We start from the raw sequence: 72,089 nt of genomic DNA on the forward strand, positions 1-72,089 counted from the left end.
GAGTGGCAGTGTTTTCTGGGGTGATCCAGGTCTCTGTGAGGGCCAGGAAGTGGAGAGACTGCAGGGAGGCATAGGCTGAGATGGTGTCCGCCTTCTTGACTGCAGACTGGCAGTTCCACAGCCCCCCTAGTACTTCAAGTTCCTTACCGGTGGAGATTGGTGGGTAGCAGAGATTGGATGGGTTACAGCCTCGAATGAAGGGACTTCGGTAAAATCTTCTCCAGTGCGATGTCCTGACTGGGATAAGACACATGGCTGCGAGGGGGGGGGGGGGGGGGGGTTGAGATGTTATACCTACCTCAATGGGCTTCCTCGATGGACTCCCACAGATAGACTCCCTGTGTCTTTGTTCAGCTGTCTTCGTTCTGATGGCCCGACGCTGCAGCTGACGCTGTAGTGACAGCCTTTTAAGTGCTCAATTTACCGCAAGTACTGACTGTGGCTCCACACAACACACATCTACTGTGATATTTTAAAAAAACTGCAAATTCACAAACAGCTATCAGATAATTAAGGTTGAGTAAGATGTCCCCGAAAAAAAGGTAGATCAATAAGAACAAAGTTAGAGTTAAAGATGTTTCCAAACTGTTAATTACTTTTAAACAATCAAAACAACCGCTTGGTAAATAATACATTTACAAAATTACCTTACATTGAAAAAAAATGTATAGCTTGTACTATTCTGTCAAACAGATCTCAGAATCCCTATAGAAACCAACTATAAAATCTGTTTTTTGTCAAGGACACTGACTGAATAACGTTTATTCTGAAAATTAAAACACGCGTGACGTCATCAGTCCGCGACAAGTCGATGATGGAATCGCGTAGTAACGTTTATGGTCTTGAAAAAGCTGCCGTGTTGGATTTCTTGACATTTACGTTTTGATATTTTACGTCTCTCGCGTTCTTCGGGGGACGAACGATGCTGACTGCCGGTCGGAGGTTGTTTCGGTGTTTTCACGGTCGTTCGGCGCCGTCTGGACTCGGTGTTGTGCTCAACTGTCGTCCTCCGGGACCACGGAACCCCGGTTCGGTCCTGTCGGGGATCCTCTCCTCCAGGTTGGCCGCTGAAAGCTGCGAAACTCGCCTTAGCGGTTATAGAGGATTCTCAACGTCTCCGAGGACCAGAGGCGACGCCATCGGAAAGATCCAGTCCACGCATTATCATCTGGTCTACACGTGCAAGGTACCGGTACCGGTACCGGGGCGTTACTTTATCTTCATGTAATCCGACATTTAAATCCATGTTCTGTGTCCTTGACGTCATAATACCTGACATGTGAGCTGTGTCACCTTTTCTTTTTCCTGCAGGTTTGCTCCACCAGGTCTACTCAGAAGATATCCAAGCAGGCTTATAACAAAGGTGTTGTGATAGTGACATGTCCCGGATGTAGCAAACACCACATCATCGCTGATAACCTCAGCTGGTTCTCTGACCTAGAAGGGAAGAGGTTCGTGGTCAAAGTCAAGTCACATTTTTTGCTATTTATTTATTATTCAGTCATTACAACTTGATGCACGGCTACACAGTGGAATGAGATAACGTTTCTCAGCACCCATAGGTGCTAACAGACACGACATAATACATATAAACTGTACAACAAGAGCTTTTTTTTCTGTCATAAGCATCCCTTAAATTTGGTTGCTGAAGAATGTCTTTGAATGCATTTGAAAATAAGCGTAGTAGTGCACTCTAGTGGACAAATCCTGTAATTGCGACTGTTTGTAAATTAACTCAAATGCGTAGGAATTTCTGCTCTTCAATTTCTTGGTACTTATTGGATGACATATAAAACTAGTGTTTAACATAATAGCAACATCTCTTTTAAAAACATGTTTACGTTGAGAATTAAAGTGGAAGAACACTTTTTTTTTTTCAATTTCTTGGTACTTATTGGACGACATATAAAACTAGTGTTTAACATAATAGCAACATCTCTTTTAAAAACATGTTAACGTTGAGAATTTAAGTGGAAGAACACTTTTTTTTTCAATTTCTTGGTACTTATTGGACGACATATAAAACTAGTGTTTAACATAATAGCAACATCTCTTTTAAAAACATGTTAACGTTGAGAATTTAAGTGGAAGAACACTTTTTTTTTCAATTTCTTGGTACTTATTGGACGACATATAAAACTAGTGTTTAACATAATAGCAACATCTCTTTTAAAAACATGTTAACGTTGAGAATTTAAGTGGAAGAACACTTTTTTTTTCAATTTCTTGGTACTTATTGGACGACATATAAAACTAGTGTTTAACATAATAGCAAAATCTATTTTAAAAACATGTTTACGTTGAGAATTAAAGTGGAAGAACACTTTTTTGGGAGATATAACTGGGTTTGACATGAGTATCCAGGTACATGGAAATCACAAAATACAGCTTAAGTATGTCTAAGGAGCACAACCAGATACAATTGCACAATAGAAATGGACATATTTGACTCACCGATAACTGTGTGTACCTTATATATTTTTTAATGAGTCGTGCTGCGTTGCTTTACACTTCAGAAACATCGAGGAGATCCTTGCTGCCAAAGGAGAGACCGTGAAGAGGGTGGAAGGAAGCGCTGCTTTGGAGATCGTGTTGGATGAATCTATCAAAGACAAGTCACGGCGTGGTGAAAACACATCAGAGACATCAGACGACGACCAAGAAAAACAATAATGTGGTGCTCACGCTGCACGTGTATATTTTAAGATGTGTATATTTAACTCCATAATAATAAAAACAATATATTTTGTATTGCTAATGTATTTATGTAATATATTCTGAGCAAACTGAGTGAGACTGGCTTTTAATATCATGTAGTATTATGCATAATACATTCCCGATAATGTGTATTAATAATCATTTATGATATTCTATCAAAATACTCAATATAGTTCCGCTCCAGATGTGTACAGGCAGTTATTCATCTTATGTTATGTAAAAATTGAATGCAGTTTCGCAAAAAAAAACTTTCCCGTGTTGACAGTGTCAGTTCTCGCGAGAACGGCGCGTTGTTATCGCTACGCATAGCATAGCTGGCATTCGGCCAAGCTACCTAGATATCTGCAGCGTTTCTGAACTATTGGGACTGAGATGGATGCTCTCGGAGCCCTAGACGAGACAGAGAGGCCACGAAATCGTCCTTTTCTAATAGGGGTCAGCGGAGGAACCGCCAGCGGAAAGGTCGGTCTTTTTTTTTTTTTTTGACAGGGTCTCCGGAGTACGGAAATTAGCATCCCAAATAGCTTAGCTTAGTTTGCTAGCAGCGCTAGCATTCATGAAACTGTCAAACCAGCGGGCACGCCCCCCCCCTTGCTCAGTTTACATTTTCTTTACATTATTTCGCGAACAAACTAAAGTCTAATACCATTTCTGCTCTGCTAATATTTACCTGCCTTCAACAACACTTATGTGTGACCTGTTTTAGCACCACTTCATACAGCTAACGCACGCCGCCGAATTAGTCATTTCCCCTCAGTTGCCTGACCGAGAGTCAGCTGATGAACACTTAACATCGAGAAGGTCACATTGTTTTTCGTTCCTCAGCATGCAACCCCGCAAACTGCATTTAAACGTGTCCCTTTGCAAGTTTAATGCAGTAAATAAAACGTTGGTGTACATACCGATAGTTAATGGAAGTTTGTTGTGGCCCAGTCAACAGTTTGCGCCAAGATCATGGAGCTCCTGGGTCAAAACAAGGTGGACCACCGCCAGAGGAAGGTTGCGATCATAAGCCAGGACAGCTTCTACCGAGTCCTGACTCCGGAGCAAAAGGCCAAAGCGCTGAAGGGCCAGTACAACTTTGATCACCCAGGTAGGCCCAAGTCCGATGATGGGTTGTTGTTGTTTTTTTACACACACATAAGAGTATTTTCCAGCCTGGATATCCAAATAACATCAATCATAATATGGATTTATTTGTGTGAAACATTTTTCTTAAATATCATACCTGGAATAAGAGCAAGTAATGCCAATTTTGCATGTCAAACTGGGAATCCTGCAACTAAAATAAAGAAAAAAAACGTACACTACACTTCCGCTAACATCTATTTAGTTGTGATATGCAAACTACAAATAATTGTTAATGCTGGAGCATTCTGGAAACTTATTATGAAGCATGTACTGCACAAATATTTATTCATGCCTTTATCCCCCCCCCCCCCCTAAAATAACACCAGCATGTGATACAGCCTGATTATATTGTTTTTCTTATAAAGTATATTGTTTACATGCTCTACAATTCTACTGTTTGTATTTAATGTCTTGCAGAGGCATTTGACACCGAGTTAATGTACAAAACCTTAGCGGACATCGGGGAGGGAAACATGGTCGAAGTGCCAACGTACGACTTCGTCACTCACTCCAGGTACCAAGGAAGTATTTCACTTTGATCCCACCCCGAATGAGGGAACCCCTTAAGTGTTGACATCTCTGTATGAACACTGTGTGCACGTCTCCAGGTTGGACGACAGGATCACGGTTTACCCGGCAGACGTAGTCCTCTTCGAGGGGATCCTGGTCTTCTACCCCCAGAAAGTGCGCGACATGTTTCACATGAAGCTGTTCGTCGACACGGATTCAGACGTCAGACTGTCTCGCAGAGGTATGGAAGTCTCCCTCGTACACCATATTCCAGATGTTGCAACAGTATATTAAGTTTTACTTTCGTTTCCTGTAGTTCTGCGAGACATGACCAGAGGGCGAGACCTGGATCAGATTCTCACGCAGTACACAACGTTTGTCAAGCCTGCTTTTGAAGAGTTTTGTTTGCCTGTAAGTACGGCGGTTATCACCGACTGTGTGCCCATCATCCAGTTCTTACTGTCAACTAACCAAACATTTGGCTCTTTCCTCAGACAAAGAAGTACGTAGATGTCATCATTCCAAGGGGAGTTGACAATATGGGTAAGTGTCTTTTTTTTCTATTTCCTAAGTAAGATGCTTTTCTAATTTTTTTCTTAAATACTAGAAAAATCCTCTCTCTTTCACCAGTGGCCATCAACCTGATCGTACAGCACATTCAAGACATACTGAACGGTGACATCGGCAAATGGCAGCGTGCGTCCGTCAACAGCCACGTGCGAGGCTTCAAACGGGCCATCTCCGAGCAGGGGGACCTGCAGAACGGAAAGAGGATCCTGCTGGAGCCCAGTTGTCGGCCTCATTGAGACTGTGTGGATGCGTGGGTGGGACCGATGTGTCCAAACTGTGAATATGAGCGTCGAGTTGGAATCGCTGCGACTGATTCGTGCGGGATGGGGTCAGTAACCGTGATGCCATTCTCAGCAGCGTGTTTTTTTAAAGTATCCACAATCCCACTGTGCTAACATTTAGTGCTGCATCCTCCATAATTTCACTGTTATTATTGGTATATAAACAATATATGATAGGTGTTACAGTCTTCCAAGATAGTGTTTGACTTTTCAGCGGTGATTGTGATCACACGGGTGATTACTGACATGTAGGGGAGTACAGTTTGAGGGTAGGAAGAGGTATTTAAACGTTTAATTTCATACTTTTGCACTTTGACCTTATATGTATACCTGCTTTTTGTTGCTTTAATTGAAATTGTATTTAAATTATAATCACATGAACCTGTTATCTCGCTTCCTTCCCTGTTTAACTTATTTAAAATCAAAACGTAGGCCAGATGGCTGTGTGGTGTCACGCCTACATCGTTATTGACTGCTTCTACTTACATACGGTTGAATATATGCCTTAATTTGTTTTGTTTTTAAAGTAAATTTTCCACTGACCATTCTGTCGAACAATAAATGGAAAATTATTATTTGAGTATTGACAACAAAAATGAAGTCTCTGACCATTGCGACGTTTATAGAAACAGAGCTGTTTGTTTTATTGGAGTTTGAGAGCACAGTGTGATGTGTTGGTTTTGACCATTATCCCAAAAAAAGGAATCAAAATGATTTACTACAGCACATTTTGAAATGACAAACGCACAAGTCGCCGTGGACTTCAGTCGCACACAAACACTCTTTCACACACCGACATGACTGGGACGTGATTGTGATTGCCCGATGGTTCTCTACACTTGGAACACGGCACACAATGATTCAGTATGACATACATAGATCACAGCATCTTTAGTAACTTTTTTCTTTTTTGTGTGTTTTTGCTTTGCTTTTTTTTTAGTGCACCCATGTATGGCACTTGGGAGAAGCTAAGCTCTTCTCATAAGCATAAACATCCTTTTTAAGAACAAAAGGAGCACTGTATATAATACATTTCATAACCATACATGATTCTTACACAACATGTTTCAAAACAAACTCAGTCTCTAATGGTCATCCTCTCTTCCGAGTTCAAATCTCCTGGCGTCCCCCCCCCCCCACAGCGTATTCTCAGGTCCACAGCCTGCGTCTTGACGTCACAGTTCGGAGGCAGGCCGCTCTCGAGGTTCTGCTGTCTGAGCAGAACTCATGAGTCAGCGAGAGGGTCGCAGAAGACGACCAACAAAATGGCACATACATAAAGGAAGAGGAAGGAGCAACTCGGAGAGTAATGGACCATTCAGCTCAATCTCACACACACGCAACAGCTCCACTCTAAAACAGAGAGCCCAGGGAGCAGACTTTGGTTATTTCCGTAGCGTCTCCCTGTCCGCTCTGTGTGATTCTTCACTCATCCTTGGCACCGGGCTTCCCCCTCGCTTTCGCCGTAGTCTCCGAATCTCTCCCAGTCTAAACGCTGGAGCCACAGTAATCCCAATTATAATCTCCCAGATCCGCGGGGCTCTTTGTAAACCTCCGCCACAATTCAGTTGTAGTTTGTTCTGCATCGCCCACAATGAGTCTCCCATTAGCTCCAGCGGATAGCTTCCATTCGTCGTTCTCTCAGTCTCAGTAAAGTGGAGTTAGTGTCATGAAGCACAGTTGGAGGTCAGTCTCGGAGGCCCACGCGGGGCCCTAGGTCTTCTCCTCGCGGTCCGTCTTGCGCCTGGTGATGTTCCTGGGCTTGATCTTTAGCGACAGTTCCCACAGGGCCTCCTCCGCCAGGTGGTCGCTGAAGTCGTTGAAGAAACACACAATGTCTTCGTTGCGCTTCAGCTCATAGTGCCTGAGGTGAGAAGAGGTGGAGGTTTGATTAATGCAGTAATTCATCAGGGGAAAAACAAACGGCCCATGTGGAGATGGCGGCATTAAAATTTAATGAAAAACAAAGTAGGCATCCATTGCATTTCCTGCCAGTGGCTGTGATTGATGTTCACAAAAGCTTTCTAATGAAATGTCAGCATCACGTGCATCTTTGCATCGTGCTGTATATGTATCCCAGCGGACTTACACTTGCTGGAAGCGCCGCATGCTGTCCAGGATGTTGAACTGCTGCCAGCGTTTGGAGAAATTGACCTTCCCGTCGATGAGGTCGGGGTTGCCCAGGTGGACGAAGGTCAAGTCCTGCAGAATGAGACCCCTGGAAGAACGAGGAGTCGCGTCAAGTTGTGGCTCGCGTCTTAAAAAAAACCCCCCATCTGTACGAGTTCAAACATTCATTCACTTACAGGTACGGGATGCATGGAGGCTCCACCTCGGCCAGAGCAGCTCTGTACGCTCGGAAGGAGGAGGAGCTGTCAATCAACGTGCAATATTCCTCCAATCCCTGTCGAAAAGAACGAGATGTGATGTGAGAGAAAAGCTACATAATACTGTAGAATCAGATGCTACACCGGCTTCAGACATCTCTCTGTGGTTACATGCAGAATAATAACACTGCAATCCCACAATCCTCTCACCTCCGAGGTCTGTTTCTGCCACTCCAATCTCCGGATGGGGGCAGAGTCCAGAGCCGACAGTATTGCCAGGTAGGAGTTGAAGTTGTTCAACTTTCTTAAGTGCTGTAATATGACATTTTAAATGTTACAGCATTAAAAAAAACAAAGAAATGACGTCAGGACAATTAGGGTGTTTAAATCTAAGGTGACTAACCTTCATTATCTTTATGAACTTGAGAAGCAGCTTCTCTCTGTCTTGGGCTTTCTCCTGCTGAATTATCAAAGAGCGCACCCTACAGGGCAAAGAGAAATAAACAGCGTGGTTGTCAACAGGATGATGAAAGAGGGAAGACGGGAATGTGACGACAGGGAGCGAGATGTGATGGCAGGAAGCTCGCGGTCTGTCGGTCTTACCAATAGCTCATGTTGTTAAAGTGCTCCGTGAACTGAGTGAGGTTTGGACTCTTCTCCTCGTTCTGCTCCTTGGCCCAGAGCAGCACCTCGGGAATCTGAAGGGAAACAGTCAGCGTTAAAGTCGGGGTTCACTCCATGGAGCTCAAAACACAATCGGCATGGGAGGATGGAACACAAAGAAGCCACTTTGTACCTCGATTTTATAGAAGAGCTCCGCATCAAGAAGAGTGAGCTGGTCAGCGATCTCGTGACTTCGGAAGTCATGGAGGGTTCCAGGCCTGTCGGGACAAACAAACTATCAGGTGAGATGTCTTCCCCTTTTCTGTCTGTCATGGCTCCTTGTGGTGCAGCTAAATGCTCCACACATGCCACACCCGTCTCCAGCCAGCCCTCGCCCCCCCCCCCCCACAGTACCTTGCAGAGACCCCTCGGGCAGCGAGCGGCTTCAGGGAGTTTGTGTAGCGCAGCAGCTTCCTCTGCTCCACCTTATCCAGGATGTTCTTGCGGAGCACACGGGCGAGGCTGAGCTCGCCGTTGCACACCAGCGTGAACACCAGGTCCATCAGCTGTTTCAAGATGTCCTCCGTCAGCTCCACCAGGCTGCAGGACGGAGGAAGAGGAGAAGACGGTCATTCAAGCGGTTGTTGACGATCATAAATAACACGTAGGATTTAAGGGCGATTTGGAACCACAGAGATCAAGGGAATGCTCTTGCAGAAATAGGTAAAGCTCTTACGATGATTGAGTTTGAATAAACATTTTATAAGGCTGCGACCTAGTGACTGGTAAGGTGACTGAGGAACGATTATTGTTATAGCCCTTTTGGAGCCTTTCTTGGAGTCATGACGTATATATCCATAAAAATCTTGCTTATATTCAAAACCAAAAAATAATGGCATACACAGTCCTAAAGCACTAGCAATATCCAGGTTTCTAAACGCACACACGCTTCCATTCATTAATCTACTGAGAGACCAGGTTTCCCCTCCATGTCCGTGGAAACATGTTTCCCTGAGGGGGAGGAGGGGGAGGAGGGGGAGGAGGGGGAGGAGGGGGAGGAGGCGGCGGTGCACCACACACTCTGAAAAGGTACTTTCCCAGATTTGCTACTCACCACAGCTCATCGACCACACGAACCAGCACGAAGAATGTGTTCTTGCTGACTCGCTTCTTGAACGTGTCCGGACTGTGGCAGAACCGGGTGTATGTGCATCGTGGTCAAGGACAAAGACAACTATAGCATACGGGAAATGCAAACATAGAATTTCACATTTGGCTAAAAGCTGTCGCACATATATGACGCTTCATCACGTGATGAGACAAGATGTGTGAAGTTTTGCTCTTTTAATATATTGTGCATCCCTCGACCATAAGGACATCTTTATTGATCAATTTACCCAACACATTGTTATGTTCTACTGAAGATAAAAAGACTCATTTCAATCAAATATTAGGGTATGAATTAGCGTCTACAGCCGTGCTAGCCACTATTTAAACAAGCTTTTTGGATCATAGCAGGAAAAGTTCATGATTCAACAAGTCCCAGGGTTTTCAGCAGTAACTACACTTCAGCATCCGTCAGGAGAGGAATAAGTCCCGCCCCTCTGAACGGATGGAGCTAAATCAGAGTTTGTTTCTTGGTAAATGAGGATAAAAAAAAAAAATAGAATAAAAATCACAACAGCCTTGTGCAAACTGAAAAGCGGTTGAGCTCAGAGTGACATGTTGATTTTAAAAAGATATCTGTAGTGTAGCTTCTTAATGAGGTCCTCGGGGGTTATAAACGTCCTATACGTAGTCAGAAAGGCTTCACAGTACAAAACGAGATCTGTCGAGCAAAAACAGGAGAAAGCAACACATTTCAGTTGAAGTGCAGAAAGAATCAAAATCAAATGTGATGCCTACATACTGACACATCGCCTATAATGAACCACAGACAGACTGAGGCTATTTAAAATGCTACTCAGATGAGATTTAGAAAACAATAAGACATCAGTCAAACTAGAGAACCACACTTACACAAATGAAAAGGAAACCTGTCTTTGAATATTAAATGAAGGCGGGTCAGTCAAGCAGGCAAAACAAAGTTGTCCCAGTGACCCAGAAGCCCGCTGACATACCGAGCTGTACGCAACAAACACGCAGCGTCAGCATGAGTCGTAACTGTACCTTTGCGGTCCGTTTCTGTAGCGTGGACCAGTAGAATATCTCCCGATCCAGCGCGGACGTCGGGGCCGTCGTCACTCTGGGAGAAATTAAAAGAGAGGAAGCGAGGTGCAGAGAGTTGGAGAAAATGAACGGCGGACGGGGAGATGGAGAGAGGTGGATGAGAATCAAAGCAGGAGAGGAAACGAGTGGTTAGAGTTGACGAGGGTGGGCCGATGCAGTCTTGCCCAGAATGTGTCTTGTTTTTCTGGCTACCCCTTCTGAACGGCCCCCACCTCCTCCTGTTCTGCACCAGCTCCTCTGATGACGATGAAAAAGTCAGACTTGTGTGTGATAAAAGCCCCGCCACTGCAATATGTCTCCTGTAAACAGCTCTACATGTCAGGCTGTGAATCTTCCCCCGCTCCCTTTTCTGAACCCCTTCCCATCTCACTTTAGTAAATCGCTGTCACGTTGCCCCTAACCTTGCAGACTGGAGCGTTTTCACACATCTGTCTATTAGACTGCACCACACGGGACAAAGGAGGAGGAGGCGCAGGAGGAGGAGGGCAGTTTTTCAATTTCAGCCCCTGCAATTTCAGATACTCAACACCAGGGGGCAGCAATGGCTATCGATGGTGCATCTCAGGATTTGATTTCACATCCGACTGACTCACAGTGACCTTTAGCCTTCCGCTGGCCTAACATGATAGAATGTGCTTTGTATGCCGGCGCGGCACACTTCTGTCACAGCAGATTTCTATAAACGGCACGCAGCATCAGCACTGGCTTTCTTACTTCTTGTTTTAGTGTTATCCTGCTCATAATCTCCTTGTGGTCTATGAGCGAGAGCTCGTCCACGTCTTCCTCGTCGCTCCCAGCCGACTCCGTTGACTTCTGCCTCCTAAAACAAAAAGACACCAATGACTGTAGCAGCAAATCTGCACAAATCATACATTTACTACATTTTAGAGAAACATTTGATTGACTAATTTCAATCGAGCCTTAAGTGCGTAGTGTTTTTTTTTAAAGCATATATCCCTTATAGGATCATATAACATCAGGACCCGTACCTTTCCTTGTCCAATGCCTCTTTGCTGTTGCTGGATGGCATCTTAGGGGCGGGGTCCTGAAGTACATCGTCAGCTGTGATTGTTTCCTAATCACGCAGGGAAAAGCAATAATCAACATGGTGTTGTGTGCGTCACACGGAACAACATTGACGAATGGTTCCATGCAGTGACAGAAGGCTGGATATCGATGGGCTCCTGTGAACCACCAGTGCATGCAACACCGGTGGGGGAATGGAGGATGGATGCTTTCTACCAACCGTCTATACTGTTATGTTTGAAAAGTATTATGTTGATGGGTCAAATGCAGCTTTTCCTTTTATTTCCCCCCAGTATGAGCAAGAAAAAAATCCAACAGATGAGACCCAAAACAGAAAGAGACTAGAGTGTATAACACACACACACACACACACCACACACACACACACACACACACACACACACACAGAGAGAGAGAAACCGCACCAAATGTAAACCTACAATGCAATCACACACCTCCACATTGTTTGTTCTCTCTTTTTCCGACATTTGCACACAACCCAAACACACCCTTGATGTACACGCTGGGAATACAAGCGCACAACCACACACGCTGTCAAACATGCACAGGTGCACAATAAGCAGTTATGGGGAATGTTATTGGAAAATTGAAAACCGGTGAAAATCGTTGAGAATCCCATTTTGGAGCGACGACGCGCTCAGGTGTTAAAGGTTAAAGCTGGTTACGGTAAAGCACAGCCAAAGGGACAGTAATCACCAGCCAGGCAGTCGGAACAACACACAGACTTTTCCACAGACACCAACCAACGGCACGTTAAGTCCCTTGCAGGCAAACCCGTGAACCTGAAGTCATGCTCGGTCAGATTTGGCTACATTCACATTCCATTTCGGTGCCATCAGTTCGAGGGATGAATCAATAAGAGAACGGATGTGTGCCGCGACCAAAACGGGGGGGCTCTCCTTACTTCAAATCCCTCGCCGCATCTCAAATTGATTCATATTCCTGAAGTGACGGGACGTGTTAAATGGAATTGACCTTTCACCCGTGGCGGTCAGCTACTTACTCTGAGGGAGAGAGGCAGCTCCCCATTGGCCTGGCTGGACGAGTACAAGTTGACGTACTCCCCCTCCCCGCCCTCGTCGTTTGCACTCTCGCTCTATGGGAAAAGAGGAGGGACACAAACCCAGGCGTGAGGGTGCGGAGAGGGGCACAGAGGTGTTTGCCAACAGACGTCGAGTGTGAATATATATATAATCGCTAAAGAGAAGAGAAAGCAGCTAGCCTAGAGTTGGTATTGTTTTCCAGCTCCTTGCATCATGACCACTAGGTGGCGGTGGAGTGCATCCTATGTAAAGGTAATAGTATTTTACTGGCAAAAGGGACATGCAGTGCAACATGCTCTACTGGGATTCTTTCAAGATCAATACTCAGACAGCAGACAGTTTGTGGGCAGTGATATTGACAACAAGATGCCACTAAGCAACGATACTGAAGAGCAAACTGCCAAAAGGAAGGGGGTCCAGAATCACAATCTTTGATAACTGCTTCTGGAAGTATCCGTGTGCTTCCAACATCTATCCTTAGTAAGCTCACCGCTGAGGTGTGGAGAGAGTCAGTGAGAGAAGTCTCAGAAGGAAGACAGACCGCCACAGAGCCCATTGAGCCAGCCAGGGAACCGTTGGGCCCGCCCACGCCGCCATCAAGAATGGTGGCATTGGTCAAGGCTACCTGGTCCGAGCTCTGTTATTGGTGGAAAGAAGGACAGCAGGAAATAAAGAAAAGAAAGATAAATAAATAAATAAAAAGACAGTATGGAGGGATTAGAGATGTGAAGACAGGGCAGATAGAAAAAGGAAGCCGAACAATAGGAAACAGTGGGAGGAGGAAAAAAAAGTGTTCACTTCATTCTCCAACACCTCCATTAAGCCGGCACTGTGTGCACCGAGTGATGTGCCTGAACATGAACACACACACATACACCACCCATCCAACATTATACACTGGGACCAGCGGCAGCAGACACATCTCCAGTGAAATAACATGGAAGATGGCAAGAGAAGAATGTTTTAACAAGGAAACATGTAGATAGAATAAAGTGTGTATATATGTGCTACAAAGAGATGTCTTAACAATGTGTGTGTGTGTGTGTGTGTGTGTGTGTGTGTGTGTGTGTGTGTGTGTGTGTGTGTGTGTGAGTGTGTGTGTGTGGCCAGCTGAGGAGATGCCTGTCTGCAGGGAGGTAGCGGTGACCTGTTTTAACATGTTGCACATCTCAGCCCTGTTTCAGCATACCAGCATAGAGCGGTGCGTTCACAGATCACTGATAAACACCGCACACACCCGGCTGACACATAAACACAGATGCACGCGCACGTTCATGCACAGACACGCAGGATCGGCGGGAAATCGAGGCTTCTCACTCTACACTCAACAGCAACACACACAGGAAGGGGGGGGGGGCACTTGTACATTCAAATACACGACGGGGTATTTCTTTTCCCTTTCCTATCAACATATGTAAAGCAGCTTTCCTGGTATGCCTTACCCCCCCCTAAACATCATGCCCCAAGGAGTTGAGGAATGCAAGCGTGTGGAAGTGTGTGTGCATCTGGGGTGGGAGGAGGTTCATGGTGAAGGGGAGACTACACAGATAGGAGAAAGTGGAGGTGGAGAGAGAGAGAGGTAGACGGCGACTGACGCTGGACGACGAAAAAAGACGAGGAGGAGAGACGAGGAGCAGAAACAGAAGGAATGTGTTTTCCATCAGGTCCATCTGGTGCTGCATTCCACCGGAGAAATCCTAAGGGAGACCCGCACCGTGCCTTGAGGTGCCTCGCACACCATGGGGATCATCGTGGGTCAACCCCCACCCAGAATACTGACCTCACCACTGTAACACAGGCCAGGATTTTCTGTGGGGTCAGGGTCAGGCCAGAAGTTACTGGAATATAGCACTGATTAACCACAAGCTAATTCATTAACAAGAGCCTGTTGTAGGTTGAAGCGGTCCTGATGGACACTCAAAGGGCCATGTGGTCCTTAATAACACCCAACAGAAGGCCTGACAGTCACTTGTGATATTTGGACGGGACAGAACACACAACTCCTCTCTGTATCTCTGAGACAAACGGAAAAAGAAGGAGACGGGTCAAATAATAATAATTACCTGTCATGTGGCAACAAATAACTGCACGCACTCTCAACCACGCAGAGCACACATTAATACCATTATATCTGATAACTCAGCTGAAAAAAACCCAGCAAAGCAACAACTTCACACCATCACAACAAATGCACACATGGATGGGCGGGTGGACAAAATCAAGGAGCAGCACACAGCAACCAAACCACGACCACAGACCATCAAATAGGGGGGAAGGGGTAGATAAACAGACTGCATCACATATGGAGTACGCACACAGGTCAAGCTGCCCTTGGACCAGTCCAGGACCACACAGCACCCACACCGGAGGGGAGAAACGGAGGTGGAGGGATGGGGTTCAAGGGGGTGAAAAGAGGGGTGGGTGCACTCACCGTGGGTGTGGTCAAGGTAGCTTGGCCAATCAGGTAGGAGTTAGAAACGGACATGCTGAGGCCCAGCCCAGAGCCCGCCTCCTCCAGGGCCGCTACAGACGGCTGGAGGTGGCAGGAGAGTGAAGAGGAGGAGGAGGAAGAGGGGGAGGAAGAGTGGGAGGCCTGAGAAGGAAACAGAAGAGGAAGAAAGACAGGTGGAAAAGATAGAAAAGAAAAAGTGAGTTGTGGGGGTTAAGAAAGACAATGAGGGGCGTTATAGGAGGGGGGTGGGAGAAAGAAAAAGTGGGACAGTTGGTTACACTAGTAAGCAAGACTGTATTAGAGCAGATTTAATCAAAGATCAGCAGAGTGGTGAAGTCAAAGTGGCAGAGGAGGATTGTGGTGGTTTGGCTGAGAAGCATCAGCTTACTGTTGAAGTAAACACCGATCAGACGTTTGCTGTTGAAGTGCTCCTGAATATGAATGTACTGTTGTTTGAGTTCCAGCTCCAGAGAGCCCTAATTACTAGAGTGTGACCTATACAGGTTACACACATTTACGTCTAACGCGACAGTCCAATAAACCTACGTTTAATATCCCCAGCTTTAAGGGCTTTCCAGAAACGAGGCCAACTACAGCACTTTCTAAACAGGGCCAATATGATCCGGCGATTTTTTTTCACCCATTTCCTTATCCATGCAGCAGCAGCTGAAATTACTTTTTTTTTTTTTTGCAAAGCCATGTAAAGTCGCCAAAGCGTGTAAGCCTGGAACATGGGTTTATGCAGGAGGCAAACCGGCTTATTCTGCTGGGCCACGAGCTCATCAAGTCCAAAACATGAGGCCAGATTAGGCCTCGAGGCAGAGATGGGTGCAATTCTGTAGGCTGCAGGCTCAGACAAAAGAATGATAAAAATAAAAGCTCCAAAATACACAGTCGCGGTGGCAGGGAGAGGGCAACGGACAAAGGAAGAGAGGAAAGGCTCTGAGGTGGCCTGGGTAGACTGCCACTCAGCCACAGATCCTCTTTGCTGGGCTATGATACTGTACGTACGGCTATCCCCTGGAGAAGGCCGTCATCTGTTTACTGTCCACACGTGTACCGTCTTCATTATTACACAGCTAAAGGCCAGCCACACAACAATTTGTCACCTTCAAATATGGCTGCCAGGCATTAGCGAGGGAAAACAGGCAAGCGTGTGTCTTTGTGAGAACACCGTGTGTCACAGGCTACCTACTGGACATGCAATGTTTTCTGGATTTGTAACTCTACAGTGGTTATTATTCATTAAATTAAAATATAGTTAAACTTGGCATATTTCCCATACATGTGGCCATGTAGGGGTTGTGGCATCATGGCTATTCCACGCTCCTAAATGCCATGCCATTATTTAGAAAGCTGTCAGAGGATTACGCAACTTCCTCAAATATGCAATGTCTTGTACAAGAATCTCTACAATAAGTCAGCATGACCCACAGACTCACAGTGGTCACATTTATTAGAAATATTCCATCTTGAAATATACTGAAACGTACCTTAAAATATTTCATAAAAAGGTTAAACTCATATCTTATATACATCTCCGTAAAACAATGAGCAATAATCAAAGTTACATTATAAAGAGTTGAACTCTCCAGAGCTCACTGCTAATCTGTGATCGGTGCATGGAAGTAATTAACTTTCAAACCAGTGAGAAGAGCATTGCCAAAAAAGAAAATGCACGGATATCTCATGAGAAATAACGATAACCAGTTCTGACAGAAAATCGTGTGTTTGTGTCAGGGCCTTTAAAAATGTTTGATTTCCAAACCCACATGGCTCCTCACAGGGATGCCCTCTCTCTCCCGCTATGATCCAGCCAATTGTGTCCCTTCCTCTCTCTCCTCACTGACTCTCTGTCAGACAGTTGGATCTCAATTAACCCAGACGCCGACCCAGATTAAGATAAGTGGACTGGATCTGATGCGTGGCTGATAAAGGCTGCTCTCTGACAACCAAACACCTCGGCGTTTGTATAGATGTCTGCTTTGGTTACAGAAAGGGGAGATGGAGTGAGTAAGGGGAGGGGAGGGCTGAGTAGGTAGAGGGAGATAACAAGATAGGAGGAGGCTGGAGTGAAAACTAATGAGGATTACCACTGGAATGTACTTTAGCCCCAGAATGCATTCTGCATTCTTTGCTGCTCTTTCTGTCCCCGGCCAGCATAAAGCATGAAGACACTGGGACCAGCACACCACCGTGTGTTGTTTGTTTGGTTCACATGTGCCAGTAACACCATCCTCACAACACTCTGACACGTGATTCTAGGATCTCAGAAATTAACCGTGAACGATTTGGTTGAGGAAGAGGAACGGAACAATGTAAGGAATTTTTTGCGGTCCAAAACCCATCTGTTTCTACCCACATGCCAAAGACATGTATCTCATTTAACCGTGGTAGTTTACAAGAAACAGCACAATATCAAAGCGAATGTTTTTTCGATGCCTGGGGGAAAAAAAAGTTACAGTCGTCATACTTGCACACACGGAGAGAGGATTCCTTACCAGCTGCCTTTGTTTGGGCGGCAACGCTGGAGGCATCAGCGGCTCGTGGACCGAGTCGGTGCTGCTGAAGGAGTCGTTGAAGCCGTAGACCTCCTGGAAGCGCTTGTTGCGCTGCTCGTAGATGCTCTCGCTCTGTGGCATCTGGTAGAACACCGAGGGCTGCGGCTCGGAGTAGTCCTCCACGAACTGCATGTACTGGAGGACTGGAGGTGGATGAGATTGATCAATATTTATTGTCAACAGTACATTTTGCCCATCTGTTCATATACCCCGTTTTGGGTTTATTAATCCTCACCTTTATAAAAAGGGTAATCTAATGATTTAGTATTGCACTTTAACAAAAGATATAAAAATTAAAAAAATATAAAATCAATACAGCTTAGAGATATCTTGACTCTTTTTCTTCACTATAGGTCAAGCTCTGAAAAACTATCCTAAATGTCCCAATTACACAACTCAAAAAACTTCTGAGACTCAGAAACCCTCCCTGCACTCTTAACACCCACGTCTTTCAAACTCAACAACCCCGGTGTGTTCTGCTAAAAATGTATTCAAACCCAAAATGACATCACCCCGATGACATCACCAGTTACATTCTCTTATTACATTACAAGCATTTCCACAAGCTCATTAGTATCACCATTAAACTGTATTTGATGATTAATATCCGTGTCCCTTTAAAGTGACTTGAAATCCTACATGCAGGAAGGGCTGACTGTATGGAATGACATAATACAGGAGCTGGAGAGGAAGTGATGTAGCAGGTGTGTCAGGAAATGACCAAATGTTGCCCCCTCTGCCCCTGGAGCCGGACCCATTGTAGCACATCCTGGTATTCACTTCCTGCCTCCATTCAACGTGGAATATTTCCTTGACATAAGCCATGCTTCAATGAACAGATGACCATGTGCAGCCAACATCCCTAAAAGTCAACCCCAGGTCTTCCCTGCATTACTCTTTGCGCTCTGATCTCATTTAAAGCTCTTCCTTGCCATCATGGCTTCCTCATTACATTCCCACTTCACTCACTGTGTCTGCTTTTCTTTTCTGGCAGTGGCGGCGGGCTGGAAGGGACGTCTGCATTCTCGCTGGCGATGTACTGGGCGACGAACGCACCCCCGTTTGTCTGGGGCATGGGTGAGATGGGTGTGAAAAGGGGGAACGGCGGCGTCGGGTGCAACTCCTCTTCTGACAAGTTGTCATACTGGGAGGGGTAGCGCTCGTACAGCACCCTGGACCCTCCGTCGGTAAAGGCCGACGCCTGGGTGCTGCGCCGCTTCTTCTGGGGGAGGGCGGGGGGCGCACTCATGCGGGAGGAATGTAAGGGATTGGTTTGATTGGGCTGCGGGGTCCAGGATTCTGGCTGCTGCTGTGATGGGGGAGCACTGAAGCGCGGATGCGAGGGATGCTGTCCGGGGACCGGGGACGAGGACTCGCTGTGCGACTCGGGCAGGGGGCTCAGACACCCTCCCACCGGTATTGGGGGCAGGTTCTCCCCAGCTGACAGGTCCTGGTGGAGGAAGTCATAATCTGGGTCGTAATTCTCTGTGTTGTCTGAAAAGGTAAAGAAAAAGGTACAAATCACATTAACAAAATGAGCGATTTGCATTCATTCCTTCCTTGTTCTTTATTTATTTGCCATGAAAAACACAAACAAGCTTCTCATTTATTACAAGCAGCAAATACAGCGTTTAAAATGACACGTCACCAGCGGGAAAGCAGACTTTAATCCTGTTACAGTTACAGTATGCAGAACCATTTGGGTGTTGGTCTGGTTAATGCGCTCTTTGTAAGCCAATGCATGTGTGTGTGTGTGTGTTTTGGGGATTTGGATCAGATATGAGATCCAATGCTAGATTCAGATCTGACAAAACGTCATGGAACCCCAATCGCGGGTTGGTTTTCGTCGTCTTACCAAGCGTCTCACAGCTGGTGTTACGGGAACACTGACCACTGTCCTGCTCCATAGAAGAGAGCTGTTCGTCTGACTTGCTGAGTTTCCCCATGCTGCTGCACGGAGAAAGGCGTGGAGAGTCACCCCCGTAGGACTGGCTCCCCCCGGAGAAACGCCGCTGGAGGAACTCCTGCTCGTAGTCCTGCTGCTGCACAGACAAAGAAAGGCCTTGAGCACTCTTTTCCTCCCTTAATGGTTCGTTTATTGAAATTAAAAAGGTACACAACATTGGACCACAATTCCTAACCTGTCTGTGGACGCTGCAGGGCAGGCTGGAGCCTCGGCTGATTGGGGCGACCACTGCAACCCGTGTAGGCGAAGGGGCCGACTGACGCTTCTTAGGAGGAAGAGCTGGTGGGGGGCTACAGACAGAACAGCACACAGACACAGCAGAATGAAACAACATGCTATTTGGTCAATAGTCAATACAGACAAATCAGGCAAGCACGCGAAACATGTTTTCTCAGACACGTATGCACACACAAATCCATGTATGAATACATGAACACACACATTGTCATCCCTCCAGTGGAATAGTGAGATGAGAGTGAGGGTGTTTCATGTTAGCCTCTTTCAGCTATGATGACATGAAGCTGTCCCGCTTGTCACACCTAAATTCAGGGAGTTAATACCATGATATGGAGGCCAGCACAGAGAAACGGCAGTCAGTCACGCACTCTCATGCACTGCATGGTCCTCCGATTGGACGATGGATTCTTCAGGGAATGCCCGGGATAACACAAAGTTTGGGGATGATGCAACCATGCAGGTCAACGACACTTTCATCCAATACAGAAGCTTTAATGCGGGTCTAGGGTGGGATGTTACAGTGGAGGCAGGTGATCCTATGGGCTAACATACTTCTCCTTCTGAGACGGTCTCCTTTGGCCAGCGTCAGCACTCAACTGCGCTCTGTTCCCAGAATCCAAAGGGAGACCAAAGATGAAACAAAGTGAGAAAGACAGCAGAAGGAGTAAGAAATGAAGAGACAGTGCAACAGACAAACCAAAGTGTGCCATATTTAAAGGCTAAAGTGTGAAAGTGATGAAAGATTTTAAGGAGCCTTTGGGTGGACGGAGCTACAGTTCGACTGCATGGGAAAAGAAAGGAAAACATATGATACACCAACATGTCGCTGATTCTCAAAAAAAGGTCTAAATCCGTCCAAATTAAATATGGAAGTTCCCCTTCCCACTCATACACACATCCTATAAACCCTCTTTCTTCCTCATTTGATATTTCTGAAACGTTTTCATTCTAAAAATAGGTTGCATTTAAAGTGAAACAGCTGTGATGAATGACTCCAGTACGGACAGGGCTTTTGTGACCACAGTGCAAAAGGTCAGAACGTTTCTCCGGCCACATCGGCGCCACCGAGCCCTCGTCATCGCTTCTCATTGGATGGAGACAAAACACCAAACAGAAATCTAGAGCTAAATGAGAGACCAGTCCTATGAGAACGTTGTACCGGTGCGATGCATGTGTCACCCTCACCTGAGCTCTGCCATTTTGGCCTCGGGGAGGGGGGGTTTGGGAGGGGCCACGTCCTCTTCTGGTATGTCAGAGGCGGCCTCTGCGGGGGTGGCCGCCGGAGCCGTTTTACTCGAGACCTCCTGCTCCCGATCTATCGAGGGCATCTCTGACGACACGCTGCTGCACACATAAACGCCGCCTGAGTGAATGAACTACTTCGAGTGTGTGGTTTGTGTTCTGCGGGGCACACTTCGTACTCACCTCTCGGCTGTGGTAGCAGGTGGCGCCGGTTTGTTGGGGGTGGTGGGCGACGGCTGCTCCTGTTTCTCGATGGTCAGCTTCACCAATTCCTGTTCACAGAAAGAGCCGGCTTCGGTCACACCACAGGTGGACGGAGACAACACCACTCACAACGGTTCCCCGTCTCAGCGAAGGGCCTACCTTTACGCCGTCCAGCACCGCTTTGATGACGCTGGTGACCGACGCCACGTTTTCCTTGTCCTCCAAGTCGATGCCATCCAGCATCACCTGGTCTGCCCAACGGATGAGGTTGGCCAGACTCTGATACACGCGGTTATGGCAGGAAGACAGCGCCGAACTGGTGACATGGTGTGAGAATATGGTTGGGGCAAGTTTAAGAATAGAACAAAGCATGGGATTCAAGAAGGAGTAAAATAAAAGTGGCATGGAACAGGTGAAGAGATGATGGTATGGAAACCAGAGGTGCATAAGCGTGAGAAGAAAAACAATAGGACAAGCACATGTGATACACTTCCACCTATCGACCAGCTATTAAACTGCATATTTAGGAGGCATCTGTTGAGGAACTGTGGGAGTGCCTGGCTACAAGCTTGGAGGTTGGAACAAGCAAGCTGCTGTAGTGACGGTGAACACGGGGAAGTGAGGTGTTGTCTCTGCCTGTACGTTTCAACCCAACACTAAGGTGTGGCCCCGGGCCTGTACCAACATGCTGCAGCTGATTCAGTGTGCGGGAATATCCATCCACCGTCTTTGCACGGCTTAGTTCTACGGTGAGTAAGAGACGACGGCAGCTACGGGGGTTAGCAGAAGGATTTGAGGGATGATAGAGCAGTGGCAAGGGTGGAGAGGTTTGACCCAGAAAGACTAAAGGCTGTAAGTTATACTGGATCTAAGTAGGAATAGTGGAATTTAAAAGAAACGTGTACAGCTATGAGTGATGTATGCGAGTAAGTGAGTCAGTATGACTAGAGTTTGCAGATGTATGACCTTGATACACAAACCTCTTGGCAAATAAGTACTTTAATCAACTTAACACTGCGTGCCACAACTGTGGGTAGGAGTTACACCCACTGTTGACCTACTTATTTGACCAATATTGATTTAAATCACTGCAGAACGCTGTAGTACAGTGTGCATGTTTAACAGATGGCAAAACTTTAGTTTGCATTATTAACAAGGGAGGGTTAAAATGTCACGCAATAACAACTTGATGTACAGTAGCTTATTTGCAAAAAAAAAAAAAAAAACATCTCCCTAATCTTTGCTGTGATCTATGTGGGTTTGACTCCATTAGACTGAGGTCAGATCTCCAGAGACGGCTGCTCTCCCATGTTGCAGCAACAGTCCATCAATTGCTTCTAAACACAAGGCTCGGAGATACAAAATCTGTCACCTCTGACCTCCGTACTGTCATCTGCACTGACAGATTGGGGAAAGGCACAGAGAAGTTCTAACATGTCTTGACATTCCAAAAAAAAAGTCTGCAGCTAAGGTGACTTTCAAAGAAAGGGCTTCCTTTACACAGAGTGTAAAACAGAGAAACATTCTGTTGGGTAATAGATCCGAGATGCGATTTTAAAGGCTTCAGGCATCAAGTCCAGGAAGCTTTGTCTGTCAAAGCATATTATCGATCGTCACAGACTGGGAAGCCAGCCGTAGTCGACATCATGCTAGTTCTAACATGTCCAGCATGCATACCAGCGGTATGAGTTACGTCAGGGAGCAAGAATGTGAAGAATGAATTGAGAAACGGTACATTGTGAAATTACATCAACAGCAGGAAAAGGAGGCACATTTTTCCCCCCAAAGGTCTGTTTTGAAGGTTGTCTTCTGTGTAAAAGACAAGAAACATTTTCATTCTTTTATAAAAAAAAAACAACAACAACATGCGACTAACCTGTGCTGTATTCGGGCCTCTACCTGAACCAGAGGCAGGATGGCTTCGAGCACCTTGCTGGCCGAGCCTGGAAGCATCTCAAGCACCTTCTTCTCCACAACCATTTTGTCCACGATTGTCTTGAAGTAGCGCAGGGCACTGACCACCTCCTTCTCGTGCTCCTCCAGCCGACTCACCTTCTACAAACACACAACGGTGAACATTTTCAAAAAGGTTTTCAAAACATCATAAGCCGTGAAATACGTAAAACTAAAAAACAACTATTATTTAGACCATCACAACAGTCTGGCCTTCATGCTGTGCTTCTATTATTACCATGGTTTGCTTGCAGTTCAAAGAACCATCTATCAAGTGATGTGGCTTGGAGCCATCTTGGTACCACAGCAACGGGCTCTTTCAGCTTGTCTAGTCTTTCACAGCAGGGCTGTTTGGGAATATATTCTCTACACCGAAAGCCTTAAGAGGCAGCGGGGGAGTTTATCCAGGAAGCGGCCCAGTTCCATTCATGTCTTTATAGGTTCAGACACCTGCTGTAGTGCAGCAAGCCGCCACAGTGACTGGGAAGCTGTGGGAACCAGCAGGGAAACTCTCGCACGTACGCAGACACAATGGAGTATGGGCGCACAAAACATTAAACAGGAAAAGAATTCACAAATAGGCAAACAAATGCGTGGAAAAAGTGGGAGAGCGATGCATTTCCCACAATACACACACATACTTTCGGGGCACCTGTACGCACACACACACACACACACACACCTTGTTTGCAGGTTTCTCCGTACTCTTGGCTGCTGGTTCGGGCTGCAGTTGCTTGCCCTTCTTGGATGGAGTCCTCTTGATCTTGGGAGAGTGGAACTTGTCCATCAGTTTCATGGTGAAGGAGGACAGATGGGACCGCTGCGAGTCTATGGACGGAGTGGAAAAGAGAGACAGCGGTCAGTCGAGGAGAGAGGATCCTCAGGGGGGAATAGAAGTTGGATTAAAAAATCTGATGGCACAACATTGAAGCGTTGGTGTCACTATCACACAATGCACCTCTTCTTAATGATGCTGAAGTGACCAGCTGAACGCTAGCTAGATGGAAGACGAAGGGAAAACATATTTGTAACACATTTCATCTGCTCCCTGTGCTCTCATCAATAAATCTGTTGGACAGGGACCGTCATAGAGCTTCTTCCAGCAGTCAATTATGTGCACAGATGTGTGCACGTGCACATGCACACAAAGAGGGACGAGCATGATAAATACTCTAGTTAGTGCAGAGATGAAAATTGCTTCATGGCACATAATTGAGAGCGGCTTCGTAATAGTGGAGTCATTTAGCAGAATTCAACGTGTTCACCGTAGAGCGGGCTGATTGTATCTGGGGAGAGAAAGAGTCCCGGCACTGTTAATCCCAGAAGAATTGACTGCTCGCTCACCGTCTCCCTTCACCTCTCGGCCCCCTCCTTCTATCTCCACATCAAACTGGAGCAGAAGACAGCGAAATACTACATAACAACGGTGGGAGCTGCCTGGCAGAAAGAGTGTTTTTTTTAATTTTTATCTATCCATCTATCTATCTGCTGTAATCTCCCTTCAGCTCGACAACAGCGGGATCTGACATTCCATGGCCATCAGCGTAAAAACACTGAATGCTGACTAGCGAGCAGCAGCAGGAAAACAACACAAACTAGCCTTCCAGCCAGCGCTTTCATCCGCACGATCGATCCACATGCCGCACACATAACCACCCCACCCCGTTCTTTCTCTCCCCTCCATAATCCTCATCATCCCTTACTCAGAGCAAAAGCCAGAGTTTGCTGAGGCGGCCAAAGGCGACAGTGTTTTTCTCGGTTAAAAATGTTGATGAGAACGCGTTCAGCGGAGTTTCCTTCCAATACAAATGCATGTGACGAGGCATGCGTGACCCCCCCCCGGGCTGTTGCTTTACACAGCGTCTACAAAAATCTTATCTCTATGTTGAGCAAAGATAAATCAACTCTGGCAGGCATTAGTACGTAACTAAAGGGGAATGGCCGATTGAATAAACTACGGTTACTGGAAATGTATCGCATGACTGGCCGTTGCATCACCTTTAATCTGCATTTATTTGACCTCATATACCCAAATATCAGCTTTTGTGAATATACAAGACAAGTCTAAATGTTAGAAGGCACATGCAAGACAAATATAGATTTCTTTTTTAAGTTAATTTGTAGCCCAGTTATGTCACAACAAAGAAAAAAACAATACATAACAGAGACAGCATCGTCTTCATTTGGGGTTTTATTACCACAGGAGAAAAAAACGTCAGCTTGTTAGCCGGCAGGATTGAGGAGGATAGAAGGAAGACAAAGTGTTTGAGTTCATCCCAGACGAGTAACCAGACACAGTGAAGACCCTGCAGAAGGTGACAACCTGCTCATCTCATCAGCTGTCTGGATCGATACTGTGTAGCTCGGGCCACAGGGGATGCTGTGCTGCATCAGTGCATCTTATAGAGCCTGAACAGCATAGCTGGGGCTGACGGTGTGAGAGTGAGATGTTTTTTTTTCTGTACCCGGAGGCTATACAGTTCACATAGCTGCGTTCGCCAGTTTTGCCGCAAGTCATGGTGCTGTCTTGGCACGGTTTCACTTTAGTGCAGAGCGAACCGTACGCTTTTGATTGCACAGCAGCAGCCTCCGTACGAATTTAGCCTCGCATAATCCTATCTGTTTGACCTTGTTTCCCCCTTCTCCTCCCCGGCATATTGTGCAGGATCTGTGGCTGACATCGCAATATGCCGGACGCTTTTGCTCAACCCGAGCTCGACCGGGCCCAGAAGGACTACGTGTGAGTTTACAGCTGCAGCCCAGGGTCCCAGCCCAGAGTGGAGAGGCAGGCAGTGACATCAGCACAATGAGTCACCGCCATGATCGATACAGCTGGTCCCAAAGACACCATCGCAGCCCCCGCGGCTCAGCCGTTTATCATGCGCACTGGGCCGGTTCTCCTCCGCTCCCTCTTCATTTTTTCTCCCTCTTCAGTTCTGAGAACAGAGAGCCCTCCCCCCCCTCTCGTCTCCTCCAGAGTTCACTGGAAGTCTGGCTCAGCATGGAAATGACATCATCAACAGAAAGAAATGCACAGGGTAAAGGAGAGAAAGTCAGCGCGGGAGGGAGAATACAGTGGAGTGCTCTGTTATAGTCATGTACGCCTGCAAGCGTCCACCCTCCACTCCTCCGCCAGAGACCGGCCCAGCCATCCCTCCCACTCCCACCAGTTCCCCGTCTGCTGCTGTCCAGAGTTACGAGGTGGTGATGTCATTCGCTGTACCGTCTATTGCACTGAATCTCACTGAAGTCATGGGCTGAATAAAACCTCACGGTGAAAATATTTTTTCAGCTGCCCAGGCTACAACATCCCTTCCTCCTAAACTCGGCGTACATTAATACACCTGCAAAACATTTTCACACACCGATTTTATCCTTCGTAGCCAATATTTGGATTTTTACTGCCAAGGGACTGCTTTTAGAGAAGAAGTGAACTGAGGAGGATTGGAAATTGAAAGTGGACCGGCTCATTCTAAACACTCAGTCCCTGTTTTCCTGCAAGTGGTTCCCGAAGTTCTTCCCCTGCTCCCTTTAAAATACAGTGCAATACAGCAGCAGCAGAGCCAGCCTGATAAACAGCAACGTGTGGTTACACTTCCATAAAGGGTGAGGTTTGACTCCTCTGCTGCAACAATCCCACAGAGAACCGAACACACACACACACACACACACACAATTCCCCTGAGCCTCATCGGTACACTGCAACCTCAGTGTACAGCCTGTTGAGTTTACAGTTCTCCGGTAGGTGTGGGACGGTGTGAACATTTCATATCACCATTCTCCCGGCCAATATGTGATTCACGATATTACCCAGGTAACCATCAATATGTGCTTGGAACTCTTAAATGGCACTTAAACATATTGGAATCAATACACAAATATTTTCATTGCATCACAGATAGGACACACAATTTTTTTTAGTGACAATCATCTTAAATAAGATGATCATACATCTTAAAATGTATTTTTGTATCCTGTATTTTTTTTAATCAGGCTCTATTTTTCACTTCTCCACTATGATGGCGAGCTAGACAGCTTTTTCAAGTCACCTGTGGCGACATTTACGATTATCCCGTTAATGGAAATTCACCATGATCGATCGTCATGAGTGATTTTTATCCCAATGCATGATAAAAATCCTATATCATCCCATCCATAAGCTCTCTTATATACCATAGCAACAAAACAGATGACATACAGTCCATGTTTGTTATTCTAATTTGGTAAAAATCTATCATTTTCCCAATGCTATGGCAGATGTATGATAAAGAACATAAAGGGAATCCCTGAAATCAGTTGTTGACGATGCATTGCAAAGGATTTAGCAAGTAAACATCTTTTGGGGGTTATTTAAAATTGCTTCGACACTTAACTGCTTTGAAAGGCCTTGGGGACGTTGAAAACAAACACTCCAGTCTGAACGACTCTTGAACAAAGCCTGGGAGGGTTCTCACACAACCCTGTGGTATAGCGGCGTCCCCAGGAGCCTCCCAAGCTGCTGCATCAAAGCGTCATTACACGATAAGTAAATACAGACATACGCACTCACACCAGGGGAGCACATTCATGGGTACTTCACATATGTTGTCATTCACCAAGTTCACCGTGGACTCTCCGTTTAAATCTGTTTTGCAGAAATCAATACTGGCCACCCCGGTGCATTTAGTAGCTTCCCTAGAAATTCATCCAATTTCCCTACTACCACAACACAGACCCACCAGGAAAAGTGCAATCTCTCTGGGCTATTGTAATTCTAAATCTGTATCTCTAAAAAGAAAAACAAAGTGCAAACTAACTCATATTACTTTCTCAGCAGGAACAAGGATTTCCCCCATCCATCTCTACTTAAGCATGGATGCCAAAGTAGAAAGACTGCAACACAAATGTACAATAAAATAGGTTTATGTCTTTGGAGGCAAAGCAAATTTCATTGTTTTCAGGAAAAAAAGGCGTAACGAATAAATAAAGCTTTTACACACCTGAGAGGCTGTCTGACAGAGACACTGTCTTCTCATAAACTACATTTTATTGGTGGAAACAGTGTGTTCTGTTCTACTCACAGGACAGTCTCTGTGAGCACAAGACAGTTGATACGAATTTGATTGGATTTAAAAAGCCAACTCACTGGTGCTCCTTTTACATGTGGCGCAACGTCCCACACGGTTACCTCCCCTCTTGCTGCCTGACATACAGATTAAAACATTTCAGTGGGAAATCCCAGCACAAGTGATGACCGGTGACATGTGAGCTTGTCCAGACCTGACTGAAGAACTGACAGGCGGGCAGATTGATCTGGCTCTTGTTCAGTACAGGTGTGATCTATACAGGACAGCTGCTCGGCCCCCCTGACTGATCCCCACCCACCCAACTCTAGGAATAGGATGAAAACTGGGTGCAGGAATACAGGGGAGGCTGTGCGTAAGGTTACACACACAGCTGTCGCCTCCCAGCTGAACTCCCCGTGAGTGAGGGCTGCTCCGTGAAAAGTGCATGGGGACTTGTTGAGCGTGCGAGAAGACTGAAACAAGAGTCAGAAAGGTCACCGTGCCAGCTGTTGAAAAGGGCTGGAGGCAAAGTTGTGTGCGTAAAGGAGATACTTTAAATTATCGTCTGAACAAAGCGGGACAGGACAGTTAATATTAGTTGAACTGCTGTTGTAATCTGCGACTGCTCACGACTGACCGACTGGAAAAACAAAATCAACGAGCACGTGCACAATAATAAGACGGAGATCTTCACATCCCTCTTAAGCACCGGCTATAACTGGTGTTGTACATCTGCTGCACTTTTAAAAATAACGTGGAAGAAACACAGCAGAACTTCTGAGAAAGTGAGAGGAACCCTGCTCTGGGTCACATGTAAGTAGACAGTGCATTCTTTATAAGCAACCTTATGCCTTCAATGAAACCTTATTTGTCTATAAAAACTACAACATAGCGAGTGAATTACTGTCTGCTAAACTGTAAAACAAACAAAACAAAAAAACATGCAGAAGTGCAGTGCCAAGTATCATTTCTATAGGCAAGACCTGCTGTGGAGCAAGATTGTGAAATGCAAGCCCGAGGCATGCAGAGATGAACAGCAGGGAGAAAACGGAGAGGAAAGAGAGAAAAATTCAACAGGAAGTAGTTAAGTGCTTGGTGAATTATTTATCCTCCCCATTGTAGTGGTTGGCTTCCTGCTGGGTGTGTTCAATTTTCAATAGGAATCCTCTTTATGTCCTCAGTTATCAACAAGCGGCACTACAGGACACGGCAGGTTGAGTGAGTGTGCCTGCGAGCCGAGGACGGCGGGGAGAAGGGGAAGCCCTGGTATGGAACGCGGCCCTGGTTAATGGTTGATTCAGGAAGTAATGGAGGAGAAAGTCCAGTGGCGGGATTATACGGTTTCCCTTTGCCACAGGAAGACTGAAAGCATCCAGTCTACCGACTGAGTAGATGAGATACAGCGGACGCTAAGTGCTCGGTACACTTACCATCTATTGTATTTCACTCAACAAACGAGTGCGTGAGACACAGAAGATGGTTTTTTTCGTGTGGCAAATCAAATTATCAAGCAAACAGACACATCCAGAATGCTGGACGTCTCCGGCCACTCACTTATAAAGTCCCAAAATAAACATAATGGCCGAATCATTTTTTTGCACTCGGCATCTATGTAATTACATCAGGGATGGCAATAAACTATTAGTCATTTCTAATTGAAGAGGGCTGACTGAACTGAAATGAATACTTGACACTGAAGTCACAGAAAATAGCTCACTCTGAGCTCATTTATAGTACAAAAAGATGTCACACTGGTTTTGATTCAGCTAAAAAAAATCAACAATGGTCTTCTCCTGATATCTGCTTTTATAAAACATCTATTAATAGCTCACACAAACATGCCCTTCAGTATGTAAATGAGCAGTAAAGCAGCCCCACCAATGATCAGGAGCAGATATCAATGCGGTGATGGAGGAGATCTGTGTGCCGGGTTGCATGGGAACAGACGGCCTGGTCAACCATGGCCAACGGCCACATAACGCAGGCCGATCCATAACCCAGATCCATAATAGAAAAGCGAATCGGATCCTTAATAACTGTTTCCTCACATGCTCAACTTGCGTGCGACCCGATGATGAGAAAGTGAATGAGAGACGGCGAAGAACAGTCTTTCTTTGAGAGCGCCGTCTGCTCTCGAATCTAACCACAGCGGCGACACCGTAGACGCAGAGCGGCTGATGGCTGAGAAAACATCTATATGGGGAAACTCCTGCTCGGTGAACGAGTCATCATCACCCCCGGGAGTCATGAGATCACACTCAGAGATTAAAAAAACAACATCAAAAGCACCCTTATCCATGTTTCTCTCCGTTTTAGAAAGCTCATAAAAAAGGGAGAGAATTACAATTAACGTGCAAATGTGTTTCTAAATTCCGATTACCATAAAAGTATCCACTCAACACTGTGAGACGCATACTATAAAGTGAATGGAAACTAGAGTTATCTGTGGGGGTGAATATACATTGCATTGAGACATAATAAATCAGCAACAAGCAGCACGCAGAGGCACATAACAACAAAATCCAGCCTAATCTCCAGGGGACACACCTTGCATTCTCCAGTCTGTTTATTTGCGTTGTTATTCCTCAGGATAAATGGCTGAGTTAGTCACACGCCTCACATCTATAGTGGGACAAATCCACCATTTATCAAGTCACTCATGTTTATTGCTTCGGTCTAAAGGCCCGCTGAAATTAAGTGTTTATTCTGAGGCACTTTGCAACACAGAGCGACCTGATGATGCCCAATACATTACCTGACTCATCTGTCATGTACAGCCATAAAACAGTGGCTTAAAGCAATGTGTTGCAAGGGCATTTTGCAAGCACAAAGTCACACGGTAATGCTGCTGGAGCAACATGACAGGAAAACAGGGTTTGAGGCAGGACGGTGAAGGGAAACAAACATGTTGTGTTATATTCATATACCATAGCTTAAAATAAACTGCTGTGCTTAAACTCAAGGCTACTGGGGGGGGTCAACGCAGACACAGGTCCATAATAACACAGCTTGCAGACGAGAGGCGGTGGGTGATGTGTGGATATTGGGGGCCACTGGGCCTCTGTGAAATGAAGCTGGGCTTTCAATAACATTTTCATTTTTCTAGCAGGAGGAATGACGTTTGTCTACGTATGGGGGAAAAATACTGAGATGTTGCTTTTCATGAGCATTTTCTTTAAATTCTACATCTCAGACATTATATGATGTCATTCAATAATGTCATTCTGGTCAGTTTTGAAACACATTCTTTCTATGATAATCATTTTGCAATAATTCTGTTATGGACTATACAAAAGTTATTGGATAATTCCATCAAATGAAGAAAGAAATTCCACTGACGCAGTAAAATCCTAGCATATAAATACTAGACCTTTTATTCACATTCGGTATTAGTTAAAGAGAACTCGTAACTATTGACTTATATATCAGTGCTGCTTTTTGTGTTCAATTATCCAGATAGGAGTCCATTAATTCCAGAAAATGCGTGCAAACACGAGGGAAGGGTGAGCCGTTACAATTAGACAACTTCTTTTTAATGATCTAATTGTTCTTAATTGTTTTTAATTATCCGTTTTATGCCTCAGGGAACACCACTCAACTCAACTTGTGTCTGGCCCTCAATGTAATGACAATAAGGCGACTACCTACCTTCCTACCTTCCTACCTACCTACCTACCTACCTTCCTACCTACCTACGTCAATAACATGTTATCTGCAAGGTGTGTGTGTGTGTGTGTGTGTGTGTGTGTGTGTGTGTGTGTGTGTGCATGTGTGTGTGTGTGTGTGTGTCTATTGATGCATGGGCAACAGAAATGAACAGTAAATCTTGGCAGGGACTTTCTGCAGTACCCCACAAGAGGGAAGCTGATTTCACCTGCTGTGGTTGGATTCAAAGCTCACTTACTTTTTTATTTTTTATTATCTTTTTCAGGAAGTGATTGGAAACATTATCACGGCATTAAATCCAAAGTGAGTCATTTCATTCCACTTCTGGATAAGGAGTTAATTGCGATGAGACATTTCTCGAGGAAATCTTTCACTATCTCGACAATAAATTAAAAAAAAGCTCGATCAGATCAGTACATTTTTAGACAATAAGAAACGTGGTCCGGCTCAGAAGCTGGGACTGAGACAAATGTAGGCCAGTAGTTTGGAAGATGGTGTTTTGGAAGCAGCGCTGACTATTAGGCCTGTGTATTGTGTGGTGGCATAAACATTTACAAGTCTCCAGCCTCAATGCCTCCTCTGTTAAAGTATGAAGCCAACAAACTCCTCCTTCCAAAGCTCTCTCTGAGCCGAGTTAACAGCATCTGGATTTGTCTGCGCCCGCTTTGAGCCTTCCTCCCACTGACTGGTGGTTCATTCTTACTGGTACCTTTGCTGGTAGGGAGCCCACACATTTCCTCCCTTCCAGCTAGTGTGTCATGACGGTGAAAACCACATGTTTGTCCACATTTGCACAAAATACATAGTTTAACCAAATATACTGTTGGAACTGCTGCGTGGCTCAGATGCCATATTAATCCCACCCCCGAGGTACCTTTATTATTTTTACTCATTCATTGCTCTACTCCACTGCTTTTAATGGCCACGGTTTCACACGCTGACTTTTACGTTGGTGTGTAATTGCAACTAAATTAACAGCAATTTATTAGTGATCCTGCATGTGGCAGCTTTAGTGTTACAAAGAGCACATGGCCTACAACACAGCATTAAAGACCCATTTTTACAGTTCGTAAACAATGTGTTAGTGCGCACGTGCAGATTGCAATAGCTTGTCAAGCTACGCAAGGGCATCAACCACCAAAGATTGCATATGCAACCGAGACACATTGACTTTCTAGATCCGTGTGCTATTCGTGATTGGCGAGAATACATTAGCAAGTATCCTGATATTTAGAAGCGAGACATACACTAGTATTTGGTGGAAAAAACCCCAATGCAGTTGCTTGTAGGGATGGCGCCGATTGAAAACAAGAGAACATGTAGGTGTCCTTGTTAAAGCCTTCAATAGATTTTTAATACATACTCATCTGTGCTTATTATCTACGCCAACCATTTCCATAAGCTACTACGAGCAATGAGGATTTAACATCGAAAACCGATTCAGCTGCTGGAATATTGATTCAGACCGAACGTGCAACGAACAGACGATGATGATACTGGGGACAGTTTTTAATTAAATTCAATTAAACCTTGTTAACTTCCGTTGCATGCGTGTGGATATTGTTGATGACGTTCAGTCTATACCACAATGCACTGTGGGCTGTGACTGACCTTTAAGTTAATCTGATTGTTCAAATAATCCCCACCCTCTGTGTACGGTTTCAATATGAGTTGAGGTCTCATAGTGGGCACTGGGCGAGCTAATGGAACTAGTTCATGGGAGCACTTGGCACAGCGGTTCAGTGGGGTTGTATTGAAAAGACTGGAGGGAGCCCCGAGGTCTAGGTCACTCAATTGTCCTGTATGTACAACAAACACGCACATACAGTACACACAATGTACACCACCATCCCCAGACAGAAAACAAATGAGTACACAAAGAGCGCCTCTAAACTATTCAACCAAAAGTGAAAGGTTGCAGCGGGGATGCCACAGGGTCTGGTTTTCACAAGCATCGACAACAAATAGAAAATAGACCACGGCACGTGAATAGGATGCCTTTGATGCCCAACGGGTGAAATGAAAAACAAGAAAGCTGCACAGTGACAAAAGGGTTGCGTTAACAACAACATGGAAATATATAAAAGGGTCCAGAGGTCCCACTGTAGTTACAGGCTTTAAATCTAGTACCCTTGAGGAAGGGAAAGAACACACAATTAACGTGGGGGTCCCTGTGTACGCTACAAGAAGGGAATAAATCAGTCAATATCTGCAGATACCGATCATATCATCCAGACCGACGTGTTCAAACGGTGTTAACAGTGCTGACAGAGCTGAGAGCGTTGACCTGGGGGGACCTGAAGATGGGTGCTGCGCTTCTTTGATGATGCTGTAGTTCGGGACGTCGTTATCAGCAGTAACCGCCGTATGAGCCGGCGCCGATTAGCTAACCAGTCAGACACGCACAAACACGCACATGCAGCCGGACTGGCTGCGTGAACACAATACAGAGAAGCTCCAAATACATAAACAGATGGAGTGTGACTTAATTTACTCCACTACATCATTAGATAGCATGTAACTTTGTCAAAGAAAAATACCAAACATTCGCTAGTTGCAGCTTCTCCATAGTGATGATTTGTTTCTTTTTCTTAAGTGGTGCCGAGCTGCATTTATTACGGTTTTGTCGGACAAAACAAGCATTTTTCACGATTTCCAGACATTACGAAGACAAAATAAGGAATCGATTAATTGAGAAAATCATCAGAAGATAGATCAATAATGGAAATAATCGTTTGTTGTGGCCCAAATAGTGATATTGAATTTCTCTGCCACCCAGGGTTGTGATGCCTCATGATTGCACTGGTGTGTGGAACAAATGGAGCTGCAGACAATGACACATTTACACTGTTATATTGGACAACAGGGCAAGCACATGTGAGGGAAATCACACAGCACACACACGTATACACAATCCTGGGTACCCCTCCTGTTCCTTCCCCCCTGACGCCGAGGCCACTGGCATGATTTCCTGTCCCATGTCTCCCTCATTCAGAGCCACTCCCTCTTTTTCTGGACACATTTCGCAGGCCAGAGCAACCTGGACTTGGACCCTTTGCCTCTACGACTCCCCTGTATAACAACTTACCTCACCTAAACAGGCAAGGCCCTAATAACACAGTGCACTAGAACTCACACCAGACAAAAGACGCTCGCTGTGCCTCAAAAAAAACCAGCCGACTGAAACTCGAAGCGGTCTGATCCTTCGAGTGACCTTCTGGCTACAGCGGTTTACTGCATTTTGCAGAACTCCATTTAAAGCTCGCTTTCTGAACCGAGCGTTTCGACACAGACAGACAGGCAGGCAGCAGGTTCACCTTGGGTGAAACCAATAGACTAAAGAACCACAAAGTGCTATAAATACCCCGCTTGTCAGTGTCTGTAACATCAAGCAGCACCAGAACAGAGACGAGGCGACAGCAAAAAAGAAGCCTGTGATCTACCGAGATGAATCCGGAGATCTCAGCGAACGGCAGCTGTTTGGCAAGAAGAGCACGAAACAAACAGTGAACTAAAAAGCACTCGAGATGGGAGAATGATCCTACGCACAAGACAAGAGAACCAATCACTTCAGCGCCACAGTACAAGACAGAGGCAGATACAGAGAAGCCGAAGCAACAATGTTCTTGTGAGTAAATGGCCTGGAGCAGCGAGGAGTGGTACCACTCTCCCTGAGTGAGAGTGCTGTACAAAGCCCATCCTGTCTGTGCGGCGGGGCTACTTGTCATCCTCTTGACACTTTGTGCACGGCACAGTGCAGTGGACAACACCGACAGACAGGTGGCGAATAATAAACACTCATCTCGCAGTTCAAATGCACTGTGGCAAACTGGCGAACCGATGCTCTTTGCATTTCGGATCGTTTTGCAGCCTCTTAAAAAAAAGGGCTCGGATGACAGATGTGTCCGCCACAAAGAACAAGCCTCGCACAGCCACTTGTAATTAGGCTGTGGTTGTTTAAACTATGGCGGCGATGAATAATCCAACACACGCTAAAATAATGTTACTCTTTTTAATCATCATGCACACAAACACAATAAGCGTGTTTCACCCTCCGTTGTTGTGGGAAGCACACACGTCTGTCTGAATTTTAGCAAACTACGTTCCATGTTCGGATTGAAAATTTGAGTCGTAGAAAACTTGTCACTGTGTTAATATCTCTATATATTTCTAGGAGTCATGTGAAACATGGCTCTATTACTTCTGAGCAAACTCTACAATAATGTCATATATATTTGGCTTTGAGATTGTACCTTTCTTTTCGTGGTTTTGACATTTTCCCACATGAAAAGCGTGTCGGGGCGGGACATTGAGTTTGACTGGAGGTGAGACAAAGACGGCAAGAGCTTCGTTGTCGAGGTCCTGATAATCAGTCCTTGAACCTATTTCTTAAGCTTAAACGAATAAAAAAAGATATAGATGTAGTACCCTTTGATGTTATAACAATGTCTAAAAAGGCTTTACATATTTAAAATTGCAGCAGTCTTAGTGTTGAATGAAAAAACTGACGTGTACATATCCATGACTGCATCTTATTTTCAGCTATTTATTGATCGATCGCTGTTTTGCCCTCTGAATGCGGACACACTGCAGCAGACGTACTGAACAGCAGAGATGGATCCCACAACGTCGTATTTAATTTCATCTATATGGAATCCAAAATGTAAGCGACCATAAAATCATTCATTCTGTGTGTGTAGTTTTAATGAAGAAAAAGCCAGATTGCATGAGGTGAAAACAGCGGAAGTACGATGCTGCTGGAGTTTATTTAGACAAGAGTTTATCTGTCCTTGATTAATTGCAGCTGAAACTTATTATCAGACAGTGTTAACAAGCCGGGTGCCTACAGTGAAACACTGGCTGTCCAATGCTCTACATGTGGAGAAATATCAGATATGCTTTGAAAGATAAACAGGAGGACTTTGCAGAAACTTGGTATCTCCTCCTCTCTTAATTGGAAAGAGTTTTTGTTAGTCCTGGTGCATTCACAGAGTGCCTGGCTTTTTATTGCCTTTCTGTGTATTTTCCTTTGGCCATATAACATGTGTTGGGATGATTATTCTAATGGATATACGTGCGCCAACTCATATGTGTTGCTCCCTATACATGATACAATTATTTATAATGAAGCACAAGGAAAAAAGAACACAACATCTGTTTGTTTTACCAGAATTAACTAGAGATTATCTCTGCGTTTGGACCACCCACTTCCTACCCCCCTACTTCGGTGCCCTCGCTCTGACCACACTGAACTCGACCTTCATTTTTTTATGTCAACTTCACACCTGTAACGTTTCGTGACTGCATCTCTTGCACAGCTGCAACACCATTGTGGTCAGAAAACTCACAAACCGTACACAGCCAGTGAGGTTTGTGGTTTTGGTCAAAGCTTGTGTGCGTGAATATTGTGAATGCTCGATGTTAACAGCTTGAGTATGAGTTTGCTTGATCTTAACATTTTTTACCATCAGTTCAAGATTGAAAAGAAAAGTAATTTAATTCATTCATTTAAAGATATATGGAGAACAAAGTTCACAGACAGGAGGAGCAACCTTAATTAATTTCCTTGGAAGCTCATAAAAGGCACTGCGTTACACGTCATGCAGGCATTATTGCTATTCTAAAAATATATTCACTCCTTCAGGTTGCATGAGGAGGCGCATCCAAGATAAAGTGGGTCGGTGAAGCTGGAAAAATCCAAAATCTCACAGTCAGTGATGGCATTAACACTGTGTGTGTGTGTCTGCATTCAAGTATGCCATATACTGCTTGGGTGTAGTAAAAAACATATAAAATTAATGATTAAGAATAATGTATGTCCCCAGAAAAGCACGCGCAAACACACACACACACACACACCCACATCTGCCTGGACAACAGTCACTTGTTTGCAAGCCATGTCAACTTCTGTCTCTCCATTCCTGATTTAGACTGGCATCGGAAACTGGCAGCAACTGTGGGACATCCCCTTCATTGTATGCCAGCGCTGTGACCCAGCCATGCCACCCCTGGGGTCTGAGGGATTTGACACACTCAACACAAGCACACACGGAGGCAATGACTTGTCACAAAGCCTTTTTTTTTAAGATGTCCACATTGTCCCGCAGCCATTGAGACTGAGTTACTCTCAGCCGTGCCAAGGCCACTGTAGCCGACTCTCTCCCTGCTGTTCACTTTGGCTGACAAGTGCATGCAGCCAGGTATTTTTTTCTATTGGTTCCTAGTGGCGGCCATAGTGACTACCACGTGTGTGCACGGCAATGCAAGTGCATTCGCTGCTACTTAGTAAACATGCATTCCAACAACTGGCTCCGTTTTGAACTGACATATGTTTGCATAAGTGGCTCTGCACAACACAAGCTGAAATAATCAACTCAATTGAAATCTCACTGCGAAACAAGAACAAGTTCTCATTCTGAGAGTCCGTTGTGGTTTTTGTTCCACTTTAGTTCTTTTCGAGGATTACTTTCAACCTATACCCCATGGTGCATTCAATTGATGCAAGTAATTTGTAAACTGATACTTCAAGCTGGGAGTCTAAGCAGTATGTACAAAGATTAACAGATCAACACACAAGATATTCTGACGTTTAAAAGTTTTGGGATAAAAAAAACCCTGAAAAATAATCGATTGTGGTAATTTTCTATTATATATTCTTATATTTAAGATGATTTGATTGTGTTGTTCACAAAAAAGCTGTCTTATCTGTGACGAAATGAAAAATGTTAAGTGATTCCCGTATGTTTAAGCTCCACTTTAAGAGTTTTAAGCACATTTTCAGGATTACCAGGATTATATCGTCAATTATTTTGGCCATGCCGTCCCATGCCTAATCAGCTGATTATGCTTATGAGATTGGAAAGGGGAACCATCCTCACGACGATCCTGACTACGTGTGGTTCAAAACAGTCGGTATCACCTCTGCAGCACGGACAACTGTGACATAAGTAAGGGCTCCTCGTCCGTGGCAGCGGGCAGTCAGTTTGAAACACATCACTCAGGCTGCCGTCCCCTAAGAGGGCCATCGCAGCTACGGAGGGCAGACAGACACACCCATACAGATACCGCTGGACCGAAACGCACAGATTTATTAGGCCGAGCGCAACACAGACTGTGTGTTTCCATAACAAGGTATTACGGCACTCTGCAGTGTGTAATTGCACAATGATGGACTCAACCACCTTAATTATGGAGCCTCGATGTGCTACCGGCTCGCCGGGGTGGATCTGCTCACGCAGCTTAACGGGAGAAGCACAAACTCACTACAAACATTAACAAATCAAACAGCGTCGGGCTCAACGTGTGGGAGATCAAACACACTCGGCTACCGCGATGAAGCAAGGCAGGCAGGTCGGATTGAAGATGCCAAACATTACAGCCCCACAGTGCAACCGATACCAACTGTTTTCAATATTGTGCAACTGGATTTAAGGCAGATCCTCTTGTGATCAGCGAAGATTAAAGAAGCTATGACTTCTGTCTACAAGCCCCGGAGGTGATAAGGCTGCGAGGCAGCCTGTGATGGAAGGATGTGGCCCTGCACAGCAGCCTCCTCGGGCTGGGTCCACCCAAGACTTCAGCGGAGCAAATGAGCACCTTCTATAAAGCCACACGACACAAAAAGCACAGCGAGGAATGTCCCCTGCATTTCATTCTGCCAGCGTGCCTATTTCACATTAGAGCTCCAAAACTGGCTACAGCAGCCTTAAACAAAGAAGTACCCATCCCAAAAAAACAATGCAAGTATGCATTTATGTCAGAAAAAAACTGCTGAATAAATGCATAGTGTGCAGCACACAATGAAACTTCTGTAACCGGCTACTCCTGTCACAGAACCCTGGGTTGAGAATAATATTTAGCATAAACAGACTCCCTGTTTTGGTCTTTTCATTTATATTAAAAAAAAAAAGACTATCCTGTCATTTAGTGCTGTTTGAATTGTGGAAAACAGCAAATAAAAAGCTATCTCCAGTTTCTTCATTGTTGTATTATTTAAATACCCCAAATAAAAGGCTACTCTTTTGGGGTTTTTTTACATTTTAAATAGACGATCAATGTCAGTATTGTTTATTCAGTAATCTAGTTTACTATAGCAAAGGACTAATGCACGAATGAGAAAACAGCATGTCTCAGAAGAACACTATTTCCTTTATTTGTGTGTCTTTACCTGTGTCCTCATCCAGATCCCCCTGTAGAGAGGAGTCCGTGTCCTCTGAGGAGGCCTGGCTCCTCCAGCTTATATTGCCCATCCAAGAGGCCTGAGTCCACACACAGCTACTGGTCCAGGGGCGATATTGATGGTTACACTTTTCGTATTGTGATGACTTTCTGGTCAGGCTGGCATTTTCACAGCTACCACTCAATAGCACTGCTGAGAGTGAGTCACAAGCTGACTGGTCCGCATGATCCTTCTCTCTTGACTCACGACTACACAGCGCTGCACAGGAAACATCCACAAATAGCACAGAGGGAAGACGAGCGGGATTGAAAGGCAATGTGCTTTTCCAGAGTCGATTGTTTATTAGATCGTTTTGTTTTGTCTAGGATCACGTAATCCTGCACAGATCGTCCGAGTGAGGCCGTCTAAGCCGTCATCGCCGGTCCTGGAGAGGCTCCAGCCCACGGTTATCTGGAGTGGGGGACGCACTCAAGAGTCACAAGGAACCGAGCAGGCCACCTGCGGGAATAAATGACCTGCTCTCTGGCGTGGAGGCCGACGCACAGCGGAGAAATCAAGTCAAGCATCATCATATGAGACAAAATCCTCTGAGACAGAGGAAAAAAAAGTCTCAAGAGCACGCATGAAAGTAGAGATGAAGTATTGAATTTCATACGAGGGCTTAAAAAATTGCCATTTTTATCTCCTTGGAAGATGTTGAGCACAGAACGGCCTTAAAATAATTCACGTTACGAAGACCCGAACGCCTTCACAGACACAGCCTGCCATTACTCACTGATAACCTCGGTCGAGTCGTTGCCCGACATGTAATCCATCCATTTCTCTCCCTGATTCTCTCTCGATGCAGAGACTTGATTCCCATCACTGCTCGACCTACCTCCTCCGCCCTCTTTCTTTCTCTCCCTAAGCTCTATTCCCTCCCTCTTTTTTCTTGCATTCCCATACACAGCACGCAAACAAAAAAAACTAATTACAACACAGCTAAACCTATATGGGAACAGCAAGCCTCTCATTCTGTGGGAGAGGGAGGGCGAAGCGCTTTCTGCCACGGAACCTCAAAATTGCAGCGTGACATTGGCTTGTGCAACAGTGGGATCCCTCAGCAGCAAAAGTACATGGAGCTAATCATCTGGGGAACCCTTCTGTAATCACAACGACTTTAGCTCTTGCTCAGGGTTCTGGTGACTGATGGATGCGGGGGGCTTGCTATTTCTGTACATCAGAAGAAGAAGGGGAAGATATTTCAGTCCGAAGTGATGCAGTTACCACTTAGCAAACACAGAGCCAGCAAACCCAGTTACACTTCAGTGTTAACTCTTGGAATGCTTGAGAGCAAACTCCGTGTATTACAGCTGAACCCTTTCAAAGGCAAACCAACACACACACACACACACACACTCTCCCCCACTGAGCAAAGGGAGGGCAATGAGTTTAAAATAAGGAACTGATGGATCAGATCCGCTGTGGCTGAGTACTACCATTGACTGTTCAGTGAGAGAGAGAGCGGCCTGCCGGATAATAATAAAACATTCTGCTAACTCTCACAACTTCGCCAACAACGCTGAGATGCCAAAACTGTTGTGTCACAATTGCAGTCTGTGGGGAAAATAAAGACATACACAAGATTTGCTACTGCAAAAAAAATTGCCAAATACAATCATTAAGTCTCCATTAAAGGCTGTTTCTTTTAGGCATGACGTTGTGTGCTCGTAAAGTTTGTCAGACGGAGACAAAAATAATACTTGGACTTGTTTTGTTGATGGAAATGTAAGCGTCAACAACAATACAAGCACACTGAGGGGCATGTGAGCACAATAGCTATATTTAACACCTCGGCTCATAAATATGCCATTTGCTTGTTGCTACAGTGCTTTTTCAGCACAGAGTGTTAAAAGGGCAGTAGATATTTCAGATTGAAAGATTGAACTTCACAACAAGACACATTCCATAGTCTCTGAAATGAACACAGTGCATGTATTCAGGCAACAAGCAGCAGCTGTAATTGTTAAAAGTTGTCGTCAAGACATTTCATTTTGGAATTATTCATGTGAATGAAGAGTTCATACACAGGCCACGCACCATTGTCTCAGCAGACGTGCATCTCCACTGTGCTTTTTCTACAGCAGTGTTTTCCCTGAAAACTGGATACAGGGTTTATTCTACAACTGGAAGCCGTAAACGGCGTTTGCTTTACTTAAATTCTGTGTCGCAGCTCGTTTCGGGGGGCATTGCATTAAATGTATCACCGCTAACTACAACTGCAACAATGGGAGTCATTCCAGGGTGTCTAATTAGGCCATTAAAAGCCTTCCATTACAGAAAAAGGCATTAAACTATGAGAAATGTTACTAATTTCAGTAAGTGTTCACAAGCCACTGCTGAGGTGCAAAGCCTCTGAACAGAGGAGAGTCTGAATGTGGATGATGGCTCAGTGGGAGAGTCGTGTACAACACAGTCTCTACAGCAAAATATGTAATACTGAGGAAGCAAAATTTGTCTTTCATATACAATATAAGGACATCCAAATCATTGCACATCAATTATTAGGTGGTGAAAAATTAAACTTACTCAATTCTGGACAAAAACTTTGAAAATCCTCGAACTGTGAGAGCTGACATGCATATGAACCGGATTTGTTATTTTAACACACCTTTATGTACGTGTAAAGGCAGGTTTAAAACCTCCTCAGGTCTGAGTTCATATGTTCTTTTCATTTTACAAGCCAGTTCACCCGACGGCCCTCTTCACAGAGTCAATTCAAAGTCCAACACAATACGCCAAGTGTGAACTTACATGTTGTCGGCCTGCTCCAGCCACTCCGTTTAGTCTGAGGGAAAACACTGGAGGTGCGTTTGGCGGGCTGCTGCCGTGGCTTTTTTTGGGCAACACCACCCCAGACTCCGAATCGGTTTTACGGATTACAGTTTGGGCTGCCTGAGTGATGAAGTCATGTGGGTGTGTGTGTGTATACGGAGATTGGGGTTCAGAGGTGAAACAGACACAATGTGATTCCCTAGGTGATGACATCCAAGGTCCACACAAGGGGGTGATGGGGAACCAGTCAGTGACAGCAGGACGTAGTGTCCATGGTGATATGGTAGTATGTTGTTGCAGCTAGTGACGCCGGAAAGCAATGCAATAAGTCACCTGCCGCCGGAGCTCGGTGTCCATCTGTGCATTGATAGTCCTACTTGCTCTGTGTCCTATGGTAACCATTTGCATCGTATCACTATTTAAACCATATCCCGTTGTGATATCCACGTGGACGAGTCCTTACTTACAGGCGTGCACTTTATCCAAATCTTTTTCCCTTTTTAATTTGCTCCTCGAGGCACCAGTGAATTAATCTCCTTCTGTCGAGGTCTAAACCTAGTCCCCTTTTCTGCAGAGTCCCCACAGCCTAAGCCCACATAGACACCAGTCTCCTTCTAACACCATTCATTTCTTCAAATCCTTGCACACATCCTTTTCTGGAGGGAAAAAAGGCTTAACAAGCCGACACGGAAGCTACGCCCGCCGCTGCACAATCTTTTTCAGCCTTGCCTCCTCCAGTGCATTTCACTGGCACCCGGCACTGTGCGTCCTCTGGGTGCTTATTTGGGATCGATGGGTGCATGTGGAAGAGAGAAGCAGGGGGAAACAAATGACCCGGCAACAACACAACGCCTAGGGGGGGGAAGCAGGTCCACGTGAGGAGTGATGGATCGGGGCTAGACTATTAACCTTAGCTACCACAATCGACAACAATAAAAAAATACAAACTGTCTCTTGAGTTTTCATTTAGCTGTGACCATATGTAGTCATCTGTCTGTGAGACACGCAAGGAATCGGAAACTTTTACGCCTATGAAGAATGACCGAGCTAGTGGTGGATGACACTCCCTCTCCCCCCCGCCTGTTACTGTTGGGGGGGTGGAAGTGTGTGTGTGTCCGTTTACTGCAGGCATCACCGGACAGGACAGTATGTGGAGGGGACAGCTGGTTGTTGCGGGATGCAAGTGAAGCCGGCGGGTATAAAGTTTCCCTTCCCGATGGCATACCCGAGACCACCCCGCTTCCTCTCACACTCACTCGCCGCTTTAAGTGTCTGTAAAGCTGCGTGAAGAAATGAACGGCGCCGGTAGATGTACACACACACACACACACACACACACACACACACACACACACACACACACACACACACACACTCCATGAATCAAAGCAAACGGGAAGAAGAAGTGAAAAAAAAAAAATGCCACGTGCACAACGTTGAAATCAACACAACACAAACACACGACAGGCTTTTTGGGCGTGAACGCATTTCAACCAACTCCAGTGTACTAACGTAGCTAGCGTTAGCTAGCAAAAAAAAAAAAAGCTAACATTTATGGCTAGCTACTGCTAGCTACCGTTGGAAATCCATCCTTAAATGTTAGCTAACGGCCAACTTAAAAAAAACAACAACAATTCAAACACAATATCCTCCATTAATGTAATTGTCTTAATGTTTCCTCTCGGGTGAAAAAGGAAAAAGCCCCGAGATTTGTTGTTGAATGTTAGCAATGCTTTCTCCCAAACAATCAAAGCAAGAAGGGGGGAATATTTACGACCGTTGAGCCAAACGGTTAAACGCCGGTGAAGTAGCATTTAGATGTAGGAACGAGACTACATTTTATTTATTATCTAAATGTGTATTTTCGAGGATGACCAGACATCTTTCTCGCCAAACTGCTTGTAGTGTTTGTTTTTTTTTACAACGTTGTGGCCCATTTACTGGTCAGTTAACGAGCTGGTCATCTCTAGTTGAGACAGGAGAAAAAAAAGCCCGTTTGCTCCCAACGGCTAATACCAGCTAGCTGGATACGGTGACGCTTTATTTTAAACCGGGATAGCCGAGAAAGGAACAATCCGTGAGGCCCAATTAAACCACCGTTTACTCTCAACACATTCGTCCGTTTTGTCTGGTGGTCTGTGTCGGTCCACGGACCCCCTCCCTTCCACCGCCCCCCCATGTATTCGAGTCCCACCCGTGTGAGGAATACCGTTATACGGTCTCCCGAAGGTGGAGCGCTGTGGTGGGAGTCGAGCCGGGCAGCACTTACCTTGCTTGCTCTCTATTTTTCCCGACATTTTCGTAGCCAGCAGCTGTGTGATCCCACTCGGCAGTTCAACACACAAAAAAAAAACGTTAGCTACAGACTTTAGCCTCGCCGCGCGTCTCCTCCGATTATTCCCCCATTTTCGACACGCCGACGTGTCCACGAGATGATTCCGCCCGCGTTAATGTGATATATGTACAGACCACACACATTGGTACGGTCAAAAAATGTCTCAGTCCGTCTCCGGGTAATTTTCACTGGATACACACACACACGGTAATGTCTTGAACCTAGAGACTCGGGCTAGGGAGCCCTCATCCAGTAGAGCAGCGCCCCCTCGCGGGAGGAATTAGCCACGTCAGTCTGTCAACAAGAGGATGGGCGTGTTTCAAGTTGCTGCTCTGTTTTCAGGGCAGTGCATCTGTGTGTGTGTGTGTGTGTGTGTGTGTGTGTGTGTGTGTGTGTGTGTGTGTGTGTGTGTGTGTGTGTGGTGGGGGGGCTCCCATAGAGCTGGCAAGTGTTGCCCATACTACTAATAACCAACTTAATTCAATCAGCACTTTTCAATAAAAAGTTACAAAATTCATCACATGGTCGAACCAGGATTAGAATAATACAGGAAAGAGATGGAATGAAATACCGTACAATAAGATAATTAAACAAGTATTATTATTATTAAAGCACATAAGGAATGTTGGAAATAAAACAGTGGGCTGAAATAATAAAGATCATTTTCGAGAAGATGTTACCGATTCTTAAGTCTTAACTCAGTCATAAACTGTCTTTTTTATTTTGTCTTTTATCTTGTTTTGATCTCTTTGTTTGATTTATTATTATTATTATTATTATTAGTCTTTTGCATGCAAACAATAAATGTATGGAGTTTTTTTTTTTTTAAGTTGAGCTTGAGTTTGGCTATAAACAGCATCCATAGAAGCACAGAGCCCCCTGTTGGGCACACTGGACCCTTTGCTGCACATGGCCCTTCTCTACTTATTCTCCTCCTTTCCTCTACAACTGCTGTTCTTAACAGGGAACTTAAAGGAGTGAAGCAGAAGATATGGGGGAAGGGGCGGGGATGCCTTCTAGTATAACCCTGATTTTAGTAAACTGCTGACTCTGTCTCTTGCCTGTTTAGTGCTGCACATTATCCCGGGCCATTAAGGAGCAACCCTCTAGATTATGTCTCTGGCATATCAAGATGAGGCAAGCATGCCCTGTCATCATTTTTTTTATTTATTTTTTGTTTATGAATAATTGATCTGACTGAAATGATCTACATTTTCTGAGGGATCTGGGTCAGCGTGTACGCTTGCGATGCGCTTGCAAAAAGCGGAGGCGTGTTTTCAAAAATCCTGAGATAAGGAGCTCGTGGCGTGTTGTCCTTTCAAGTCTTGTGCTGCTGCTTACCTCATCATCAACTGTATTTAATCAGTTATTAAACCGAAGCCTAGAGAGCCAAGGGTTCATATTTACACTGGCTGTCATTATGCCTGCTCTCTTGTGCTCTTGCTTGCACAGCAGAAACCCCACCCATACAACAAGTGCAAAGTGCCTTTGGTATGTGTGTGTGTGTGTGCACGAGTGAGAACATGTGGGCGTGAATGGCGGCGGGGAAGGAGTGGAATACCTTCCCTGAGGCTATGATAAAGTCACACAGGGAAGACAATGAACTCCTCGGCATTGGCAGACTTGTCAGGACAGGATTAGTCTCGCCACATACTCAGAGTAGGCCTGGTTTGCGTCTTAGCTTTCCTTGACAGGCTAGATTCAGTCTGTCAGTACTGCAATTTGAATCATCCTGGTGGCCGTCTAACTCTACAGATCACGGGACGATCTTCTCTGTCGTCACGGACAACAGATAAATCAGGAGGAGGAGGAGGAGGAGAAATATCTACACAAGTAGATGTTTGTCTCAAACTGACTGACATCCATCACTCATCGTGTCGATTTTTCTTTTTACCATTCGGGTCACACAGACATCATCATCCTGCACTGTGGCTCTTTGCTGCTATCTAATGGCTACACGGAACAGTACAAACCCAACACTGCCATTACACTTTGTGCCACAAAGTGGTGCTCATGAACTGTGGATGTTTTTTTTTTTCCGTGTCCTGGAGCTCCAGCTTCATGCAGCCGAGTAGCGGGAGTTCCTCTGTTGCTAATGTATGGGAGTGCTGATGGAATGTAATGTGAGAGGGGCTCAGCCTCGATGTAATGTAATTGCTGTTTTTTTTCTTGATGAGATTCACTGGGAAACAATAAAGTTGAGGCGAGAGTGGCGATTTAGATTTGAGGCCAGGCCTACAACAAAACACAGGAGCTATACGTGACATAAAGAAGTTGTCAGACTTTATAACACATCTAAGGTGATCTGGTCGTATATGTTGTATGTTTTTGGCGATGAAGAGGAGCAAAGAAAGAGGAGACAGTTTTGTTAGCCGAGAGTTTGTCAGTGTGAGCCCGGGGGTGGGGGGGAAGCAGTCGTTTGATCTCTGCGGCGGTGGGCGTGTGACGCAGAGCTCAAACACAGTTTAAGGCTCTGTTAACCTTGGCCAGCGGTCAGGCCCCTCCGTCTGTCTCACATCTGAGAGTCGGGGGGGGGGAAAGGGAGGGGGATCAGCGAGGCTTAAACGACTGAATACGTTTATCTGAGAAGGACGGGGAGGAATACCTTCACAACAATTCTATCTTTGCCCACCCTTTGTTAACACACACTTGAGTGATTTTTTTTCAAGTGAGCGTTTCATGGCGGAATTAAGATGGAAGGCTGGAGGTGTCGATAAGGGGGGGGGGGGGGTTAGACACAAGTCAGAGTGGATTGAAGACGGAGAGGACGAGATGTCGAGGTCATAACCTACTCGATACCGTGGGAGAATAGAGCACTCTGTCACCGCCGCACGCAAACACACGGAGACGCGCGTTGACAAGGTCGGGGAAATTAGACAAGCGGGGATGGAACGACGGGAAAAACAAACACTCCAAAACACACAAAATGACAACTGTATGTTAACACTAACCCATGTGTTTCCCCCCCAGTGTCAAAGGTTTATATTTATACAGTGGGTTTGTATGTAGGGCAGAACACACACACACACACACACACACAGTAACTGTTGTTGATGCATACGCACATACAGTAGGAATTATTTATGTGCTGACAGCCATTGTTGTGCTGCTCTTTGGGAGCGCTACGGGGGCGGCGGCCTCCGGCTTTTTGGAAAGCACATACTTTCAGGAACGCTCCGTCCCATCAACATGACAGTGAAGGTCTCGCTCCCTAAACTCTCGCTTCTTACGGTGCTTTCAAAGGCCAGGGAAGGGAGGGGGGGTCATTCGCTCCTCGTGGCGGGACCCCTCAGCTTTTACCGCGGCGGTCCTCCCCGGTTGACATTTACCTCCGAGGCCCGGGGTAAAAGAGGCCAAAGAGCATGAAATGAGACTGGCCACAGGGGGTGCACAGCGAGACCGGACCGCTCCCCTATATCCACGCCTCCATTAGCCGCCGGAGTCCCCTCGGCCCCGGAGAGGTGAGCTCACGGCTCCGGGAGGGGGTGTGAAAGCACAAAGATCCCGGGAGAGTCCAGGCCAACCCTGTGAAGAGAACAATCACACTTCTTCAGGTTATCTTTTGGAGCCTCGGCTTCCTTTTTCCACTTCCTGCTCTTCACTTTAGAGGACTAAAGGTCAACGTCCGGCCTTTCGTTTTTATTCTGCTCAGCAGGTCCGAGGCATTTAATGGCCGTTTGAGGCTTCGGTGACACTAAGTATTATTTCTCTCACTGACATCCACACTAATATTACCCGTGTGTGTGTGTGTGTGTCGCTTCATGGTGTTTTAATTAACATTTAAATGTTTTAATCACACACACACCCCGTTCTATTTGTGCTTCCAGTACCCACTCTGTCGGAATCTGAACCTCGGGGCGACCGCCTCTTCACACGACTCATCTTCATCTCCGTGTGTAATGCCGGTCAGTCGCACGGCTCCGATGTTAGAACAGCTGACGAGGATGCGTCACCGTCTATTCACACGAGTCCAGCCCACTTTTGACAAGAGCATGTTAACATGAACTGCTGTAGGTGCGGAGGGGGACAGTCTGGTCCGTGGGTGTGATGCCAGCTCCTGGGTGAGGAGGGGGGGGGGGGGGGTTACAGTACTGCTGGCCTGATGAGTCCTGCAGAACGACTCTGCTGCTCTGGCTGTCCAACATACAATCCACACAAGGGCCATTTAACAGGATCAGTGATTAAAGCCGTGAGTAATTGAATAAGGAGCGCGCGGCCCAAAGCTAAAGCTGCCCGACTGAGCGTTTGGCCGGAATGAGACGAGGACGTTCGTGGTTAAAGGGAAAGAGGTGAGACGAGCCCACGCGTTGTTTTCACCTCAGGATTCCAGATTGGAGTCATTAATCAGTCACAAAGTTTTAGAAACTTTTATTAAAACACTTTCTAGGAAGGTCATGTATGTATATAATGCATCATTTTGCATTATGCATTTATAAGGCTTTATAAAAGTCGTTATAAATGTTTATAATCATGCATGACACCTTATAACAAGGTTTATGAAGTATGATAAGTGGTGGACATGATGTATTATAAGTTCAGCATTCATAACCCTTTAAATAAGAATAACTGTGTAAACCAGGACTTATACTTTCAAACTCTGGGCATGGAGGTATAAGAGTTATGACTGCTAAACTTATTATACATCATGTCCACCACTTATAATACTTTATAAACCTTATTATAAGGTGTCATGCATGATTATAAACATTTATAACAACTTTTATAAATCTTTATAAATGCATAATGCAAAATGTGCTTATGATGCATTATATACATGAACTTTATAGAAAGCTGAATTTATACTTCTATGCATCATATACAGACGTCTACACAGACGCTGAATTGTGTCGGTGCTTGTGTACGGTCCAGAGTGTGTGCTCATTCATAAATAAATGAGGTGCTATGGAAAATTAAAATGACACATTTTTCAGATCTAGCCCAGACCGTCGCATACTGAGAGCAGATCTCCATGCTGCACATTATTCCCAACCAGGATTGAACAATAATTACAAATTATCCTCAAAGATGTCAGTGTGATTTTTTAAATTTGCTTCATTATTGACTATCATGTTGGTGAGGAATATTCTCACGGCTCCAAAAAAAAAAAACAGAAATTCTGGATGGTTAGCGAGACCGCCCCATGAATATTAAATAAGTCTTAAATGTTTGTAAAATAAATAATAATTCAGCTCTCTCTTTGTTAAGTTTCCAAAATTGAAATTGGCAGCGAACGTACGAGCGTCTGCGTTTGATATTGATGCTCGTTGGCACAGCGTTTGTATTATTGTTAATGCAAAACAGCAAAGTGCACGAGTTTCCTTCAACATCCACTGCCAGAACAGAACAACGTGAAGTTTAATACAAAGTGAAAATTGTATTAGTATACGGCTGCGGAAGTGGAACACAGTTTAAGTCGGATCCAATCGCTCGCACTGCCTGGAAAAAACACGTTGTGACAGGCCATTATTAATGTAGACCTGCCCCACTTACCTGCACACATGCACGCACACGTGCACGCATCCACTGCATGCACTGAGCCACTCACAGGCAATTTGAACATTTAACCAAAATACTTTGACATAAATGCTTTTTTAAAGAGTGGCACCCTCTCTCACTTTTAGCCTACTTCTCTCCAGGCTAATAATAATAATAATAATAATAATTCTGGGGAAGGGGTGGGATCCTAAACCCGGCACACACTCTGCAGAAGGCAGGGAAAGCCGCGGACATGTTGCCAGTCTCTCACAGAGCTAACACAGATTGACAGATAAGCACACGCATGCTCCCATCCGCTCCTGTGGGAAATTTAGCATCTCTAATCCACCTGATTGTACATCAGTGGGCTGTGGGACGAAGCCGGAGAAGAAACCCGGACGTATGCAGGGAGAACAAACACAGCCTCGTAGCCGCGACTTCAAAGTGTCACGGTCGGGCATCGATTCCTGGAGGTTAAATCTCACGTGACCTCCTTTGACCCCCCCTCACCGCTCAACCTTGTCAATCCCACGTTTAATATATAATTTATATGCCAGTTTTTCAGGCTTGCCAACTATTAAGGATGAGATTTAGTTGTAATTACAAAAGCTGGTTTAAATGGCTGGTTTTACATAAAACACACAAATTAAAACCATTCTCAACAGTTTATTCTTATGTTTTTTTTAATTCCGCATACCAAGCATCTTGGCTTCACCTCCAGGAAGAATACAGCTTTAATGTATTTTATCCTAACTATCTTTTATAGTTACTATATAGTTTATAGTAACTATTTTTCATATTAAGGAGTTACTCAAATGTAATGTCTATGATATAAGTTATCACTCAACCCTTCAGTTCCCTGCAGCTCTATTAAGCTTTTCCTTCTGTCCACTTGGTTTTACGGCCTGCAGCTTTGTTTTAGTTCACTCTAACAGCGTTCATCAACCGACATGCAGCTGTTTTCAGAGAGAAAAGCTCCGAGAAACCCGGCGTGCGTCTCCAAACTTCAGCAACAAGCTCTTCTTGCTTGGCAGCTAAAGGCACAGACATGTAAGTGAGGAATAGGTGAAGGGCAGCGCACAGCTAAAGGAGAGTGGATATCGATCGTGCATGGCCGATGACAGAAACATGACCTCAAATGAATGCTAATGTTGATCTGTGACACTGGATTGGAAAAATAAGCCAACATGTGAGACCTATCAGCTTTAAAAAAAAAAAGTGATGTGAATGCGTCTGTAATATCTAATATGAATCCAAAACACCGCTTTAAGAAAGTGTTGAAACTTCAAACACAGCGTTATGATGAGTGTGTTTTAATTTTGAATTTCACGGATAAACCCGTTGAAATAAACAAACAGTCTCAATGGGATCTTTAATAGCAGATGAAAAAGAAAAATTGCAAACACACTCGTGATACCAGGCTGCATCAAAAGACTCTGGTGTGCGTTTATTGCACACTTTTGCTCCACAAACATACTGTATAGGGAGTGTGTGATGTATGTATGTATGAGGCAGCGCAAAAGAAGGACAAAAACAAAAAAGAACACCCTCCTCATTATCTTCCCCGCAGTCAGTCAGCAAACACTAAACGCCGAAGCAAGAAAAAAACGCCGTGCAACAATAAGAGGAGGAGAGGCAGCAGTTCTGGCAGAGCTGTGTTGACAACTTTCCAGGAGCTGATTTAGCTAAAGGAAGCTACATCTGTTGAGCTCCGACGACAGCTATCAGGGTGTTTCGGGCTGCTTTAGCTGTGATCTGCCGCACTCAAAACAACACAAAAGGAGTAGACGGAGTAACCTAGTTTGCTCTGCACACTGTGAAGACAGCAACCCTGAACCCCCTCAGCTCAGGCACTGTGACGGATATTAGTGTCTGTTTAATTGGAGAAAAAAAAAACGAAAACCAAGCTCACCTGCAGCAAAAACACACAAGGAACCCGCCGGAAATCACACACTCCCTGTGATGCTTTTCAACAGGAGCCAGGTAGAAGCAGAGAAAAAGACCGAGACGGGCCTTCAAAGGCGGGAAATGTTTGGACAGCTTGTGAGAGCAAAAAAAAAGAAAAGAAAAGCGTTTGCTCCAGGGAGCGGGTCACTGCTATGTTGATGACACGAATGTACAAGTGGAGAGGCTGCACGCGGAGTGCAGGTGTGTCATGTTTAATGTATAATGTGTGTCCAGAGGTCACGACGGTGTGACGCTGTCTGTTTCACGCCGTCCCTCATGGCTCATCCATCATAGGCCGGCTCCCTTTAGACACTTTGGTCTACGGCTCTCGTCCCCGTGCGATACGGACGCGATAACGCCGAGGAACCGGAGGGGGTTAAAGGTCAGAAATGCTGCGCATCGAGGGAGAACGCGGTCGCACCGAGAGAATCACCCGTGTGTCATCGTTAAGCAACGGTGAAGGCGGACGGACGGATCACCTGCTCAGGGATGTCCGAGGTCGCCCATTGTACGTCAGCGGACACGTGTGTTTGATCCCCTGCAGGTGTCTTTGTCTGGCCCTTGTCATCCTCGGCTCAGTCTGCATTAAAGGGGAACGCCACGGATATTTCACATCACATGAGTTCAGCCTGAGAAACGGTTGCAGAATGTCTGTGGAGGTGTTTGTCAGGTGTGAGAAAATACCTGATCATTGGGGCTTTGTGATAGGACGGCGGAAAAAAACAGGGGAGCAATATTCAGAGAAAAAAGTTGCAAGTTTGCTACTTTATTACGATGCTAACAATGTATTTTTTTTAATGATTACATCACAATGTGTGACAACGCCTCGTTAAGGTCCTTAGGGTGATGATGCGCATATAATTGTCATCTTATGGGTGTTTATTGATGGGGTGGTTGGGCTAAGATGCTAGCAGTAGAGCTGATAGGTACGAAAAATGGTAAATGCACATTTAAAATCATTCATCATTTATAAATGAAACAATAATTGTCATTACGTAACATTTAATAGCATCTGGAGCTACATCTCTGCGTATGTCACACAAAGCCTTTTCGGTGTCCTTTCAAATATATAAAACCGAAATGAGCACAGCCTCGGCGTTTTAGTCCGACAAGGTTAAAGCTGTTTGTAACTGGAACCCCGTGAATAAGCCTTTCATGGGCCGGGCCAGCGTTCGGCTCGGAGAACCCATAGCGCGCGGGCGGCTGATGGATGTCACGACATGGCACGATTACAGAGGGAAAAGCTGTGGCGCGGATCTGGATGCAGATCACCTCCAGTGAGAGCCAAAATGGCCGCGCGAGTTGATAAATAGATGGAAATAACCCACAGCGTCCGGTTCGCGGGCCGGCTGCCCCGCTCTTTGATCTGGGGTCCTAATGAGCTTTCAGAACAGAGCCAGAGATGAGAAGACGGGCTTTTTTTTTCAAAAGGACCCTTGAATCTCGGGGAGACCTCGGGGTAAAAAAAACTGCTATAAGGAGACCTAAGATGTTGCCTCGACTAACATTAGTATTCCCTGAAGTATTCCCGGCTACATTTGTAAAACCTGCCCACCCGACTCTCCGGCGCCGAGTCACTTTCATCATTATGTGCTAAGTTGTAGCCTACAGAGGAGCTTACAGGGATTGAAACCATACGTTTGTTTATAATACAAAACGCCCTTATTCTACTGTAAACAGCTTAATAATGTCAATAATTCCCTTTGTAGAGACGGCAGCACCCCGCCCACCCCCGGGTGAAGCTTGTCGTTGAATTTGTTGTCAAGGATTAAGTACTAAACCACCGGTGGGCTGAGACACTGCCAGGGGAAAAATATTTGTTAAACTGCAAAGTGCTTGTGTACAGCACATTCAGTTAAAAGCAAAAAAATAAATAAAAAAACGTCTGTGAGAAGCTATGCAGCTGGATATGTAATCAAAAAGAATATTTAATGTCTCCCCCCTCGTTCAGATTCAGCACGCGCTGCACGCTGGAATGCTCTCCTTTACTGGTGACAGGCGGATTAGCTCGCCGCATACATGCGACGGATACCTGCGCATCATTATAGACCGCGTGCCAGGCATTGCTGCGATGAAGCCGCCAAAAGATATACGTGGTGGTGGGGGTGTGTGGTCGTTTTCTCCCACAACAATGCTAACGGAATATATTTTGGCTAATCACAGGCAGGTTATTTATGGACAAATAAAGGAATTAAAGTTGATTGAAGTCCCCCAGATGAAGGAGAGGCTTCTTTCTTTTTTATAATTTATGATGAAAAACTTTTGGGATCCAGTCATCTCGTTCTACGTGGGACTCATTGGAAGTGCTTAATGATACCCGAGCATCTCAAAGGCTACAAAAGCAGCAGGACATCAAAGAGCGGTTGACAGACGGATTCTGAGTTGCATGTTAAAAGGCCCATTCCTCCTTAAAATGAAAATAAAACACACACACACACACACACACACACACACACACGCCGACATGCACACATCATCCACACACGGAGGGATAAAAAAAGTGCCGTCATCCTCCCTTTTTCTCGCTGTGGTGGAATACTACTTCCACCAGAAGACATGCACATACATCCATCTTTCTTCAAATCTTTTTATTTTTTTTATCTTTTCATACTCTTCAATCGGCTCGTGCTCAGGCATAGCCAGGCATGTTTTTGCATCATTAGAGCTCGTGGGTGTATTTGAAGACAGACTAATGACAGCTCGGCTCTCCGGCTCAAACGAGAGCCATTGCTCATTTGCCCGAATAGATACATGGATAGATGTGGGGGGGGGGGGGGGGGGGGGTGGGGGAGGGGTGGAGGGGGGCAGTAATGATGCAGCCCTATCAGATATTCTCCAACACGAGCTTAAATGACACATCGGACTTGAGCCATTTAAATTACAGTCACGGATTGGGCGTGTGACAACTGTTAGGCATGTTAATGTGTATTTTTGCAGAACAGTAAATCAATGGGGGCATCGCCGTTTACACGCCGCCGTCTCTCGCAGGAGAACGAGCGAATGATCAAGAAAGAGCGATGAAATAAAACGAGGAGCGTCGCTCTGATGGGATGAATCGGCTGGAAACCCTGATCGGTGGCGAGAGACGGCGTCCCTCCGAGAAAAAAAGCCCCCAGATTCTGGCCCTGGTCCTTTTTTTTTTCAAAAATATATTTAATTTCTTCTTCTGTTCTTTTTCCAAATTCCAATACCGTTTTTGCACACCGACTCGATGAGAGCATCGATGTGGACCTCGTCCAGGAATCAACACTCCCCCCCCCCATCTGTTTGCTGCCCTCAGGTCACGTCCTATTTGGCTGCCGTAGAATAACGTGTCCTTTTGTTAACTGTTTGGAAGTCGACGCCGCCGCACTGTTATAGAATATTAACAACTAAATGCAGTGGTCCAATTTCCTCCAGTTGAAATCACAACTTGTTGACACTTCATATACGGCCTCCCCCCCCCCTTAAAAAACCCGCCGTCTGCTGCAGCTCGGGGCGATACAGATTAGACCGTAATACGTATTGATCCCCCCCCCCCCATCTTCATCATCCGTGTGGATGTGTGCGCTCACCTTGTGCTGCAGAATTTGTGTACAATTTGTGAGCCGGTTGCCCCCGCATTCACCAAACGCACAGCTTGTTTCCGACCCAACCTTTCTTTTCTAGTTTACCCCCTCCCTCACTTTTTTTATTCTGGGTCCTTTTCTGTGAGATTAATTCCTCTCTTCCCATCTTTGGGCTGTCAACTCGGGGTATGGAGTCATTTTTTAAAGGCCGCTGTTCCCGAAGACGGGAGACTGATTGAGTTGTGGCCTTTTTCTGAGTGGGTAAAGAACAGGATTAATGCATAACTCTTTGAAAACAACACGTTGGGGGGAGAGGGAAAAAAAAGGGGGGAAAAAGTGAGAAAATGTCCCGTGAGGGTTAAATAATGAAAGTTTATGAACAGGAGCATTATGTACTTTATCATGGATTCTTTCTAAATGAAGCGTGGTTTGTTTGTGAGAATGAAAAAGAAAAGTTTTGGACATATTGGTTCAAAACAACCTTTTAAAAATCAATGCACGATCATTAGAACATTGTGCATAGTAGCACAAAACAATGATTGCCAACTAAACTCCAGCCCTGAATAGCGAACGGCTTAGCGACTGTAACAAGACCAAGACCTGGATAACCCCTAAGATAGTCATACTAGTTTTCTAGCTTGCAGGTTTACTTCACTCAGTAAAAGTTAACAAATATATTGTCATATCTACAGTTTCTAGGCACAAATGTATGACGGCGTATTCGGGCCACTGTAGGAAAAAATATAAAATAAATGGAGCCGAGAGAGGTGGGAAATATTCATTTTGTTTTTGGCAAGTATTTTTAGCGCTAGCATCTTAGCCAAACCACCTAATCAAACACCCATAAGATGATAATTTAGCCCATAAAAAAACCCAACAATAACCATTAGGGGTGAGTATTGGCAAGAACCTTGCGATACAATACGTATCACGATACTTTGGTCACGATACAATACGATACGTATCACGATACTTTGGTCACGATACGATACATATCATGATACTTTGGTCACGATACAATACGTATCACGATACTTTGGTCACGATACAATATGATACGTATCACGATACTTTGGTCACGATACGATACGTATCATGATACTTTGGTCACGATACAATACGATACGTATCACGATACTTTGGTCACGATACGATACGGTACGTGTCACGATACTTTGGTCACAATACGATACATATCACGATACTTTGGTCACGATACGATACAATACATATCACGATACTTTGGTCACGATATAATACGATACATATCACGATACTTTGGTCACGATACGATACGGTCACGGTATTGCGATATAAATAAAGATGAAAACACAAGTACCTGTATATGTACATCAGATGATATTGATCAGAGGACAAATTGAGTCAAAACTATTTCATTCAAAACAGCCTCTCCATTTTATTAATTCCCATGAAATTCACTGGAATAAATATTGAAAATAAAATGAAAAAGGATAAAGTACTGCATTCACAACTCGTCTAAACATCAATCTTTTTTTTTTTTTTTTAAATAGATCTTTGGAGTTGAAAAATGAATATTGTATTGGGCGGCAAAGTATCGCGATATATTGCCGTATCGCTATTTTTACCCACCCCTAATAACCATATTGTCTGATCAAATCTGCGACTTTTTTTCTCAGAATATTGCCCACCTCTCTCGGCTCCATTTTGTTTTTTCTACAATGGCCCTAATACGCCATTATAGAAATGTCATTTTTAAGAAAACACGTTAAAAAATACCATCTAAAAGGTCCATCCTTTCATTATCTGTAAAACTGTTTTTACAACAAAATGAGTAGGTTTTTTTTAAACGTGTTAAAAATAGGCGATTGTCCTCCTTTCCCATTGTTAGCATGCTGCTGTTGCAGTGACCTTTCTGTTTTTTTCACACTCAATGTTACGGGCACTGGAAGCAGGCTACTTAACAGTGATGATGTTACGTTGGTTGCTTCTCGTTGTGGGAAAAGAGCTTTAAAATACATTCTCTCTAAAAGACATATTATTCACGTGTGAATTTAACCATCACGAACCGCGACGTCTCACATAACGGAGTTATTTAAGCAAAGCCGCTCATTCAGAAACCCGGCCGACACGCCGGCCGCTCCCCCGTCTGATGAAAAGCACAAATCTGCATTCACCAAGGTCTTCCTGAGAACCGATGTTCTCTACAAAGGGAGTGAATCAGAGGTTGGACCTGCACTTTCTCATGAACTCCTCCCGACACACTCTCATCCTGTGGCCACTCGGAGCTGAATAGCTGATTAAGCACACATTGATTAGCAACGGGCTCATTAGCATGCCGTTTTGCATTGACCCCCCCACTGCGCCACCATTTCCAAGCAGCACACACACACACACACACACACACAGACTATCTGCGTCGTTCATTGAGCCCTCCTTGCTGCCCCCGACTCAAATGGATTAACAAGCACAATATTTCTGCCAGGGACAGGAAATCACTGAACACTTGTCAGGAAGACTGCAATCGATGCAATCCACATCACTGACCCCCCTCTCGCCGCATGACCCCCCTAACCCACACTCGCCCCCGAACCCCCCCGTGTTCCCGACCCCTCAGCTCTACCCACACAAACTCAGTCTCAGCATCACCAATTTTATATTCCATGCCGAGCAACATAACCTGAGACACACATATATGCCAAAAACCCCTCGTTTCACTCATTCTCTGAAGTTAACCCCCCCCCCCCCCCCCTCATCTTCTCCTTCCCTGCAGAGTTGAAGGCATCATCGCCAGCTCTAGCTGAAGCACCATAGGGTGTCTCCAAGGTTAACTTAACACATTACAAGCAGCACCAACGACGTATCTAATGCATAACATTTAATGAATGTTTGCATTTTTTTTGTATTCATATTCAGATTTTTATGGCGGTGAAAAAGAAACTTGTTCCTACTGGATGATGCGAGATGAAAATATCTTCTGCTGGAACAGAATCAACATATACTAAAATATGTGTGTTCGGGTAGCCATCCAATTATGACACAGTTTTGTTAAAATAAAGGACAGAGAAAATAAATGTGTTGCTGATTTCTCCGTCGGCCATCTGTTGCTGGAAGATTCACACAGAGAGAGAGAGGGAGAGAGAGAGAGAGAGAGGGAGAGAGAGAGAGAGAGAGAGATGAGAGAGAGAGAGAGAGAGAGAGAGAGAGAGAGAGGAGGGCTGCTTTGACTATTGAGCTTAATGCATTTCACACCTGTTTTCTGACTTTTTACAAATCTCAAGTGGATTCCGAGCATAAAGCCGCATTTTTTTTTTGGGGGAAGTCAGCTAGCAAATGTGCTTGAAATCCAGGAGCATTTTTGCCCTTAGAGTTATCTTGTGCTATACAAATGGTACAAAAGCATACAACAGCAGCGTGATCCGAATGTTATGGTTATAAAAAGGTGGTGTTTTTCTTTTCCTTCCTTATCGGCTGAGGAGGCGACGCGATGCACTGAAGCTCTGCAAGCTTTCTGGAGTGTGACAAATAACCCAGCAGGCCTGGAGCCCACAGCTCAGTAAGCATTCCAACAATGCCATATTACTGCATTAATATTTAAGGTCTAATGTTTCCCTAACTGGCATTCAGACAGCTGGCTAAGGGCCTCGCACTAAAAGCATGTCAAAGCCCGGGCTTGGTGGAATGTCGCCGGCCCCGTTTACACCTGGAATTAACGCGCAAGCATTAACGTTTCACATTTAAAATTGGAAATGTATTTGTTTAGAGGATAACCCCTCGAGATGCATCATTTTGTTTTCAAATAAGCTTAACATACAAGAGGTGAGGGGTCAAATAGGTACCTGAACGCCTCACAAAAGGGGTTGGAGTCATTGGATCAGTTAGGGTGACTTTAAACTGCCGTGAAATGTGTTGCTAATTTATTTTAAATGACTATTCATAAAGAATAAGTAGTCTCTTTACTTATAATAGAAGAAGCTTAATCTTCTAACAAATTAAAGGCTGCACTGAAACGCAGAAAGCCCAGACTGCATCAATAAACGTGACCGGGAGTGTGAGTGTGTGTTTTGTTGAACCTGTAATCGTGTGACAACCTGTTCAGGGTTTTCTTCCCCTGCTGTCCAAACAGCCTAATCTGTAATAGAACAAGGAAGGCAATTAACAAATTAGTCACCACTTCCATTCACTGTTAGTGCAGATTTCTCATCTCTGAGGACGCAAACGTCAACAATCACAAGTATTCCAGGTGGCAAAAAGAAAACATCTTGCCTCCGCCCGACCTCGACGCACCAACAGCCCTTTTTTTTTTTTTTTTTGACCGTGACTCTGATGTCACCTTCCCCGTTTCCAGTCATTAGCGCTTTCGGAGGGTTGCTTCTGCATGTGTGTTCACACGTTCATCAGCAGACTGTTTGTGAAAACATTTATGATTTGATGAAAAAAAAAAAAAAAAAAAAATCAGTAACAGGAACACATCATCCTACATCACAGACCTTATGGCAACATGTTGTTTACGACGTCGCCAATGTTTTTGGATCCGGTTTCCCAGTCTGTGGATCTACCTGATCCCCCCCCCCCCTCCCAAACACACACACACACACACACACACACACACACACACACACACACACACACACAGGTGACAGCGGAGCAATTACAGGTTGCAGCCATCGACGAGTCTGCGTGGGAGCATTCTCATGTTGCGTAGGATTACACAAACGGTCGAGCTGGAGAGCGCTTCGGTGACGGATTCGGCGTGACCTGAAAACGGAAAGGGGGGGGGTCCAGTCAAAGCTGGAGGCTAATTCTGGAGATGGGGGGGGGGGGGGGGATGTTGGGGGAGGAATAGCCGGCACTGTAACTGAACCCGAAAGTGCAGATTAGCAGGGGACGTTCTCTGACGTATTTGAGTGTATTTCGCCCGGTGTGTATTTCTGTGTGTGTGTGTGTTGCGGGAACGTTTGCCATAGCTGCGATGGAAGGAACAGATGGGCGGGGGAAGTGGACTCCTGTGCCTGAGGACTACTGCGGCGCTTAGGATCAGAGTGCCGCCTACGTTCCACCCTGGGCCCCAGTTACCCACTACAGCACATGGAGCCGGTCCAGCACCAGCACCAGCCCATCACGGACCAGCCCCCCACGCCATCTGTCTCCTAGGACAGACAACCCCCCCCTTTCCTCCTCCTCCTTCCTCCTCCTCCTTCTCAGCGCTGTGTCCTCGCCAGCCCCGCTCCTCCGCCACGCCACCCCCGTCTCCCTAAAGCAAGAAAACAGGTCCAGCAGCTACACGACCGTTACGTGTTGCGTTTCTGGAGCTCGGGGAGAAGACAGAGGAGAGATTTAAACACATACATCAAGAAGACGGAGAAATGATTCATTTATGACAAAACCGGCTTCCGCACAATTTGTCTTTGGACGGTTTGGTCGCACAACGTCTTTGCCAGAGTTTGCGCCAGAGAATTTAAACAAGTTACATCATCTAGGACACGCCGTTTTTTGTACGCCTCAATAGTCACGGCTTATTGCTAAATCTGATTACAATAATATGGATGATTTCATTTCAGATGTTGGTTCCTTCACGTTGAGCTGGAACCTTTGATTTGTTCGGTTTTATCTTATTTTCCAACGTGAACATGACATTGAATTCAGTCATTTCTGTAGAAGGTCCTTTGGAGCAAACATTAAATTTATATAGCGCCTTTCAAGGAATCCAAGGACGCTTTACATAATGGGAGGAGGGACAAACAACCGATATTCATACACACAACGCACACACACAAAAAATATCTAGGGGCCAAAGGTGTTTTTTTTATACAAACGTTTTGAGTGCTTTGAAATGACAGCAGGGCAAAGTGGTTACAAATACAAATATTATTTTTTATTAATAATATATATACACACACACACACACAGTGAGTAACAGCACTCATTATTTCCCTCCCATTCATTGACTTGCTGGTCCTTTAATTCTGCTGCTGACACTATTAAAAGTTATAGACTTTCCTTTGAGAAGATGCTGAAAACCAGACTTCAATATAGGCCGTGTGGGGGCAGGACTTGTCGCCTTATATGGTGTTAGTGTTTATTATGCTTATCTATAATTATCATTTGCATTCATCATGTTTAAGCTGCTCCTTTACACGGTTATTTGCAGTGAGGAGAATATAAATACGTCAAGTGAATTTATGTGTATTCCTTTCCTCCGTTTTGCGGTTCGGAGCTCGGACAACTTAATGAACTCATGATGCACAAACTACAAGAAAACGAAAAGCAGGGAGCATCCAGGGTTCTGGTGTCGCTGCATCGATAAGGCCTCGTCTTAATCAGCTGTCAGCCGTGTCAGTTGCCCCCCCCCCCCAGCCCTCTAACCGAGGGGGAGTGCCTGAATTCTCCCGATGCCCTGCCTCTCTGGTGTCTGCCCAGCTAATGAGACAATACTCCACTGAAGCCACGATGCCATGCTGGGTGGGAAGGTTGGTCGGGGTGCAGGAAGGACCGATAATGAGGGACGAACTCTTGCAGGCATGGGGGTGGAGGGGGGGGTAGCGACGGCGGGTGGGCCGATGGTGTTTTCAGCAACCGCAGCGGGAGGTTCGGCGTTGGCCGCCGCCAGGAAGGTGGAGGAAGACGTACAGAAGCGAAACAAATCATGTGGCGGACGACGGAGAGAAAGGAACGCGACTTGGAGCCGATTAATGAACAGCTGGTACATATGTGTGTTTATTTGAGGCAGTAAGTCGTAACGCTCGTACCAGAGGACTGACGGAGGGAAAGCTCTCATCCGCCGGCTCCTTTGTGAGGAGTGAACCCCGGCTCATTAGGTGGGAGAAAAACATTGACATAAACCCTCTCCGGGCCCTCCTCCCCTCCTCCTGTAATGACACCACTATTATGATGGTAAGGGAGTGTTAATTTAGCCCAAGACAAACAAAGCTTCTCTAACTACCCCCTCTGAGTTGTATTAATATAGCTGTGAACACTCTCCCCGAGGAGTCGCTGACTGAGCTCCCCCCCCCCCCTGCCTTTAACGAATCTCTCCCACACACTGCCTTCATGTATGCCTCCAACTTTCTCTCATTTCTTACTTTTTTAAACTTTGCTCCTCGGTTTACCGTTCATTCCTTAATTTTTATGTCTTCCCATCTTATTAGACTTTCAGGTATGAAAGGCAGCCAGAATTTCACCTTAATAGTCCGTTTCAAAATGTTCTGCTGGGCCTGTATGTGTGCTGCACACACACACACACACACACACACACACACTCGCAGGGCTGCAGAGTTACATTAATTCCTCGGCCCTCTGGAGAGAGCCGCGTATTGATCGGGGCCTCGGCGTGGTTTGTCACAGGTGATCACGGTGATTGGGACACCGCTCAAGCCCGTTATCAAGCTCTGCCCCCGGAGGAGAGCGCCGTAAGGACTTAAACGGCGCAAACTGACTGGCACTAATGGAGAGGACCACTCTGATCATAGGAGTCACTTGTCTCCCGTGCTGTCGGGCGGAGAGAGAGGAAATGACGGATGTGCAGAGAGACGAAAAAAAAACACGTCGATGACTGGATTTGGGCTCGTAGACAAGTGAGCAGTCAGGGAATCTGTGCCTGTCAGCGCGCGACCTTGGCTCAAGGTCGAGGTTTGTACTCGAAGCGTTTCAAGTCTCTCCTCCTGCTACTCTACCCCCCCCGTCCAGAGAGCTGCAGGTGTGACCGGCTAACAACCGTTCCTATGAAACCTCCGTCCTCCGAGCACTTCCAGGTTAATCTAACAAGCTGCAGGTAAATCCACCAGAGACCCCAAACCAGAGTGTGTTCGCGCCATGTTGTGCAAGCCACGTTTTCAAAACTCTTCCCGGTTGGCGTGTCCAAAGATGCTCCGATATCCAAGATTTCAGAATAAGAGCTCCAACTTATAAAATGATCAAAATATGCATTATACTTGACACTACATTTACATTTAGAGTCATGTGTTTTCCAACGTCAGCTAACGAAGCTACCGTCGAGGACACGGAGGTCATGACCTCCATATTTCTAATAGTAATTTATAGTTTTTAGGCTTCCTAACGGGGGCTAAATATTACAATTTTGCAATATCCCAAGGTGAGAGTTATAGCCTGATTCCAGTATCTTTAGACACAATCAATTTAAATTTGACATTTCACAGACTTGGTTACATGCCCTTTATCTGTAATGAATAGACTGTAACGTACAGTTTATATAGTCAACAATTATATATAGTTAAAGGTAACTGGAAATGTTTAGAATAATTAGCTAAAAGCAGGTAAAATACGGTTAAAAACTTAATTAAAAGTAGCTGATTTATGATGAAATTGTTAAAAGTCAAAAATAAACAATATGAATATTTTTTTTTTTACTTCAAACGAGCAGAAAAACTTTTGCGCCATTGAGGGATTTGATTAAGTTTAAGTAGCGCTTCCATACAGTTTTTCTAATCAAAATCTGCATTAAAATAAGTTGATGGACACCAGATTTAAAGTGTTAAAAAACATCCAGTTTAATATCAATCCCAATAAAAAGGGCTGTAGGTTCACCATTAAATCAAGTCATGTTTTTACAAATTTCAAAAAGTCAATGTACCATAGCTGGTATGGCAGGGAGGTATTAAGTGTATGTACATGCATTACTTTTGAGGGGAAGGAAAAAGTGCCTCTCCTCTGGATAATCTCCTAAAAATAACTCAAGATGCTCATCAGTTGCTAGAATAGGATGAGACTGCAGATTCTTTGCCCAGTGGTCACAATTAACGCTGAACCCTCAATATTGCCGGGCGGCCTCCAGAGATCTATTAGAATTACCATAAGCAAATTGGTCAACAACTAGACATATCCCACATGTGGGGTGAGCGGAGAGCGACCCCACCCAGTCTCCCTGCTGACTGACACTGTTCCCGTCGACCTTTGGCACAGTCAGCTGATCGAAAACAACCTAAGCATTGTATAGGAATGTGTGTGTGTGTGTGTGTGTGCATTACATCAAACATTCATAACCTGACCTGGCATAAGAGCGGAAACTCTTAAAACCCCCCTGAAACGCAGATATACCTACTAGAGGGCAGACGTTAATGTAAGGAGGGTGGAAAAGCGTAACAGCTTTAAAATATTAACCTCTTTATAACAGTTTGATGGCTTAATCGCCAATCAATAGCATCGTGCAGCGGCGGTGGCTGGGTGGGAACAGGATGGCGCTGATGAAAAATGCATGAGGCTCTGGGCGGAGGCGGGGGGCCAGAAAATTAAACCCTGCCCGCCACATTTGCTGAGTTGCAGCGGCGGGGCTGGGATAAGTTGTGTGTGTGTGTGTGTGTGTGTGTAGGGGTGTGGTTTCCCTATGGTGTGTTTTTGAACCTGAGTGAAACAAATAAAAACACTCGGGTGATGGATAACGTGACACACACACACACACACACACACACACACACACACACACACACACACACACACACACACACACACACACACAGAACACTGCTGAACATCTGCAAAGTTGAAAGGGAAGCCATTTAGATTTAAGTCCCGTTTCATTTCAGTCATCCATCCAATAAAAGCAAACAAAAAGGCTGTCTTATGAAAGCGGGAGGATGATAGATGAACGAGGGGAGGGCTCTGTCACTTCACTGCAGGGCTCCTGCCGGCAAACACACGTTACTGTAGCCGTGACCCTAAAAAAAGTCTACTTTTAGCTCGTTAGGACCAGAAGGCCTCCGCTTCCCCCCTGGGTCATGAAAGATTAAAACTGACAAAAATCATATTTATACTCAAAAGGCAGCTTAGCTCAGGTGTGATGTCTCGTATTTTATTTACCGCACCCAGAGGAACGGATGATTTCTTAATAAAACAAAGTTTTAATAAGTTGAATTTTAATGCTCTAAATCTGAGGTCTTCAACAGGGGGGTCCGGGACCCCTAGGGGTCAGCAGAGTTACTGCAGGGGGTCCCTGAAATTATTTGATCCCAAACTTTTTCTTCCAAAATTTTTAATATGTTCAAAAACACACCTTAACATGAATACAACCTTCATTATGTTTGTTTAATATTATGTTGAGAAAGTGATGGAGATAGAATTCAAATATGAATCTGTAAATTATTATTATTTTAATGGCTTAACATTGTATACATCCATCATTACACAGTTCTGTTATACGTGACTATAGGCTGCACTACACATTATTATTGGCTGGTTTAATAAGGAATATTATATGATATGTAATAGGGGGTCCCTCCACCGGGTCTCTATAAGCCTTGGGGGTCCCCGACCCCCACCCAGGATGGTTCAAACTCATTAAATCACCACCACTGCTTCTGTTATGGTATAGTCCATCCCCATGTTATGATGGTATACCTTTAATGAAAGTCATTATCTTTATTAAAACAAAATGAGCTCCATATTTTTTTTAAGTGGCTCCAGTGACTGTCTGGTCACGTCTCATCGTTTCCACCCGACAGGAAGACTCGTGCGAGGTGTTTCACTATTAACCCGCCGTGCTCCACCGAGGTCCCGCGAGGCCGAGCGGCTCCACCCACGCGCCTCCCGGCCTCTCTGTCGGGGGGCCGAACCCCCGCCACGAGGCCGCCGCCTCACCTGTCAGAGTGGATTTAGCGACAGGTGAGCTCAGCCGGTGGCTACCTGCGGACTACAGCGCCGTTTCACGCTCCAGTTGGCCGTCTCCTGCTGAACACGACGCTGAAGAAACATGGACCGTGACCCTCCTCCCTCCAGCTCAATGGTGGGGGGTGTGTAGGGAGGGAGGGGGGGAGGGGGGGGTAACACTTCAACTAGGGTTCCCTGGAAGTGTTTTTATAAACTGGCAGAGCCGTGGGTGACGTTGTAATCTGACAGTGATGGAATTGTCCCGGCTGGTAATGTGACACGAGAGCATGTGAGATGTCTCACAATGAATTCACCATCAACACTTTGAGAAGGGGGGGGGTGGACTTTCCGGAGGGGAGGGGGGAGAGCCGAGCTGCTGGAAGCTTCCGTGGCCTTGCAGTCCGTCAGCCGAGCCCTTCGTTTTTCATCCCGCCCGAAGTAGACGGGGGCTCTGCCCTCGACACAGAAGAAAATAGCTCCGTCATTGATCAGAATGCATCCCGGCGAACGAGGCGGAACCAAAATAGCGTCGCGATTGATCTCGAACGGAAGCCTGATCAATCTTTATTAGCTTCAAACAGAAACGCAGCAACACCGGCGTTATTTTTCAAGAGAGGCTTTCCAGAAAGTCTGCTCAAACAACCACATTTGTGCACACTCACAGCTCAGACGGAGTAACCTCTTTCCACACACACACACACACACACACACACACACACACACACACACACACACACACACACACAGTCAGACGAGCAGACAGAAGCGTGCAGGGAAGTGTTTCAGTCAGCAGGAAGCGGCTGTGTTGAACAGCGGCACCTGGCTTAAAGGATAACTCTCCCCCTGATCCCCTGTATCTGCAGGGCCAGGCCAGCTGAACACACCGCCTCAGAACCGCGGAGGGGGGGTGCCTCCACGGCAAGAAGAGTCGGCATCATTTCTCTGGAAGTGGATGGCACCAAACGAAAAAAAAAAGAAAAAAAAACATCAATACTTTCCATGGTATAAGCTGTCCTGACTGGGGACCCATCTGCATCTGATTACAAGCTGTAAATCTGGCCGGGCCTTTTTTTTTTCCCCTCCTTTTTTTACTGTCTGCACATATAGCTCAGCATGTTTATTGATCTTAGTGGACATTGTGATATCTTATACAAACACCCATAAAAAGCACCACTTTCAGCTGCTAACGTGAGAAGTATCCATGAGCAGAAGATCATATAGTCTGATATATTTGTCAAGGGAAGCACCCCTTCCAAAAAACAAAAAACAAAAAATGTCTCCCTCATTATACATAAAAGGGGAAACAATTATCATAAAAAAGCTCAAAACAAAGCAGTCTGGGAGAATGCACGACACCCTGAGGGGAAGGAGATGAGCTGGGGGGGGCGGAGAGGGACTGGAAGGGGGGAGGAGGGGTGCCAGGTCTAGCCCCGCTACCTATCTGATGCATGGGAAGTAAGAAATAAGAGGTAGAGGAGGGGAGGAGGCGAGAGTTTAGGGGGTAAACAGACACGGCTTTGATCCTGACAGACAGATGTTGAAGAGAAGCTGTCGTCTCCGTGTAAAAGGCCCACCTGAGCTGGCAGGTAGCCATCTCCAGATGGCTCTTTGTTCCAAACCCGGCACTAATGAGCGGATAAGAGAGGCGGAAAAGGGAGGGGAGGGACTCTGGCGGGGAGGGGGCAAAAGATTTGGTGGGGTGGCGTGACGGGGGGGGGTTCTTCAGCTGGCACACATACAGGACTGTTAGTACTGATTACATCTCATTTACAAGCCCCGAGTGTCCCGACTGGACAGCGGGAACCGAACACCTGTGACTCGCGGAGGAGAGATCGCATCGATAGCCAATTGCTCGGCTTGTGCACCGGGCTGGCGTTTGCATATTCATTACACGATCCCCCCCCCCACGCATCAATAGATCAATGGCGATGCATGCTCCAGTATGCATACAGATCCACGGCGGCGTGCGATACATCAATCACACGCCACGGCGGAATAATCCGATGCCGCAGTCGTCCCCTGAGTCAGTGAATACTGTGGATGTGAGGCAAGGCGATGACATCGCAGGTGTTACCTATACATCCACTTTGATGTGCATACGGGCATTAGTGTGTGTGTGTGTGTGTGTGTGAAGTGCAGGTTGAAATAAAGGTGTATGTATGTAGTACACAGTGGATATATTAATAAATAAGTGAATGTGTGATTGGAAGGTCTTTTATTTGACTTCAACCATGTTCCCTCACATACATGTACATTACCTTTAAGACACTACAACCTTTAAGACAACCTCCAAAAAGACGGTTTCCTGCTTGAAACATTGAAAAAGCGTCTTTCCTGCGTGTAACAGCTAAGAAAGGCTATTCCCTGCTTTACACCTCCATACCTATACCAATAAACTTACACTCCCAAGGGACCACGATGGAAATAAGCCTACGGGGCTTTTTTTTTTGTCTTATCCTTTTGACACAATGTATGTGTGCTTATCTTTGTACATGTGTCAATAAAGAATCAATCGTTTTAAAAATGTCATTTCAGCATGATGGTGCGACCATTGAGATTAAGCATCTTTTTTATAAGAGAGATCTTTATATACTTTTCCTCAACAACATCTGTGATGGTGGGAGAAACCATTGTTTCCCGTGGTTCGGTCCAAGCAGATGGAGCCGCCCACGTAAAGGCCCTCTCACTGAGCCCTGGATGTTCCCGTGGTACCGACACAAGGCGGGAGCCCAGGGAGCACATGCTGCAGTTTGACTCTGCTGATGGAAGTCAACATGGAAGCAGATGTAATGGAAGCTGTTCAGGGCATCACTGAGCAGACAGACAATTAAGCTGTGAAAGAAAAGGACATCACGTCGGTTGCTTGTTGCATTGAAGAGATCTTCAAGCCAAGTTAATGAAGTTTGTTCACAAAAAAACGACTTCACAGGAATTTTTTTTTGGTGTTTTTGTGGTTGAAAGAAAACGTTGACCGCTGCGTCTAAAAAAACTGTGCATTGCACCAAAGCAAGCATAGATCCCCCTCCAGAAAACTTCCTAAAAAGTGTGCCAATATGTAAAACCGTGAGCTACCCTGATAGATACTCTGACGACCCCTGAGAGCTTCCTCTTCCTCTCCTCACCTGCAGTCTTGGTCGGTATCCGAATGTTCCTCCCTGCTGCTCACTAACAGCTCTGCATGGTCAAAAAAAAAAAAAAAAAACACCTCCTGAGAGCCGTGAATCATTTTCTCTCTCTCTCAAACTGACAGTATTTTAACATAAATGTGAAAGTTTGATCTTAAATATAAGTACACCGATACGTCTCTCAAGCCTTAACCGACGATGGAGGAGACTTCAAACTGCTGAGTCACACCGTATCGAACCACGCCGCTTCAGCTTCAGCGTCAGCCTCTAATGAAACTGACTAATCGGCTGCTTGCAAGGGGTTTTTTTTTCAGGCGCATCGAGATGTCGGCGGCGTAGCGGCGAGGTGTGTGTGTGTGTGCAGAAAGGGCCTCGACACAAGAGGGAGAGACAGACGGGAGAGTCAGACAGAGAGACTCCTAATCGATAGCGCCTTAATGGTCATCTTTATAGCCGGACGAGCGTCCTATCGGCTCTCGGCTTCTCCTGCGCTCGGGGCGTGGCGCTCCAGCCGGCCTGCCTCTCTGAAGGACGTCCGAGAGAGTTTCAAAGGCGATAACAAATCAAACTGTTCCCCGAATCTAATATCAAACAGGCCTGGTGTCAGCATTTATTAGAGAAATCAGATCCCTCCCTCCATCTCTCCCCCTCCCTCCCCTCCACTCTCCCACTTGCAGTATTCCGACACACAGCGGCCCCTTTGAAGTCGAAAGAATGCAGGATCGCAAATTACCCAGGAGACACTGCTGATAGTCTTTGAAGCCCTCCTTTGATAGTGTTGTTTTTTGTGCCCCCCCCCCCTCCCTGCTACATCTCTCTCCCTCTATCTCTCCCTCGCTTTCCCCCCCTTCTTTCCATACACAATGTAGTTTGCAATCATTAATCGGCACAATGCTGAGATCACACACACATAACTTACACTCAGTAATAAGCAAGACGTGCTGAAAATGGACAGGGGACATTTTTAAATCGTTAAAACTGGCTTGTTTATACTCATTTATGTCATTTTACAATAAGAGGTGGACCACTCCCCTCAGCTGTCTGTGTGGACGGGGACGACAAGGCTGTGGTTTGGAGGATCCAACTCAAACTCCGGGCCTCGTGGCATCATACCGAGCTCCCTCCCTCTTCCCCCCCAAAAACAGAGTGACAGATGAGAAGTCCACGGGCATGATGTAATTTTCTCTTAGCCGCATACTCACAAGCTGTCACGGAGCATTTCTGTTTACTCTGGTCTCTCCGCGCTACATGTTGGGGGAATAAAAAATGTAAAGGCACTCAGAAGTTATTTCTCTCCACATCAGACAGCCTGTCAGCTATAATGCAAGGACGAATCTGTTTAGGAAAACTGACAACAAACGCCCACTTGTTTAAATGGCTGTTATTTGGATTTCGGGGGGGGGGGGCTGACAGAAAGAAATCTTTTTTTTTTCAACAGATGGCGAGAAAAAAAATGGTATAAGCTGAAAAACAGCATATATCTGGTAAAACCTCTCCGAGGCACATCCGAAGACCAGATTGGGATGAGGTCTGATTTCTGACAAATACACATGTCGATGTCAACGTTGAAGTTATCCGTACGATGCGTAGCCGCTGCACAGCGACAAATGTTGCTTTATTGATTGAGTTCTCAGGTGCGCCCTCTAGTGGAATCAAAGTGTAGCACATAGGCAAGTACGTGAAGGGTATCATTCATGATCTCGCAGCCGGTTGTCAATGGCAACGCGTGTTTAAACAGCAAATATATCAATAAATAGATGCTGCTGTGTTTTATATTTATATTCTTTACATTTTTATATTTGTTTTATATATATATATAAATAATAATATAATAATTAATAATATATAATTTACAGTACAAAAGAAACCGCCCACTTCCTCTCATTTAATGTCAGTTTCTCTTCGGTGACAAACAGCCGGATTCGATCCGCCGACCATCAGTGATCTGTTTGACTTCAGTCAATACTTCCAAGGACACGTTGACCATCTATGTGCTAATTTTTTTCCAGACACACGTCACGACTCCGCGGCTCATTACGGGGCTGATGACACATCTTCCTTTTTTTTTCTCTCTTTTTTTGGGGGTAAAATGTCAAATTTCTTTGAAGTGCTCTTCCTTTTCATGTCACAAGATCTAAAAGTTTAGTAATAGTTCTGAGCACGTATGAAACTGATAGAGCATTCCTCCTGTTCTTCACTTTTAATCACCGGGGGAATTCAAACGCATCGTCTCCACATTCCAAGTACAGATCACTTCCTAAGAGATGATGCAACCATTTTGAATTCAAGTGTAATGACAGTCC

At 45.4% G+C, this 72,089-nt stretch overlaps 3 protein-coding genes across 3 annotated transcripts; 2 read left to right on the forward strand and 1 right to left on the reverse strand.

The window, feature by feature from the left end:
- The first annotated feature begins 779 nt into the window (after nucleotides 1–779).
- dnlz (DNL-type zinc finger) lies at nucleotides 780–2,749 on the forward strand. Its single transcript, XM_084034744.1, has 3 exons — nucleotides 780–1,186; nucleotides 1,312–1,451; nucleotides 2,517–2,749. Exons 1-3 carry the CDS (start codon nucleotides 923–925, stop codon nucleotides 2,671–2,673), a joined length of 561 nt encoding a protein of 186 aa, XP_083890870.1. The 5' UTR covers nucleotides 780–922; the 3' UTR covers nucleotides 2,674–2,749.
- A 248-nt stretch (nucleotides 2,750–2,997) lies between these two features.
- Nucleotides 2,998–5,591, forward strand: uck1 (uridine-cytidine kinase 1). Its single transcript, XM_084034740.1, has 7 exons — nucleotides 2,998–3,180; nucleotides 3,652–3,811; nucleotides 4,267–4,363; nucleotides 4,458–4,600; nucleotides 4,676–4,770; nucleotides 4,854–4,902; nucleotides 4,990–5,591. The coding sequence occupies exons 1-7, from the start codon at nucleotides 3,091–3,093 to the stop codon at nucleotides 5,163–5,165; spliced, it is 810 nt and encodes a 269-aa protein (XP_083890866.1). The 5' UTR covers nucleotides 2,998–3,090; the 3' UTR covers nucleotides 5,166–5,591.
- A 516-nt stretch (nucleotides 5,592–6,107) lies between these two features.
- Nucleotides 6,108–45,318, reverse strand: rapgef1b (Rap guanine nucleotide exchange factor (GEF) 1b). The gene is made up of 27 exons (XM_084034745.1): nucleotides 45,048–45,318; nucleotides 23,757–23,902; nucleotides 22,998–23,176; nucleotides 21,281–21,437; nucleotides 21,101–21,189; nucleotides 20,861–21,019; nucleotides 20,228–20,278; nucleotides 19,614–19,728; nucleotides 19,328–19,514; nucleotides 18,442–18,966; nucleotides 17,413–17,615; nucleotides 14,891–15,052; nucleotides 12,950–13,096; nucleotides 12,420–12,512; nucleotides 11,359–11,444; nucleotides 11,084–11,189; nucleotides 10,310–10,385; nucleotides 9,863–9,968; nucleotides 9,255–9,326; nucleotides 8,555–8,740; nucleotides 8,334–8,418; nucleotides 8,141–8,235; nucleotides 7,941–8,019; nucleotides 7,748–7,849; nucleotides 7,517–7,614; nucleotides 7,300–7,428; nucleotides 6,108–7,074 (listed from the first exon to the last, which is right to left on the reverse strand). Exons 1-27 carry the CDS (start codon nucleotides 45,073–45,075, stop codon nucleotides 6,924–6,926), a joined length of 3,612 nt encoding a protein of 1,203 aa, XP_083890871.1. The 5' UTR covers nucleotides 45,076–45,318; the 3' UTR covers nucleotides 6,108–6,923.
- Nucleotides 45,319–72,089: the final 26,771 nt, after the last annotated feature.

Source organism: Eutrigla gurnardus (assembly GCF_963514095.1).
Source record: "Eutrigla gurnardus genome assembly, chromosome: 19".
Taxonomy (NCBI): domain Eukaryota; kingdom Metazoa; phylum Chordata; class Actinopteri; order Perciformes; family Triglidae; genus Eutrigla; species Eutrigla gurnardus.

Coding starts and splice junctions, on each gene's coding strand:
- rapgef1b (XM_084034745.1), bottom strand. CDS start 45,075: ATGTCGGGAAAAATAGAGAGCAAGCAAG. Junction 11,190..11,358: donor GAGGCATTGGACAAGGAAAG/GTACGGGTCCTG, acceptor TTTTTGTTTTAG/GAGGCAGAAGTCAACGGAGT. Junction 9,969..10,309: donor TACAGAAACGGACCGCAAAG/GTACAGTTACGA, acceptor TTTGCTCGACAG/ATCTCGTTTTGTACTGTGAA.
- uck1 (XM_084034740.1), top strand. CDS start 3,091: ATGGATGCTCTCGGAGCCCTAGACGAGACAGAGAGGCCACGAAATCGT. Junction 3,812..4,266: donor GTACAACTTTGATCACCCAG/GTAGGCCCAAGT, acceptor AATGTCTTGCAG/AGGCATTTGACACCGAGTTA. Junction 4,601..4,675: donor CGTCAGACTGTCTCGCAGAG/GTATGGAAGTCT, acceptor CGTTTCCTGTAG/TTCTGCGAGACATGACCAGA.
- dnlz (XM_084034744.1), top strand. CDS start 923: ATGCTGACTGCCGGTCGGAGGTTGTTTCGGTGTTTTCACGGTCGTTCG. Junction 1,187..1,311: donor ATCTGGTCTACACGTGCAAG/GTACCGGTACCG, acceptor TTTTTCCTGCAG/GTTTGCTCCACCAGGTCTAC. Junction 1,452..2,516: donor TCTGACCTAGAAGGGAAGAG/GTTCGTGGTCAA, acceptor TTTACACTTCAG/AAACATCGAGGAGATCCTTG.